Below are 72,089 nucleotides of genomic sequence, written 5' to 3'. Positions count from 1 at the left end.
CCCTTCTTGGACATATGTCCTAACAGGCTATGCCACAAAGAAACGTTCGTCTGCTCGGTTACATTGATTACATTTTTCAAGACATTTGATACATAAATCATGTAAAGTCCTCCAGACTTTACTCCATGTGCTACTGTCATAGAACCCTTGGATATCTTCCACATGTTTTGTCCAAAAGTGGTGACGTAGCCAGAATCATCAAGTAAACATGTGCGGATCAAGCTCTTTGTAATTGCAGGAACATGTCTCACATTCTTCAGCGTGAAAGAAGAGCCATTCTGAAACTTCAATTGAACATCTCCAACACCTAAGATCTCACATGTCTGCCCATTGTCTAGCCGAACATGATCTTTAGTGGTCACATAAGAGGTAAACCACTCCTTGTTTGGAGACACATGAAGTGATGCCCCTGAGTCTATAATCCAGTCACTCATTGCATTTCCATCAGATGCTGTAAGAAGAGCTGAGTCCATTGTATTCTTCAAGAAGTAGATGTCTCCTGACACTAGACTGTCATCCTCTGCAACAGTGTTTGTCACATTTATTTCTTGAATCTTCACTGAGGACTTGTTCTTCTCACCATGGTCTTCAGCTTTCTCTTTTCCTTTTTCTGCTTTCCATTCTCTGCAGTCTCTTTTCATGTGACCCTTCTTGCCACAATGGTAGCATTCTATGTCACTCTTGCCTTTAGCATTGTGGGACTTGCTACGAGACTGATTCCTCTTTCCACCTTTGTACTTTTCTTTGGTCCTTCCCCTGACAACTAAGGCTGTTCCTTTGCCTTTGTCCATTGTCTTTCTATTGGTTTCTTCAGTAAGCAGACTTCCTTCTACACCTGCTATGTTCAAACCATCTGGAGGTGCAGAATTACTCAAAGCTGTGCGAAAAGTGTCCCAACTTTCCGGCAATGTGATCAATAGGAACATAGCTCTAACAGGTTCATCAAACTTGACACCTTGAGCTTACAACTTACTGTAGATTGTGTTGAATTCATTCAGATGATTGGACATAGGTGTCCCTTCTTTCATCTTCAAGTCAACAAGCTTCTTAAGCCAGTATACCTGTGAAGCTGCACTCTGCTTCTCATAAAGATCACTCAGCTTTAACCATGCTTGATAAGCCGACATCTCGTCTGCTACATTGAAGTAAACGCTTTCTGCCAACGTCAGCATAATGGTAGAAAGTGCCAATTCATCCATTTCGCTCCATTCATCTTCGTCCATATCTTCTGGTTTTATCCCCTTGAGCTTTATAGGTTTTATCTGCTTCTTTTGTACCAACACGTGCCAAATCTACTTCTTCCACAATGGGAAATTGGTTCCATCCAGCTTCTTGATATTGTAAAGAGCAGTGTCCTGTGATCCAGCCATAGCTACGCTTCACAGTAGTTTACTTTTCTGGGAAAAATTCGGCAGAGTTTCCCCTATAAACTGACCTCTGAACCAATATCAACCTGTCAAATGAACCAAGAAAGCTTCAGATTCTGCATAAATTTCGGCAGAGTCTCCTTTGTAAAATGGCTCTAGTGTACTCAAAAACAGACCAAAAAACAGCTCAAAAAACACTATCTCTCTGACACTGTAAGCTGCGGGTAAACGTGTCCTGCACCTGTACTGTCTCTCACTGTCCTGTCACTGTCCTGTAAGCATAGACTGTGACAATGCCTCAACGCAGTAAAGCAAAGATGCAATCCCAACTGTCTAACTCACAGTCAATACATCCTAGCTGCCTATCTAAGGGTGCTCGAGGGATCGCTCCAAGACCTGTATCACCGAAAGGATCTCAACATTCGAGAATCCCCCAGCTCAATAAAACCTCACTCGACCCTCAACAAAGGCTGCAGTAAATCTGACAGTACATAGACTTCCCACAAAGTCATACATCCACAAATTTCCCACTGTATGTTGTAACCGTTGCGGCGGTTGTTTGCTGCGTGACTCACAGCCAGCAAACCCTCAACAGACATACATCATCTCTGACAATACATCCCATGTGGAAGTACCTGCAATGTCAGGATGAAATCTGGAATATCAAGCAGCAAACACAAGCTACCTGATGAACTAGTGGATGTCGCCTACAGTCTGTGTGTAGATGCGCCCGTGTCGAATGTGGCACGCCTCCAAGAACTATGAGCCGTCCTTCGATGTGTAGACAGCCACAAATCAACACTCTGGGAGTGTCGATATCCTCAGCACCTGCAGTCGTAGGCCGAAAAAACCCAAATTTGCAGAGTCGGATCCGCACCCGTCGAGACCACGTAGTCGAAAATGGCCTGCGCAGACCTTTGTCGAAGCCGAACGGTGGCCGAGATGACCTCAGAATGAAATTCTGACAACACCGCGTCCTTCGGACTGGCCCACAAGATTTGGGGCCGTGTCTTCGCCTGTCGAATTTCACTCCAATCTGAGTTGGTGAATCTAGCCTCCTGCAGTGCTGCCCCGAGCCTCGATCTGAGCTCTGATACCAGTTGAAGGAGTACGAGCGGAAGTGCGACGCGAGAGAGAGTGCGAGAAGAAGAGCACAACGATATGGTGAACTCGCTCTACTGTAAAGTGTAGAGCATAGTGAGTTCTTATTAGGTTTTTACAAACGAACATGTGTACATACCTGGCGGCCCGCCCAGTTACCTGGGCGACCACATTTGGCTTTATACCCCAACAGGGAGGACATGAGAGCTCGAGTAGTTGGGTGGTTTAAAGCAGTGTAAAATGCATCCTCACCGTCAGATGTTGGGTTCAAACCCTTGTGGCATAGCGGCCTTCTTCTTGCCCCTCTGCGGCTTGCTAACCACCGTGTTTTTTGATACACACAAAATAAATTTCTTGCTCACGTTTTTGCTATGCTCCACAACTAAAGCTGCACCTTTTGTTGTAGATTCTCTTGGAGGAGAGCTTTTCAATGAGCACTTTGCCGCCTAATTCCATCCGAGAGAGAGAGAGAGAGAGAGAGAGAGAGAGAGAGAGAGAGAGAGAGAGATCAAACCATGCCAAGTTAGGTGGACTCCTTTTGGGGGTTTTACCATTAACACTAGGTTGGTAACCTAACAAGACATAAAAGTGTCCTTTCAGGGTTTTTGAAAAAAACCTCCAAAACCATAGTAGATCCACTCATTTTGTAAAATCCTTTCATGAGGTTATAGTTCAAGGCCTACTACACATGGAAAAAATAAGAAACTTGTAAAATTTCTCATCTTTTGGTCATACCAAGCCTCCAAAGTTGATGGACCAGTACATTTTCATCAAAACAGCCATTTCTTACGTTTTGTTGCATAAAAATAAGATTAGGGATTTTTGTAGGACTTGAGATAAATTCCCTAGTTAACTTCAATGGGTTGGTGATCAGAACATATGATTACTTCTCACTCACTATTTTTTGTTTTGCCAAAAGAAATAGGTACAAAAAAGTTGAATTTTTACCATTCTGCAAACCCATCATCAAAGTTTCTATAGCCACGCTCAATACAAATAATATATGCATGTTTTCTTAGTTCCCTATTGTCCTTTAGGTTCATAAGGAGCCATGGAGCATGTCAAAAGAATAATACATCTCTTACCAAGGGAATCTTAGGGACAAAGATGAAGTACTAAAATACAGCAAACATGAAAAAAATGGGTTCAACATTATGAGTTGTCGAATCCCATAGAAACAATTCAATATCTAGCCAAATTTGATCCTTATGACTAGATATGGTTACTACCTACAAAATGCATGTAGTTGTCACAAGAAACTAACAATATTGAAAAAGCTATACTTGATATACTAGAATGTTTCGTTTTCTTCTATAATTGAAAAAATCAACCATCGTTGTCTATTATGCAAAATAGGGTATTAGGTGCCCCAAAACTCAAGGAATATTAGCTTTATGTTACAATATGCAACATAGAAAATCAAAACTGCATTTGGATATCATGAAAGCCACCAAAAAAATCATAGAAGAGCTAAAATTGGCTAAAAAATAGGATTTGACAATTTTTGTAATTTGGTCATAACTTACAACTTTAACATTTATTTCTCCCTAGAAGCATCAAGACATGTTGAGGACTACTAAAAATAGTTCTCTAGCATTATAGACCTCACAAACATGAATTCTAGAGTGGTATAGTTGCAAAAAGTTGAAAAAAGCCAAAAACAAGACCCATTTTTTCACACAGTTTAGGTTGTGAAATGTTGTGCAAGGACAATGTTAAAGATGGAATTGATGTTCCAAAAAAATGTCGAGTTTTTTCCAGCTCATGAGACAACTTTCTAGACAGATAGCACCTCAAAATCCATTTTGAAACTCTTGACATAATTCAAAGAAAATGGTCACTTAATAGGACATAAAAGTGTCCCATTACCAACCTAGTGTTAATAAAGGACAAAACAAGAGAGAGAATGTGTGTGTGTGTGTGTGTGTGTGTGTGTGTGTGTGTGTGTGTGTGTGTGTGTGTGTGTGTTGGGAGAGTGATGGAGTGTGTGGGCAAGTTAATAAGGAGAAAACAAGAGAGAGAGAGAGAGAGAGAGAGAGAGAGAGAGAGAAGATATATAGGGTATTAATGAGGGGTGGGACAAGATTTATAAGGTTAAAGAGAATAAGGGGACTAGCTTAGTTGGAAGAGGGTTGAACTTCCATCATGGGTTCAACCCCCACTAAGCGTCGTTGGTGGTATCTCAAGGCAAAGGATGGTCCCAGGTGCCCAGCTTGATGCAATGTGTTGGTGGAATTAAAAAAAGCTGACTTGTCAGCACATCAAAAAAAATTCAAAAAAAAAGGATTTATAAGGTTAAAGATAATATAGGAATTAGTGGCGGGTGAAGAATGTTTGCATTGGGAGCTTATAATGGAGAGCATATACAGTAATTAAACATGGAACATGTGTTTTTAAACGGTAATTTTCACGGAAAGGGTATATAACATGATTCTATTGAAAATGTCTAGGAGAGTAAGGAGTGCATGTGCACAATGGAACTGCCTGTTATATCACTCGCTACATGGACTTGTCATTGGGTACAAATGCAATGTGCCTTGGTCTCACGTGTCTAGTCGGCAACCCAAAACACTAACCTCACCTAACATTACACTCGTTCTACATCTAGATCTTAAATAGAATAAGGAGCTTGTCTGTTGTAGTGTCTGCATATCTCCACCCCACATCTCATGCCCCTCCCCCTTCCTTCCTTCCTTTTTGTACCTGTAACTCCAACAAGTGGCACCAATGCCAAATACAACTTAGGTTGTAGGCTTAAGAGTGGAGCTTATCGCTAGACCACACATGGAAAGGTAGTTTCTGTAAATGTGTGCAGAAGGCTTGAAAGATTCTCTAGGAACGACCTACTCTTGGGAGGGAGAAGATATTAGAACCAAGCTATTTTTGTTTACACGCAAATTACTAGATATTGCTATCTAAAACAAATATGAAGAGCCCGAAATCTTCAGGTCTTCACAGGAAATTGTGTTGTAGCACAATTCAATGATATCGTTAATGAGGGCATTGAGCTCATATATGCATTAGGGTCTAGAGTAGGGATATTGCACAAGCCGACGAATGGAAACATGCACTAAGTTGCATCGACTTGACTGATCAAATGGTCCGATGCAATTGCGAGAAATCTACCATAGTAACGGTTGGATTAAGGAAAATCAAGATCTCTTGTTCAATAATTGTACTGCCCTATTTTGGAGATGTTGCCCCCTCAAGGCACAAGGAGTGCTTGAGGTTAATTGTACTTTTTTATTGAGTTAATATAGCATCTCCACTCACAATTGTGAGTGTTTTTTTTTTTTTCAAAATTCATAATGGTGAGTGTGTGAATTGTATTAACATCTCCACTCACAATTGTGAGTATCATTTTTTTTATTTTGCAAAATTCTCAATGGTGAGTGTGTGAACTCAACATGTAGGTGCTAAGCAACCAAAGTAGCACCAATTGCCCTGTTCCACTCCTCAAAGTTCACCCGCTTCCCAATGGTGACAATCATTTCCTTACTTTCTTTAATTATCTCTATGAAATTAGCAGTTTTCAGGGCGTTCTTGAAGATCCAACAGCTCTTGGTCTTCCACACATGCTTGAAGTAGCAGTATCTGACAATTTGTGTGCCGATGAGTAGTGGTTGGCTCATGAACACCTTTCCTCCCAAGAATAGATCGTTCTTGGAAAAACCTTCCAGGTCTTTTGAATCTATTTACAAATCTTTTGTGCTAGGCCATAGATTGTCGAACACTCCTTGAAGAGGTGTGGGATGTCCTCACTAGATTTTTTGCATCGTGAGCGTCAATCAGGGCCAATACCTCTAGCCAGGATCTTCACTTTAGTAGGTAAGTCTCCCCACAACACCTTACAAAGGAATATCTTCATCCCAAGTGGCCAATATGGGAACCAAATGTTCTTTGCGATTGTCACCCATCTTGATTCCAGAGATTGCTTGCCCCATTGCTTGATCGGGGGGAGGGGGGGGAACCCAACCTTGTCATACCATAGGATTTGTACATTTCTTTGGTTTGAGGTTTGAGAAAGTGCATGTTCCCTGGCCATCTCCATGTCTTCCACTCGAATCCAGACTTGTAGGAAGGCAACTAACCTTTTTCAAGCCGCTTTAAATCCCTAAAGGCCCGCAGTCTCTCATTCCCATAGAGGTGGAATTGGGAGGCCAGTTGATCTGAACCTTTCCAATTTCTATTGTTGCTCTCCCAAAACTGGCCCAACCGACGTAGTCCTTTGTTATTGGTATTCCTGTAACTTCCCTCCAGAAAGGGTTCAAAAGGACGCTCCGTTCCTTAGATAGCCAAGCGGACCACTGAGATATAGAGTTGTGAAAATGCCTAATTATCTCCCTCCATTCAAAGGTCTCAGTTGCTTTGTTGCATTTTCTAGCTATCTCATCTGTTGACCCCCCAAGTTTCACGTTGGACCATCGAGGGGCAAGCAACTTTCCGTGAAACTCGAGCCTTTTCCAATGACCACCTTGTGAGCACAGTATGACATTGTCCATCATGGCCTTCGTCATAATAGCCCATGCTTGTTCTTGCTTAGTGATTGCCGCCGCAAACTTGGCGCATTGGGCCTCCACATGAACACTAGGGTGGTTGAGGATCCTGATATAGCCTTTCTCAAGAGGTCTTGCAAGGGACTCCCATCCAGCCCACTGCCAGGGTGTCGAGTCTTAAGTGTTGTTTTTCCATAAGAATCTTTTTACGGGTTTCAAGAACTTTTTCCAGCTGCATTTGGCTAGCTTTAACATCAGACCGTTGAAGGCTATGCAAGGTAGCATGAACGAGCTGATCACTTTTACTCTGCTTGGAAAAGGAAGAGGCACATAGTCCCATTGTCGCATCTTGCTCCTCACCTTATCCAAAACCCATCAGAATTTTTTCTTGTGGGTGATTTCCACCCCCAAAGGGGCCCCTAGGTGTCTGAATGTCCTCCCTTTTGACATTGTCTCCCCGGTCCATATTGGCAAATCGAATGAGTCATTTTTGGAGAGTGATATCAATCTTGATTTCTTGATACTGCTTGTACCTTGATGCACTGGCATACGATTGCACAATCTCTAGAGCCTTCCTAATCACTTGAGGTCAAGCTTTAAGGAACAAGAGGAAATCATCTTCAAACAGCTTGGCTAGGAGTTGTTCATTGTTAGGTAGGGACAACCCTTGGATCTCCCCTCTAGTAGCACTGTCTTCGAGTAAAGTTACCAAAGGATGCGATCCAATAGCGAGCAACAAAGGGGCAAGAGGGCATCCCTGTTTGATTGACCTTCTAACTTCAAATTCACCCACAATTCTCTCATTGAACAAAATCTTAGATTGGCTACCAACACCAAGCTAAACGACACATCCGTGGTCCAAAGCCCAACGTTGTATGGTTTTTGAAAAAAAGAGTGGATTTGATGGCCATAGGAACAATTTGCAACTAAGAGAGTTATTGAAAAGAAGTAAATGCCTTACATGTAATTATGGAGCTCACAACTTGGTACACTTTTTTTTTCCATACAATTGTGAGTGGAAATCTTATGTTGACTCAAAAAAAAGGACAATCAACCTCAAGCACTACTTGTGGCTTGAGGTGGCAACATTTCCAAAATGGGGCAGTACAATTATTGAACAAATGATCTTGATTTTCCTTAATCTAGACGTTGTGGTGTCGGTTACTGGCAATTAAGCCATCCGATCAGTCGATTCAACTAAGTGCATGTTTTTGTTTGTTGCCTTATTGCTTCTGCTTTTCAATGTTCATTCTAGTGTTTTACATGCTGAAGTGAGAGCCTTGGATAGGCCCATCTCTAACAATGAATGTTGGACGGCCTTAAAAGCCATGGGGAAGGAATGTCCCGTGGGTGGGATGGACTGATGGTAGAATTCTTCAAAGATTTTTGGGGGGATATGAATATCCCGATAACCCAGCTTGCTAACAAGGCACTATTAGAGGGACATATGGATCCTTGCTTAAAGAAATGACTAATCAAGCATATTCCTACATTAGTGTGTTGCTCCCTCCTAAAACAATGGCCACCTATTTCAATAATGATTGTAGCGTCCAAGATCATTGCTAAGGTTAATGCTCTTAGGCGCTCTTAGGCTGACTCCAATATTAGACAAAGTGATTTCCCCCCCATCAACATGTATTCATAAAAGGTATGACAACATTCTGGCTACAATGATCGGCGTTGAGTATTCAAGATTGTATCCTTCTTCAACCCAACCTCGAAAAGGCTTATGATAGAATTTCACTTGTGAGCAGTCTTTTGGCTGACCAATGATCTGGCTCAGATGGTTTAGCATCAAGCTAGCCATTTCATTCTAGTCTCGGATTACCTTCCATGTATCATCCATGATTGTTGTTATAGAGTCTCTTCTTCTTTTGACCTTAAGAGCTCTAAAAAATGAGTTGTCTTAGGCTTGGGGGCCAGTGCTCTAGCCAGCATCTAGGTCTTTTTAAGTTCTTCAGCTAGAGGATTCGCAAGCATCAGTTTGGTACATAGTTTTTTTTACCTCTGTGTAGAGATTTGTAAATCTTGAAATAGCTCAACACAACACTGAGCAAAAGAAAAAGGTTCCAATTAACATTGAGTGTTCAGTATTGTAACTCAGTATAAGTATTTGCATTTATCAAAGTATTCAAGTAGTTTTGTGGGATGCATATTTGAGCATTGTTTGCTCCTCGTTTTCTCACTACTTGCATATATGGTTATGCATTTTATGCTTTGTTGAGTTCTTTATTCCCAATTTTAACTCACTTGGTTTAGTGACGCTTTTGTGCTTGCATAACTCTTATTGGCATGCGTTCATTCGAGGATTTGAGTTGTGGATCCATTGTACATTATTTGTAGAGCTATTTTATACATATACGGTGAGATTATGTCTACATGACGTAGTGGTCAAGTTTGTCTTCCACTTGGATACATATGCAACTTTTGGTCTCTTGAAATTCATATAGCAGATATGTGTGATGTTTTAAACTCAACAGAGATGACTTGTGGGAGACAAAGATCTCACTCATGCTGATACTTGTGTTGTTGGCATTGTGCTCACACATGGCACATTAGAAGATGTTGTTTTAGGCATATGAGGTAGAAAACAAGATGTATGAAAGATGTAGATTTGACTTTGACATAGGTTACTGAGGTGGTTTAGATGGATGTGTATGCTAGTGATGGTGTTGTCATATTTGCCTCTATTGTTCCTCTTGAATATATGTCTATGGAGGACAAACTTTTTTCATGTTGGTTAATGGATGAGGATGCAGTTTTCCATGTCACACCATGTCATGAGTGGTTCAGTCCATTTTTTGGTGGAAGATTTGGTTGTGTGCAGAGGACGTCATCTTGTTTCTCATTTACTATGAAGCCTACGGAGGAAACACCTAAACCTTGAGACACTTCCTCAATTTCCCTTGGCTCATTATTTTCCCTTGATTTGGTTTCAACCATCTCCTCTCCCTAGGGATTTGGAGGTTTAGTTATAGGTACTCTCGCTCTGTGGTCCCTTTTGGTTTGTCTTTTCCTAGAGGAATGGAAAAAAACTTGATCAAGGGGAGTTTTCACTACAGAATGAGCTCTTGTTGAACCCTTCCTTGGGCCCTTGTGACTTCCCTTAACGGAACTATCTCTTGCACCTCTAAGTAAGACAGTCACCCCAATACTTCACCACATTCAAGGTAGCCTTGGGAGGATTGTCCTTCTTGGGGTGTAGTGGGAAATTTTGGCTTAAATGAGTGACATGGAACTTCCTACAGTATATCCTGAAAACATGCTTGGCACTCTCCTTGTCATAGGGGTAGTCTCTCATCTGATGGTTTTCCCCACACTTGAAACAAGCATCACTCTCCTAGGAAATTGGGATCGATGCCTTATGATCATTGGAATTTCAGCTCTCATATGGTTCATGATCATAACGAGTATTCGTTGTAGCCTAGTGGCTTCCCCATAATCTCTTTAAAAATAGATGGGATCATAATCCTCCTCCTAATATCTCAAAAACCCAATTCTTCTTTACTTTAAAACTACATCCACATATCTTAGATGGGAGAGGTGGTTGTGCCCCTAAAACTAAAGTGGGTGGAGTTGTTGAGCTCCCCCTTACAGATTGGTCATTTTGTCCTTGGACATGTGGTCTTTGGATCTCCTTCTAAGGCCATTGAGTGTGCATGCTCTAAAGGAACATTTTGCGTGTCATTAAAACCCATTTTCCTACAAGCCTCGCACCACAACATCCCACTAGCACCTTGCGCTATATTTGTATCTGTTTGGCAACTCCCCATAGGGTAGTTACCGATGAAAATTTTATGCTCTGAGGTACGATTCTTCATATAATAGTTTGGCCCCCCTAGTTTCATGCCTCCACAACACTTGGTCCACTATGGCCTTTGAGTTGACATGGCGGGAAGTGGCACTAAAGTCTTCGAAGGCATTGTTTTGTTTCTTTTGTAGCTCCCTGTAGGTTGCAATTATCTGCATAAAGTAAGGCACCTTTGTAACATTCATTCAATGTAGAGTGATGTATAAGATCTTATCCTATAGGTCTTTAAGGAACCAAAAAATGAATTGTTCTTTTGAAGGCTTCTCCACTGGTAGGACACCTTGAGATAGGCCTATACTGCTTTAGTTTATCAATAGCATCCCGCACACTCTATTTTGATTCTTGTTTAAAACTTAAGCTCTAATTTAATGTGTTGTGCTTGATGTTGGTTAAGGTGTTCTCCTCTAATGCCTTAACCATAACATACAAAACTGGCACTTGTAGGGCTTGCAAATAAGTCAAAAATTTCCCCTTCAAGGTAAAGTGAAATTTGTGGACAATGGTGTGGATACTGATGACTTTTTAGGATTGATCACTTCACGGAATTGTGCGGCATGATCATGGGGGTCTGGTTTGAAACCACCTTCCATTGTGGGTTGGTAATTTGTTGGTACTAAAGGAAAGGTTCGAGTAAATGAGACAGAGTCTAGGTTTCCTTTTTGCCCTTTGAGCCCCAAACTAAGCCTCTTCTTAGATCCCATGACTCGAGTGGAAATTGAGATGTTTGGGCTCTACACAGGGGGTCTGTGGTTGAGATATGGGTGTTGGCTCTTCAGATATATATTTGTTAACCCTTCCTCCCTTCATTTCTCTTGAGAAGATTAGTACACTACCCTTGGTATGGTCCTTAAGGTTGTGAGGACTGAACTACTTGAAGTATTTGTGCCCCCCCCCTTCCCTTTCAATCATTAAATTGGGATGTTGTTGATTTTGTGGAATACACAGAGAGTTTACACCAAGGTAGGTAGTTGCATTTACAATTGTGTTTTTTGTATATCCAATGTGGCTTGTCCTTCTGTGAAATAACATAAACATACACTCTTCTCAAGGCATTTCTGCAATCAAAGTTGGTTGAAGAGGCAGAGGTGGAGGAGGTGGCATAAAGGTGACTTCAAGCCCTTCCTTGTGCTTTCCTTGGGGTGGAAACTTACCATTAAGAATGCTAAACATATTTTATTCCTATGTAGGGGCCAAAGGTCCTAGCTTTATTCATGGAAAAGGATTGGTCCTCATTAGTGGTGGTTCACTTTTCCTTGTGGTGAATTTTTCCCCATGATTTCATGGCTTCTACAAAGCCGATCTTTAAGAAAGATGGTGTCTTTCCCATGCTCAACTACGATGGTCCCCCTTATCTTCTAAAACCACCAAGGGTGAGTGAATGGTCACTTTCCCTTATCCGTAATTTTCCTTTATCATCCACTGTTTAGAAATCTACACCAAAGACATCGGCATGAGAATGCAAAATGTACTCATATCAAATGTATCTATTCTCTCCTAGAGTATTGGTTGTACATGTGTGATAGGAGGTATTTTTTTTAGAATCAGACAAAATTTCCTCCTCAAGGATGGTTTCTAAAGTGTCCTTAAATGGTCCTACCTGAATACTATGAGTGGAGGCTTGAGAGGGTACTATGGGTCCGGAAGTGAGTTTGGTGCCTGGCTTCAATTACATGAAGCGCCTTAAGGATGTATATTGTCCTCGATTTTTGCCTTCAAAACTGGAAGAAGCAAGTACTTTTTTATGAGTGCAAATGGGTGGATAATGTCTATCACTTGGGTTCAACAATAGGGATTATTTTATTTTATATTTTCTCATATTTTCACGTATAAAAGGGGGTGTTGAAAAAATGATATTGAAAAAAAAATTGATCTCTTTTTTTGTTGAGAAATTCGTAGCTAAGAGGTTGTACAAATAGTCCTCGAACTCACACAATATATAAGTTTTACATATAATGACCCCCTTGAGATAATCACTTTGGATGTGTTGGATTATGCAAGTTAGTGTTTTCGGACAAAGGTTGGATGTCTCTCTTATCAGGTGCGTTTTGGGTAGCAAACAAAGGCTCAAATTGTTTTTGAGTTCCCTTTGTTGCTCAAATTGCCTTGTGCACAAGGCAATTTTCTCATCAACAAAAGGTCCCTAACCTTGAGAAGAGTACATATAAGGATTAACAAAGCAAGTCTTCACTAAAATACCCTAACCGCCTAAAAACAATCTGAGCTTAGATTAGTTTGTGTCAATTAGGTATTTTGGCGCAAAAAAAAAAAAAAAAAGCAAGGTTGGGCACCTTGAAGGCCTAAGTGCAGTAATTCTATGGTAAAACTTGACCTTTGACCTACATTTTGCTCATATCGTTTTCTGCAATAGATGTCCAAATGAGGTTTTAACCGCACGTATACGTCCTCCGAGGGTCTAAGGAGGACATTGATTGATTGTAGCTCCAAAATGACACCTGCTAACAAAATGTTGATTTGGTTTTGTAGTACTACTTTTTGGGTTTTAAAATCCTCTCTAGGAGTAGTGATTATGGAGATAAATAACCATCCTAGGTATTATTCTTCTTTCATTCCCTGACATTGATGTCGGAATAAGGTTGTGTGGCCATGGTAGTATAGCATCACATTAATCGACTAAATATCCGATGAACTTGGATGCTAACCCCAGGTTAGAGCGTAAAAAAGATTTATACACACTGCTACATTGATGGGCTAGAGAGATGCATATTGAGAGCATTGCAAGCTCAACCACTTATACTCCTAAACCAACTCACTTGGAACACTATGCCTACTCTTTCATACTTGTGCAATGCTCAATCCATCAAATGCATAATGTACCTTTTGTAATGTAAGATGAAGTGGTGTAGCTACTAGTCACCAAGAAAGCAATGGGTGTGCGCTCATGATTAAACGAGTGTGCCACCCATGATTAAACGGCTGGCATGCAAGCAAAACAGTGCAAAGATGGTGGCCTTTTTTGGACCTTCATATGCCCCTTCAGCGAGTTTCCTTCATCTTCAATGTTCTTCACGGGTGTTCCGTACCTTCCGGTGCATTTAAAAAATGGGACTTTTCATACCCAAAAGTACATAGGTTTGAATAAATGGGACCTGCTAATTACAACCACATAGTGGCATGCAAGCTAAATAGTGCAAAGATGGTGGGCTTTTTTGTACTTGTGGGCACACAATGTTTTGCACCTTTATCTGTACAGTAGCATAACACTTTTCTGGCCATGACAAACTAAATTTTAATGGTGCTATATCAAGATTCTAACTTTATCATAACAATGTGCGCAAAAAAACATGGGAAGGGCATCATCTTTTTTCGCTTAGATCTTGTCAATTCCTTTCTTTCTTTTGGGAGTGTGGTGGTTTATTCCTTCTATAGTCAAAGATAGCACACCATGAGAGAGAAGACATTGCACAACTCTACATGTATATGTAATTGTGAAGTTATGATACCTGCCACTCTTTTTGCCACATAAGTGAACTACATGTCCCATGGGACGGGTGGAATGAATACGAAACGTAGATCTGAAGCAAAGTAGTCTCAATTAAAAGGTAATCCCGAGTACCTGAGATTACGTCACCACCATAGACCCCCCCCCCCCCCCCCCCCCCTTCCCTCGCACTGCCAAGGATTCAACCCACCACCAAAGCATTGAGAGGCACATGCCTAATCACTTTGCCCGCTCACGCTTTCGGCATCCACATCGTGTTTTGACGTGTGAATGTGTTGAGAGGCAAAAGTAACCAAGATTACTTTAATTAAATTGTAATTTTGGGTTACCCAAGATTACTTTCTTCACAAGATCTATGGCGCCGGATGGATGTCAACGCCGTGGATTGACGCACCCTATGTCCATGTCCGAGTGAATTATGGATGATGCTCCTCTCCCTCGTACTTGATTCCAAATTATATAGTTAGTGAAAGAGATGAAGGAGAAATGGCATCCATATTCAAGCTCAATTTAGATGGTAGGTATGGGGCAACAAGATGTTGGAGTTTTATTCGCTCAAAAGGCCTAAGGAGCGACACCCAACTTTCGATGTTTGATTCACACTTTTTTCTATTTTACCTCAATAGATTAAGACAATCCTTGTGTATCGAGGAGGAGGAGGCGGGTTGGTGGGGGTGGCTACCCTGATAGCCGATGTAATGATAGTCCCTGGATGATGTCATGGCTCAACAAGAGCATGACAAGACCTTGTAATTTTTTGGGTTGTTCAATATAATTCACTCACAATTGTGAGTTTTGCTTTTTTTTTTTTTTAAATCCTAAGTGCCTCTCTTTGGCAATATGGTTTGTTCTAACTCCACCTTCTTTGTGAAAGGATTGGTCCATCATTCCTTAGGAACGCTTGTATGTTTAAATCCTCCTTTTGATATTATTTCAATATTTCTCTTTTATAAAATATTCTTCGACTATGACAAAAGATGTTCAAAATACCCCAAGCAGCACAAGCTCCATACTTAGCTCGTCCCACCCCCGCAAAGAATGTTTGCAATGTCACCAAGGTACAAGCTCGGAATCTCTCTCTCTCTCTCTCTCTCTCTCTCTCTCTCTCTCTCTCTGTGTGTGTGTGTGTGTGTGTGTGTGTGTGTGTGTGTGTGTGTGCGCGCGCGCGCGCCCAAGTGAGCAGGTATAGTGGGGACAGGCGCTCTCGGGACTGCATGTGGAATGGGGATTGGGCGCCCAACTGCACACTACAAAGGCACCCGTAGAAAATAGAAGCAACAAGAAGCATCCTACTATTGACTACGCAGGCTAGAGAATGCAGTGGTGTCAATGCTCAAAAAGAAGCTAGGTTTAGTGTATTCTCACGTTAAATTAAACTTTCAAAAATACCTTTAAACATAAGTTTTGAAGGTGGAAAAACCTACAAATCTTGGAAAATTTTAGTGTAATTTTGTGCAAATGTCTCTACATTTGGCTAAAAACTTTTATCTTTCCCACTTTTCCAAGTTTTTGGGAAAACATTTATTTTGAGCCTTGGAACACATCGATGATCATACTTCAAAATAGATGCTAGTTATTAAGAAGTATGATAATTGATCATTGCTTAGCATTTTGATGACATGGATTGACAATGAAGTGGCCTCACAATCTAAGTTTCTTCTTTGCCTTTTCAAATATCCTACATCCAAAAGTGATGATATTAAGATCTTAACTTCTCTCATTTTAATTGCATAGAAAAACCTTGTGTTTATAGGTCTACAAAGACTAGAAAAAACCTCTTCCCAAAAAGTGTAAGTTCTTTCAATGATTGCTTTTATGTTTTCTTCAAATACTCGCTTCCAACACTAGAAGCCCCAACTCGGCTCCGTACCAGTAGCAGTCCATCATGCTGACAAAAAGGAGGGTGCGATTTTTTGTGATTATTATAATCGGGGGAAATGACGCCACCTCTCCCACACACTCATCTAACAATCATGTGTGCATTGTGTCTAACTCACATATCGCATAGAACATGCACAATGTTAGTAATATTAAATGCGTACAATAAAAGAGGTATTGAAGGACTATTGCTTTTTTAGTTGTCTTTGTTCTTAGTGTCTATAAGGAGAGGAAAGCAACTCATAGAGGAGATTACAACAATTTGGTTTTGAATATTTTGCAACTCTCTAAGTCCTTTGGAATTGGAAGCATTCCTACATACTAATATGAAGCCATCTTTATAAAATGGTCTACTATCAACACAACCACTTCTCTCTCTCTCTCTCTCTCTCTCTCTCTCTCTCTCCCCCCCCCTCCCCCCCCAACTTGGTTGTTGCATACAACTTCCAATGCCAAACCTTTTGCAGTCAAAGTCACCATCTTGATGTGCCAGTGGCCCCCTCACTACTACTCCGGCCACTCATCGATACGGATAACCTTAGCCATTGCCCTTCCTAGTTGCTAAACTTAACCATCTTTCAAAATCTAATAATTCATCTTCTCTCGTTTGAGCATTCACAAAGACTAGGGCTAAATCTTATACATTCCCCATTTGTCCTCACATGAAAATTCATATTTAACTTGTTAAGTCTTAAAACATCGAGAAATTATGGTAATAAGTGTAAGTTAAACTAATTAGCAACCCGTGTGTGCGTGGATAATGTATAACTTCTAATAAATCCCCTATCCTAAAACAGTTGTGCACTTTTTCAAAGTTTGTATCTCAATGTTCTTGCAACTATTTTGTTCCCTTTCTCGAATGTCTCCATGTCCTTGCGCTTGCCATGCACATCTACTTCTTATGTCATTGATCATGATGTGTTTATACACAAGGACCATCTTCATGTACCATGTGGATCTCTCCTTGAATAATCATGTAGAGATATAACAGCAATGATCGATAGCGTACCAACTAGCTAGGGGAAAAACATAAAGTTTTTCAAAACCTACACCACGAGAATCTAGGACTTCATTACATTGGTTCATGAACAAGGCTCATGCTTCGACCTTCTGATTAAGATGCTTAGAGAATTTATATTAATGTTCATGACAATCACAATTGCTTATCATGATAATTGATAAGAATCCTTGGACGTCAATTTCCTTAACTATTTTAACTTCAAACAAAAGCATTCATGAAAGTCGCAATGTGCCACCATTCCACATAATGTGTGGTGGACGTAATGCAAAACCATTGTATTAGATCTTTAATGCACAAAATAAGAACCAATTATCTTCATGTTCAAGCGATAGGCAAAAATCATTTGTTTCTTAAGAAAGAAGACAATTGAAACACTTGTAATGAAATCATTCCCATTGCCAATGCCATTGGCACCGATAGCCCATCCTGATGTGTGATACATACATTAGCGAGAGCACAATTCATCAAATTAGCATGGCACAATTGATTGATAGGTTTATGGCTAGTAATTTGCATAGTTACATCAAACCCATTGATAGAAACAATCCCAAGAGACCACATTGATCCATCTGACGAGTCTTGAACTTTAGATCTTTTATTCAAGAGGGAATTGGGATAACCATTCTATAACACACAGGTGATAGCAAGGTTATTCCAATGTTTCTTCTTATTCATGCATCCGCACGCGCGCGCACATACACATGACAAAAGTTGTGTCATAGGAGCAATCCCAATAGACCTCAAAGATCTTAAACTCAAGAACTGTTATATGAGAGAGAGAGAGAGAGAGAGAGAGAGAGAGAGAGAGAGAGAGAGGACTTCGCACACCCTTCATTTGGCTGTAGTGGTGTGTACTAGGGGTCTTCTCAATGTGTTTCATAAATTGAAATAAATTTTATGAAGTCAATGGAGACTCCACCTAGAAAATAAAAAGGCAATATTCACATGATGACTTCCTACAAGGAAGGAGTCACATAGAGCACGACTTGATCACAAAATATCACTAGCCTACCTTTTGTTTCAAACCAGAAACTACTTTACTGTGCCAAGCATACAAGAATTTGTCGTAGCCATTTGGCGGCACATCTGTATGCATTTAAGACCGCAAAATACAAAATGAATCGATGTTAGTGTGACCACAAGCTCCTTAAACGGTGGCCAATGTAAGTAGAGTGGTATGGTTTTCCAAAAAATTGCAACAAAATAAGAAAATTATCGGTAATAAGCCATATGGCGGCTTGAAGCCCATGGAGACGTAACAAGAGGCTTTGTAGGACGAGAAAGTTCATCCTTTTCTCTTAATAGCTGTGCCTCTCTCTCTTTCCGTAGCCACGACTCCACCACTTGAAGTAAGGTTTTTGATTTTCCCACAGCACATAACTCTGGGATTTCATTCATTTTATACAAGCCCTTCAACTTCCCATCCTCGACATGCGCCAAATGAGTCGCCCATGTCTCTAAACCGTCGAAAATGTGGGTAGCATACACAACGGTAGCACCTCTCTGAAAAATGAAACAATATTTGAGAAAAAATAAAGCAAATCTTATAGGCTCCTAATGGCTTCAAAACATAATAAGTTCAGTACATAAATAGTGCAAGGATCCTCTAAAGAGAAGAAAAACCTGACGGGAAGATAAAGAAAAGAAAATTTCAAGTGTAATAATGACACACATTGCATGCCAGCTCGACCACCTCTTTATACAGACATGCAAAGTCTTTTGACTTCAAAGTGTAAAATGACACGCACATTGCATGCAGGCTTTATATAGACATGCAAAGTCTTTCCACTTTCCACTTTCATGAGACTTTTCATTTCCTAGGCTCACCCTTTCACTTATACATTTGAGATGTTTTGAAAGGATTTATATTTTTCTGAAATTGTGGAGACCTAATTGTGTGCAATGATGCTGCCACGCACCTCTTCACATTCAGTGACGAAGAAACTGAGCAGATCCATGCGAGCCACGACATCCAAGTCCACTGTAATCTCATCTAGCAAGAGCACCTTACCAATACCACAGAAATCAGTGTCAATCAATAAGACAGATACTTGTGCTTTACTAGTTAAAGGAAGTTGCTTATACCTTATAGAGCTGGAGCAGACCCATGCATATTTGCACCCTTCTACGTTGCCCATCAGAAACTTTGTGCATCCTCCACTCCAGATCGATATCCAGCAGACCTATCAATTGCTCTCTACGTGAAGGATCCGCACCTTCCACTGCACTGACCTTCACAATAACCATTGTCACCCCCAAAACAACAACCTAGAGCACAAGAAAAGAAATACATTGCTGGAAATGAATACACCAACCTCCAAAGATCATGTGCTCGGCTGAAAAGTCCCCCTGCAAGGGTATTTCTCCCTGCCAAATTTACAGTGAATACATTAAATCCCTATCCACAAAAACAATGCTTTTACAAGCAGGGATTTTATGGCTCTGATTTGAAGTACAATGTGCAATGTTTTGTAATATAACATATAAGTCAGACTAACCATACCCCAATAACATAATTTTCTTGTGTGGTGATATGATTCGTGATGTCACAAGAAACGAAATGCCGTAAGGTGCTGTAAAGCTCAGTGAAGGAACAATGAGAGTCCAGAATGACGCAAAGCCCCCCCGCCGAAAAAACAAAAACAAAAACAAAACAAAACGAAACAAAAAACCAAAAAAAAAAAAGGATTTAACAAACCAATGAGTATCGCAAACCAACTATGAGTGATGTGCTTGACCTACCCAAACCGTTCCATCAAATTGAATTTTCCACGAAAAAAAATGGCTTGGAATAAATAATGGAGTGCCTCAATATCCTCACTGTTGGAGTTTAAATTTGCACAACACTGGCATGGTTAGGTGTGCTATGTGGACACGCAATTACGACTCAATGCCAACCCACAGAGTAACACAGACTAGGCAGGCCTAGAGATCTTATACAGGCACAACTGTGACCCCGATCACAACAAAAGCAAGTTACAACAAAGAGCGAAGTAGTGGAGAGCAAGCCCTTTGCAGAGGGCAAAGCTCATGTAATCGGCAAATCACTGACCAGGTGGTGAATGGACAACAGCACCAGAACTCAATAGAACACAGCAGGTACTTGGAACTTGAAAAGAGAAGAAGAACTGAAAAACTTGAGACGACGACACACGGTGGAGCTTGGTCTCCACCTGGATGCTCTGGCCCCCGAGTCAGGCACCCCTTGTGGTACTTCTTTATTAATAATCTTTTAAGCAGATACAACTGCTGTGGAGTCACTCTGCAGTCTGCAACCAATCACTGATATGCAGAGAGACCCCCAAGGCCTCATTATTGTAGTCGCATATGTAAGCCCAAAAGAAACTGCTATCAAAATTCGACGCCCCCAAAAAGCTCTGCAGTCAAAAGCTAATGCCCAAAAAGTCAATTGCTGTCATAACTAGCCAGAAAGCATTTGAGTCCATGTTGCCACGTCACCAAGTCCTACAAACTGCCACGTCAACAATCCGTCAATGTATGAAGAGTGTTGCTATTAGCAAGCTCCACCAATCGGCCCAATCAGACGGGGTCCCATTAGTTGGTGGGAACTCTTCTTTAAAAAAATAGGCCTCTCAGCGAGACTTTGCAAGTTGGTAAAACTTGTTCTACTTCTTCCGTTGCTTCTTCTTAGGGTTTAGTCCCCTCAGTCGAGATCTACGGGTTGGCTCCACTTGACACATCAGCAGTTTATGAAACCGGCCCATAGGGCGGTAGACTTTAGCTTTCACCCAAATCTTTACTTGATAAACTTTACGACACAAAGGAACTTCACGAATAAGCCTTTGATTAAAATTCAACACTTCAAAACAAAACACAGCTGGAAGCTAGAGCGCTTCCAAGCAGACAAAAACACCTTGTTGGCCCCAAAGACTCGCGCCCCTTTTGGTATTTCTTTATTCTTATTAGACTTGAGAAGAACCTATAAACTTCCACAAGCTATCCCACTTTTTCGAGCTGCAATTCGTCAACTCTAACCCGATTTCGGCAGCATAACCACAATAGAAGTCTCCATGGACAAAATCCCAAGTAAATAGTGACTTTCCACGAACTTTAGAGAACTTTACAAAACCTGGTGAGAAATTACAGCAAATTTGCACCCAAACACATGTTCGGTGATTCCCTAGCTTCGCCGAAGCTCCTTGAACCTATAGGCATCAAAACTGGCCAAAACCCTAAACCTGCAAAAAATAAAAGAAAGCTGTAATTCTCTGTTTTGCGCTCCAATTCGCATGCCAATCACTCATGTGGGTAGCCCTCGAGCTCTCACACCTATAGAGTCACTTGCCCTTTGAACTAGACGAGATTCCTCGTGGGAAATCTCTCTAAATTGTCGTGTACAAGCATCCAAGGTTTTCCCGAGGCTCCCCTGGCATTACCTTACAGTTTAGGTGCGAAACCCTAAACCTGCAAAAAAACACAGTAGGCTGTAATTCCCTGTTTTGCAGCATTTTGAGCCGAGCAAACACGTATACTCGTGTGTCAAGAGCTCCCGCACGCATGTTGGGTTAAAGGCCTAAATAACCCCTTTTTTTGTACATTTTTATACTTTGTCTGAGTTCATACACATTTTTTTAAAGTCACTTATAATAAAAGTGGGAAAACCCAAAACTCACTTATTGAGTTTCCCCCAAAAACGTGAGCTCTCTCTCTCTCTCTCTCTCTCCCTGCTTCGGTCCGTAGCGCTTCCTCTCTGCTACACTCCGCCTCCTGCTTCTTGCCCCAATCCTGCACTACATCGCGACGCGCACCTACAGGTACCTTTTGCTTCGCGCTTTCAACCGGTATCAGAGCCCTAGGGTTTCAAAGTAGCCTTGCGCAGTCTGCTGGATAGCAAGTTAAAATTGCTCTCCCGCGATCAATTTCGCTTCCATCACGAAGCCCCTTGCTTCGGGAGTCGAAAAGGTCACTAAAACTGCCAAAACACCCAAAACAGGCTGTTTTTAGGTCAAAACAGGTGATTTACGGGTTATAACAGGTCAAAACAGCAATACACAAGTGTACCAAAGTTGTGGGATCACATGTATTGATGTTTGTCGCGACAAATTGAGTGAAAAGATAAGTATAGGTGCTTGAAATTGCACTTTTCAGCTGAAATTTCAGATTTGGACAGTTTCATGTAAAGAAATTGTGGTCTATCGTATGCAAAGTCTTGTGGTTGCTCCTATTTGCTGAAATTTTCAGCCTATTGCATCTCTCTTGTATACACACTTGTGGTTGAATTAAAATGGTTTCTTCCTCTTCCGCACCTGACACTAAAAGTTTGATGGAAATCAAATGGTTCGATGGTCAAGGCTTCGACCTCTAGCAAGAACGCATGCAAAGTATCCTTTCCTTACAGGATTGTGAAGATGCATTGGGAGAGAATAAGCCGCCAGGTTTGTCTGACGAAGAGTGAGCCAGGTTGAATAAAAAGGCTATGGCTTACATCAAAATGGCTATCAATGATGACATTTTGACGGACATCAAGCGTTTGGACTCTGCTTATGCAATATGGCAAAAGCTAAAGTCCAACCATGAAAACACCCACGCCTGTGAACCAGGTGCATTTGATGCGAAAGTTGGTGAATATGCAGCTTGATGATTCAAAGTCAGCTTCTGAGCATTTTAGTGCTTTTACAGGTGTGTTGAGTCAGTTGAGGACAGTGGGCTTCAGCAATTCGATGATAAGCTGAAAGCTATTTTCTTGCTTATGACATTGCCAGATACTTGGGAAACCTTGGTTGTCTCCTTGAGCAACAGTCCCACCCTCACGTATGACGGTGTGAGAGGGTCTATCTTCAATGAAGAGATTAGACGCAAGTCTAGTGGGGAAGGTGGCAGTCCTACCTACAATGCAAGAGGTAGAAATCAAAAGCGTGATGCGGGCAACATGACTCAAAATAGAAGTAAGAGCAAAACAAAGGATAAGGATGTCACTTGTTATCAATGTCGCAAAAAGGGTCACAAGAAACCCGATTGCAGGTATTTCAAGAAAGAGCAGGAAAGGAAGAAGGAAACGCAAGATAAGAAGAAGAAAGATGAGAAAAAAGGGGGAAAAGCAGCAGGTGATTCCTCGAGGGATGCTGAGAATGCAAATGTATCCTCTAGTGTGGTCATTGAGGTTGTTAGACGTTGAGGAAATCTTGGTTGCGGCTTCATGCCCCTCAGATTTGGTGATAGCTAATGCAAAAGACATGCTTATCTCGAAGAAAGATGTCATTGATGCATTGCTCAGTGCTAATGATGGCCTATCCAAGTCATGGATAGTGAATTCTGGTGCTTCATTCCATGTGACTCCATCTTTGGAGTGTTTTGTTAAATATGCTGCAGGCAATTATGGCAAGGTGTACCTTGGTGATCATTTTGCTTGCAATATTGAGGGAATGGGTACTATGCGTTTGGCTCTTAACAATGGTCAAGAGCTTGTGTTGAATGATGTCAGGTTTGTACCAGGCATTAAGAAAAGTTTGCTATCTGTTGGCCAGTTAGATGCACATGGTTATACTACCATCTTTGCTGGGGGTTCATGGAAGTTGCTTAAGGGCTCTATGCTTGTTGCAAAAGGGTCTAAAAAAGATACTTTGTACTATCTTCGATACAAAGCTTTGCCAGGCAAGTTTCTTGTTGTTGCTGAAGTTGCTTCACACGGAATTGTGGCATAAGAGACTTGGCCATATGAGTCAAAAGGGTATTGATGTGCTTTCCTCTCTAAAGAGGGTTTATGTAAAAGGAAAAAAGTTGGATTTTTGTAACGATTGTCTTTATAGAAAGCAAAAGAAATCTTCTTATTACTCTGGTGTCTCTCGCAAAGCTAATCCTCTTGATCTTATTCACTCCGATGTATGCACTATGTCTGTTAAGTCTTTTGGTGGTGCATTGTATTTTGTTACATTCATTGATGACTGTAATAGGAAAGGATGGGTGCATTTGTTGAAAAGTAAGAGTGACTCTTTTAATGCTTTTAAGAAGTTTCATGCTTTTGTCACTACGCAAAAGAGTACTAAGCTTAAATGTCTCAGATCTGATAATGGAGGAGAGTATGTACCTGTTGAATTTCAGCGTTTTTGTGATGAAAATGGGATTAAAAGGGAGTTGACAGCCCCTTATAATCTGTCTTCTAATGGTGTGGCTGAAAGGTATAATTGTACTTTATGCGAGAGAGTGCGTTGCATGTTGTCCACCGCTAATCTTTCCCAAGAGTTTTGGGGGGAGGCATTGAAAACTGCACTTCATATTTGCAATCACTCTCCTAATAGTACGCTGAAAAATGACATTCCAGAGGAGGTTTGGTTTGGCAAACCTGCCTCTTATGATCATTTGAGAGTATTTGGCTGCGAAGCTTTTGTTCATGTACGCAATGACTTGAGAACAAAGCTTGATATGAAGTCCATTAAAGAAGTCTTCCTAAGTTATGGGGAAGAAGGTGAATGGGCTATAGAGTGTGGTTACCACAGTTTAGAAAGGTAATACGCAACCGAGATGTAGTGTTCAATAAGACAAAATTGCTTAAGAATGCTACAAAATCTAATGCTGACAAGAAAACAGTCAAATTTCAGCCTTCCGTGCCACCCATTGATGTTGAAAAAGAGCCTCATGATGCATTACCGCAAGCTAAAATTGATAATCAGCCGGTTAACCTTGAGCCAGAAGAGGTAGGACATGATTTTGATGCTCCTAACGAGGATGGACAGCCACCTGAATTGGCTGAAAATGGTTTTCAGCAGCATGATAGAGCTGAAAATGAGTTACCTTATGATGTAGAACAGTTGCCTGAGAATGTAGATCATTGGGTACGCAGGTCAACTCGTTTGAGAAGGCAACCACAGAGATTTAACCCCTCTTTGGATCATGTAATGTTGACAGATGAGGGTGAACCTCTTACATATAAAGAGGCCAAATCATGTGAGTCAAGCAGTAAGTGGGAGCTTGCGATGCAAGAGGAAATGAAATCCATGTATGCAAATGATACTTGGAATCTTGTGCCATTGCCTAAAGGGAGAAAGGCTCTTCCTAACAAATGGGTATACAAGATTAAGATAGTGGATGAAAAACATAAGTACAAGGCAAGATTGGTTGCAAAAGGATATGCACAGAAAGAAGGAATTGATTTTCCAGAAATCTTTTCTCCTGTTGTAAAGCTTACAACTTTACTTGTCCTTTTTGCTCTCGTTACGGTGCTTGATTTGGAATTGGATGTAAAGACAACGTTTTTGCATGGTGACATTGAAGAGGACATATACAAGAAACAGCCTAAAGGTTTTGTAGTTCCTACACGCGAGGAACTTGTATGCAAACTGAAAAGGGTTCTGTATGGTTTGAGACAATCATCACAACAGTGGTATAAGGAGTTTGACACTTTTATGTTGTCTCAAGACTTTAAACGCAGCCATGCAGATCATTGTTTGTATATGAAAAGGGATGAAGATGGTAGTCCCATCATACTTGTTCTCTATGTTGATGACATGTTGCTTGCCGGGAAACATAAGACTAGTCTTGATGCTCTGAAATGTAAGCTAATTTCAGCATTTGCTATGAAGGATTTGAGTGATGCAGAGCATATTTTGGGCATGCGTATTAAAAGATATAGAAAGCTGAAATTGTTGTTTTTATCTCAAGAAAGGTACATTGCAAAAGTACTTGACAGATTAATATGGCTGATGCTAAGTCTCTTGGGGTACCTTTACCTCCATACACTAAGCTTAGCAAAGCAGATTGCCCAAAGGATGAGGTGGCATTGAAAGCAATGAAGGGAATCCCTTATGCATCAGCTTGTGGTTCTCTTATGTATGCTATGGTTGCCACTCGTCCCGACATTGCTTATGCAGTGGGAGTTGTTAGTTGATACATGTCGAATCCTGGCAAAGCGCATTGGGAAGCTTTCAAATGCATTCTGAGATATTTGAAAGGTACACAATCAAAGTGTATCTGTTATGGCAAAAGTGACTTAAAGTTGCAGGGATATTGTGATGTAGACATGGCAGGTGACATGGATACCAAGAAATCTACCAGTGGATATGTATTTGCCATTGCTGATGGTGCGGTCTCTTGGTGTTCTAGGTTACAAAAAAATATGGCATTGAGTACTATTGAGGCTGAATATATTTCAGCCACAGAGGCTTCAAAAGAGGCCATTTGGTTGGGCAGACTTGCAAAAGAACTTGGCATGCCTGCTCATACACCCGTGTTGGGTTGTGATAGCCAGAGTGTTGTCTATTTAGCCAAAAATGCCATGTTTCATACGCGTACCAAACAGATAGATGTGCGGTACCAGTTCATACGACACATATTGGAGGATGGTCTAGTCACCTTGACTAAGATCCATACACAGGATAACCCTACAGATGTTCTCACCAAGAGTCTTGCTAAGGCTCAACATGAGCATTGCATACAGCTGGTGGGAGTTGGTTAACGTAAAGGCGTCATTTATGCCTTTAAGTGGGAGGTTGTTGGGTTAAAGGTCTAAATAACCTCTTTTTTGTACATTTTTATACTTTGTCCATGTTCAGTTGTTGAGTTAAAGGCCTAAATAACCCCTTTTTTGTACATTTTTATACTTTGTCCGGGTTCAATATAAACCTGGACACATGTTTTTAAAGTCACTTATAATAAAAGTGAGAAAACCCAAAACTCACTTATTGAGTTTTCCCCAAAAACGTGAGCTCTCTCTCTCTCCCTGCTTCGATCCCTAGCGCTTCCTCTCTGTTGCACTCCGCCTCCTGCTTCTTGCCCCAATCCTGCACTACATCGCGACGCGCACCTATTGGTACCTTCTGCTTCGCGCTTTCAACGCAATGGGACAGCTCCCCTATAAATCAGACGAGTTTTCACGCAAGAAAACTCTCCGTTTTCCCATTCCTACGTGATGGAACTCTGCATACTTGAAGGGGATTAGCAATTAGTTAATCCAGTTCTTGTACAGAAGGCTCTTGCCTTGGCAAATGCACATAAAACCCCCAGAACTATACATAGTCATCTGAGAAGCCCAACTAGTGGGGCATTACCAAATGTGCAAAGGGGAGAGAGAGATGCGCGAGAGCAAATACATGGAGCAAGGGAGAAGGCAAGCTTTCCGTTGAAGTTGTGCTCACTTGAACCCACTACTCTCACACACACTGTGTAGCACAATGACTCAAAAATCAGCCCCCCTCATTTTTGGGCGCCCCCTCTTGGGATGAGCTTTCTAGAAGAGTGTGTGGCTTGCACGTTGCTCTCCTACTGCCATGTGTCCAGTTTGATCCTTTTGGTTAAATTCCTAGTACCCATCAACTTATAAAGTCCTGGCGAGGGGCCTAAAAGACTTTAACTGAGCCTAGCCAGTTCTTTACTAGTCAGATTCCAATGTCGATCGGCCCAACCATCTCGTGGCTGCCTGGCCTTGACTCCTATGGGTGAAACTCACGATCAACGGCCGTTTCACACTGGCCATGCTATGTTCTAGCAATCAGCCCTAGCGTTTTTGCAGATCAACTCCAACGTTGGTAGATGTGCGACAGTTTCACCCAAAAACTTTGCTAAGTCAAATTTATCAATAAATCATTCTGATGATTTATTTGTATAACTTTGCCTTCAAAGTTTGCCCTACCTAAGTCTTCAAGGGTACTTAACCAGTATCCCTACCCTATATAAGGAGCATCAGCCAGCATTTTCCATCGGAAGAGCTAACACTAGCAATCAGCCCTAGCCTTTTTGCAGATCAACTCCAACGTTTTGCATCATCAGCCCTTTGGCATTTTTGCTCATCATCGCAAGCCACAAGCCGGATCAGCCCTAACAGCACAACATTTTCAATTTTCAGCCCTTGCCATCGTTGGAAAGTGGTGGATTTGATCTTCCTTGCTGCAGTCTGTCACGAGAGACGGGCACCACATGCCAATCAAAAAGAACAGACTGAACAACTTTATGCACTTCAAATAACAACTGAACTAAAAGAGATGCACGACACGAGACGGGGAGTGGCGGAGTTCCACCCCGAGAGAGAGCACTGATCCCAAACCTTGGCGCCCCTTTCAGTATTTCTTTATAACGCTTCAACTGAGTACCAACGCCCATGGCTCTGCTTTGCATCTCCCGCGGATAGACTACCAGAGTGAGAGCACATGGGTCGTATTTAAAGGCCCTTGGCAACAAAAGCAGTTACATGAAAAGCTTCAAACTCAAAAGCATGTGGTCCCAAAAGCACTAGCGCTAAAAGCTGCCAGTGCGTTTTGCGGAAACCGTACAACTACCACATCAGCATGCCAGCGTGAATTGCGAGCGTCCATACAGCTTCCACGTCACTAATGTGAGCGCAAAATCGGGGATTCCGTACAGGCTGCCACGTCATCAAATTTTATGTTTGTCCCATGATCTTCTTCTAGTTCCTTGGGCCCCATCGGACGCGGTCCCATAAGTTGGTACAAACTTCTTTTGCTGCTTCTATTGCTGCTCCTCAAGGTATAGGCCTCTCAGCTAGGATCTGCACGTTGGCTTCATTCTTCAATGGCTTGGCATGTCAACAATTTGTGACACAGCCTGCCAGACCTTCCACAGCCCAATGAGCCTCTTCTCGGCCATTCCCTCGCCGCATCGAGTGCTCCCATTGTTGTCCATTAGCCACTCCATTATCATCTGCGTTTTCAGCCTTGCTTTGCACATCAGCTCGGCTGCGTTTTTGCAGCCAGATCTTTGTTTTTGCAGTCAGCTTTCAACCCTTCATTCCTCTCACGTCATGAGCACAAATCAGTCCCAGATCTACCCCTTTGTGGCCATCAGCAACCCCTCATCGAGACGGAACCAAAGGTGCATCAAATCAGCCCGGAGGTGCTTCATTTTAAAGAGTTATCGCGGCGACATTCCCCATTCGAGTCAATAGAGTCTGCATTGAGGTATTGCATGTGTGTGCATGCCATTTACGCAATCAAAAGCAAATACTACATTGGCAACAATGTTCGGGGGGGCCTTGAGAGGGTTGGTTCGGACCTCTCTCTCTCTCTCTCTCTCTCTCTCTCTCTCTCTCTCTCTCTCTCTCTCTCTCTCTCTCTCTCTCTAGTTGGAGCCATTATTCGTACTAAGTAGCACACAATCAAGCAAGGAAAGAAGTAAATATTTGTGGAAAGGTAAAGTCTAGATCTTGTTAACCATTTCAATTCCACTGCACCTGACACATACGGCAAGTGAAATCTTTCCTAGGCTTCACCGGATTTTTCAAGAAATTTATCAAGGACTACACATAGATTGTTGAGCCCTTTACGTGATTGCGTAAGGGAGTTAAAAGCAAGAAGTGTAGTGCTAGTCTATCTATCACGTGGAGCGATAGCTCAATCAATGTTTTCAACATTGATGCAATAGTTACATTTGCATCGATGTTGCAAATAGTGGATTTGAACAAATCCTTTACGGCGGAAATTGATACTAGCAATTATGCTATTGGTGTTGTTCTCTATGAAGACAGCCGGCCTATAGCATTTGAAAATCGCAAGTTTACAGACACATGATCCCGTTACTCCATACAAAAGAAGAAACTGTTGGCGGTCATCCATGCTTTGAAAATATGGCGGTCATCCATGCTTTGAAAATATGCATACCACGAATCAGGCACCTCTGTGGTGCCTGATTCGTGGTATGCATTGACCACCATTCGTTGAAATATCTCTGTGATCAGCTTGACATTCGAGGTAGCAAGGCGAAGATGGGCCGAACTCATGTAGGATTTCAATTTTGAGATAGACTACTGTAAGGGCACTACCACTAGTAGGATCTCGAAGGTAAATGTCCTTTCATTTACTAAAACCTTGATTAACTTCTTTCTCTCAAAGGGCGTTGCTAGATAGATCCTCACTTTGGTGAGATTTGGCGACGCATTCAAGAGGGATTACATACCTCAGAGAGCAATGCCCATCCAAACGCCCGTCGGCTTGCTACGAAGAGAAAGGTAGTGGAAAAGTATTCATGTTGGGATACTTTTCAAGCACTACAAAATGAGTGCGCCCATTAATAATGTTGTAAGCAAACTCCACCAAAGGCAGTCCCACTCAGTCTTGTGATCAACAACATAGGACTACAACAAGTCCAAAATCACCATGTCGGCTATCTCCAATAGCCCATCTTTCTGTGGATGAAACGAAGACTAGAAATCAGAATTTAAGCCGAGTGCCCATACTCGTTTTGTGACAAGATCAGCACCACGTGCCAATAGAAAACAACAGACTGAACAGACTTTTAGCACTTCAATAACAATTGAACTGAAAAAGAGAGAGAGACGACACGAGGAGTGGCGAAGTTCCACCCCAGAGAGCATTGGCCCCAAACCTAACGTCCCTTTCGGTATTTCTTTATATTACTTGAACTCAGTACAATGCCGGTAATCCATCCTCTGCACCTTCGTATTGAAGCATGCTAGAGAACGAGCCCTCTGCTCATATTTAAAGGTCCTTGGCCTCAAAAGCGATTACATGAAAAGCAATCAACTCAAAAGCATCTGGTCCAAAAGCTGCTAACGCAAAAGCAAGAAATCCGTACAACTGCCACGTCAGTTGTGCAATTCGCGGAAATCCGTACAGGCTGCCACGTCATCAACGTAAAACGTGGGCGTCTGTATTGGCTACCACGTCATCAGTTTTTACACTATTTTTGTGTGTGTGAGATGGTCCAGCCTTATTTTAATGCCTTTATGTTACTTGCGCCCCATCGGACAGAGTCCCATAAGTTGGCGGGAACTCTTCTTTAAAAATAGGCCACTCGGCAAGACTTTGCAAATTGGTAAAACTTCTTCTACTGCTTCTACTTCTTCACTTAGGGTTTAGGCCCCTCGGCCGAGATCTACAGGTTGGCTCCGTTCTTCAATGGCTTAACACGTTAGCAGTTTGTGACACGTTTCCAAAACAAGCTCGTAAATATGGGGTCTCTATTTGACACTATAGATATAGGCATGCCATGTAATTCGAACAGTTTGGCCAAGTGATCGGCTCTAATTGTCTTCTTTTCTGGTATGAAGTGAGCCGGCTTGCTGAATCTGTCAAATGTGTACAAAGATACTCTTGAAAGCTTGCCATGTCCACGAGACGTGGTAGACAAAGAAGTCCACCACTACATAGCATGAGACATATTGTTGCACAAGAAACTTAAGATTCTTATATGGAACGGCCAAGAGAATAGATGTCAAACTGTTATAGAAACTGCAAAACATTCTTTCTGTCTTGAACTCCAAAAGAGATAGAACTTGAATGTGGAACCACCTTCCTTGAAAGCCTTTGGTTGAGGACGACGACCCATGGTAGTGGCTACTCTGGACAATGACCATAAACATTTCAGTTTTGAAACATTGGTGGTGGCGGTGTAGGTTGTAATGGAGGCGCGGGTGGTACAAGTGGACGTTCTACAACCATCTGCTGAAAAACACCGGATTAGTAGTAGAATCCCCCGGGATTCCATGTTGATGCTCTCAACCTGTCAGGTGGATGTGGAGGTAAAACTCATGGCATAGTTAGAGGCATCATATAATTCGGAAACTGTTGAAAGTTCTGCAAGTGAGGTAAATTGCCTTGTCAATGCTTGGAAAGAAACTCCTGTGACTCACTGACAAGAATCGTGTATAATATTTGAGCTCCATAGCTCCAGTTGTAGGTCTGTAAGAAGGACCGGTTTGCTTGCTGGAAAAACAAATTACTAAGCTTATTACCACTATAACCACAATGCACCAAGCTTGTATAATATTCAAACTCCATAGTTCCAGTAGGACCAGTTTGCTTGTTGGAAAAGCAAACTACTAAGCTTGATACCATTGTAACCGCAACACAACACGTGCCAATAGAAAGAACAACTTGAATAGTGTTTTAAAACACCAAAAATAGTTTTGCACACTTCAAATACATGAACTGAGAGAGAAAAGCGGAGACGAGATATAGTGAGGTGGAGTCCCCCACTACTAAGCTTGATCCCATTGTAACCGCAATACACCACGTGCCTACAAAAAAGAACAATTGGAATAGACGTTAAACCACCGAAAACAATTCAGCTTCACATACTTGACCTGAAAGAGAATACCAAACAATGGAGACCAGACACAATGAAGCGGAGTTCCCCACTCAGATGCACTAGCAGGCACCCCATGCAATATTGTCACAGGTGCAGCGGAAAGAAGGTGAATCGGATGAGGAACTTCTCTGCAACTACGATCAAGACACCTCCCTGTGACGGGCCGCCAATAGATCTCGAATCTATCGCAATAGATCTCCTCACCGTGAAGGCACAAGCGCGTACCGCCCACCGAACTGGCAATGTATCTTGTCGGGATGCACAACTGCTACGGAAAGGTGGTAATATGTCACGTGACACATCCCAACCCTATGTGTCCATGGACAAGCTACACCACAGCAGGGTTCAGTCAGTCCGATCAAGTTAGATTAGCAGTGATCTAGCACTTTTGTGAGTCTATTCGTAGACCGTGCATGCCCAGTCACTTAGCATAGATGCATATCCTCCGGTTGCACACAGCATGATCATCGGAATTCCCATCAGAATCCATTAGCATCAGTAAGGGGAATTTCCCAGTGCATTTAGCCTATTTTCCTATTTATTGGGATTTTCACTTATTATTTTTAAGTGACTTTCCTACAAAAGTAAGTAGGGCAAATTTGCTAAGTTTCTATATAAGCAAACCAAAGTTCACACTTTCTGGCAGAAGAGGCAGCAGGAGCTTCCCGCTCAACAGGCAACTTCTCAGCAGTACCCCCGTCAGTACCCTCAGCACTTAGCCTCGCCTTCTCCCTTCCCTTGGCGTTCTCCCCTGCAGATCAGCCACTTGCTGGCATTTTGTCACAGCCCTGCAGCGTTTTACTAACGCTAGGACCCCTCAGCAAATCAGCGTTTTTGTGAACTGCTGCCCAGCGTTTTTGAGTGCTGCTGTCAGCGTTTTCCAACAGGCATTTCTCAGCCTTGGCAGCGTTTTTTACAGATGCAAATCTGCCCTAAAAACGCATCCTAGCAGGTGCAAGACTCTGGCGTTTTTACTCTCAGCAGGATCCCCCGAACAAACAGTCATTTTCAGCCATGAAACCCGCATGAAAACAGCCATTTCCAGCCACCAAGAAGACCACCGAATTCAGCCTTAGAAGATCACAGATTTCAGCCTTAGTCGTCGTCGTCGTTGACATCGTCACCATCGTCGACACCATCGTCGCCATCGGCATAGTCCAACAATATCAGTCCTTTGCATTCGTATTGTACTCTTTCGTGCAATCAAGTAGACCACTCTCGCCGACGAGAGTGGGGCCTTCGGAGGAGGGTTTTACAACCCCTCGGTGTCGTATCTCTTCTCTCTCCTTCTCTCAGTCTCATTCATTTGCACACACTAGATCCACTCACTTTGTTCGTGATCAACACACTCTACAAGACGGAAAGCTCTCTCTTTCCCTAAAGAACTAAAAGGAACCTTGAGCAGTAAAGATCACTAATCTTGAGAAAATACAACATTCATTCCGCTGCACCTTACATAATAGGCCATAAAGGGAAGCGCTAGGGCAAGAGAGAGAGATCGCAAGCTGAGGTCACCACCTGCAAAAAACGCTAGAGAGAGAATGTGCAAAAACGCTAGAGAGAGAGTGCTCGCCAGAAACTGCAAACGCTAGAGAGAGAAAACGCTAGCAGAGGAGAGATCCCAAAGTTCAAACACTTGTAATCTGCATTCAACAACCTGCCACAAGTACAAGGGGGGACTGGGGGGGGGGGGGGGGGGGGGCTGCTTATATAGGACAAACTCCAGTTTGCCCTACTCAGCTAAAAAACCCCACGATTCTCGAAATTGGCTAAAATGGCTAATAAATATGTAAACTCAATAAAATTGACCTTGAACACATATTTAGTGGCCTAAGTGCAAATGACTCGAGACTCTGACCCCAAGAAACCCTAGGAACAGGGGTCCTGCCTCATGCCAGCATATTGGGTGAGCAATACAATGATGTGCACCGCCGAGAATAGGTACGTCTACCTCAAGTACGGCCGAGTACAACCACAAAACAGTCTCACTCCCTAATCTACTCCTGGGAGATACCAAAGCTACCACCAGACAGGAAGTTGAACTCTAACACCCCCTCTCAGCTCCTGGACGTGAAAGGAGTCCAAGGGAGCTGGCATGAGAAGATAGTGTAGCCTGTAGAAGAGGTTTGGTGAAGATGTCAGCAGGGTTATCTGGAGTCGGGATGTACTCTAGTCGGATAGAGCCATCTTGTGTCTTCTCACGAACAAAATGGTACTGTATCTCTATATGCTTAGTCGGGGCGTGAGACACCGGATTCCTCGCAATGGAAATACAACTCTCGTTGTCTGAGTACATAATCGTCGTCTGCTGCGGAAAGTTCATCTCCAAAAGTAGCCTCCGAATCCAAACAAACTCACATGTAGCACTACAAACAGCAAGGTACTCTACCTCTGTGGAAGACAAAGCAACTATTGGTTGTTTCTTGCTGCTCCATGAAACTGCTCCTGAGCCAAAAGAAAAGGTAAAACCTGTGGTCGATCATCGTCCATCTGGATCACCTCCCTAATCTGAATCACTCCATCCTTGTAGAATGACCTGGGGATCCGAACCTCTAGCTGCATAGTGAATGCTAAATGACTGGGTCGCCTTCAAATACCGTAGGACCCTGATGGCATGTTGCATGTGTGACTTGGCGGGTTTCTGCATAAAGGAACTGACTAGACCCACCGGGAAACTGACATCAAATCGAGTATTAAGTACCCAAATGAGAGAACCAACCAGTTTTTGATACTCTGTTGCATCTGCTAGAAGAGGAAGATCAAACTGTGACAATTTTTGATTGGGATCCATGGAAGTAGAGATAAGTTTGCACTCGGTCATACCAAATGCTTCCAATAATTCCTGGATGTACCACTCCTGAGAGAGGAAGATGGCCCCCTTTGTTTGCCTAACCTCCAATCCAAGAAAATGATGAAGCAAGCCAAGATCGATCATCTCAAACTCCTCAGATACGGTTGCCATAATACTGCAGATGTGCTCAACATGGCTACCTGTAATCACAAGATCATTGACGTAGAAGATAACAAGTGTCACTAACCCTCCCTCACGGAAAATGTACAAATCTGGATCAACAGAAAATCTCAAGAAGGAGTGTCGTATGAAGAAGGAATCAATCTTCCGATACCACACTCTAGGCAATTGCTTGAGGCCATAGAGAACCTTGAGCAACCTACATACCATGTCTAAAAATTATGGATCCTCGAACCCTGGAGGTTGCTCCACATAAACCTCCTCCTCTAGGTCACCATTGAGGAATGTCAAAACCACATCCATCTGAAAAACCGGCCACCCATGAAGGGAAGCAAGGGCAAAAACAATCCGGATGGTCGCCATCCGTGCGGTCGGTGCAAAGGTCTCCTCGTAATCTACACCGGGTTTCTTGGAAAAGCCTTTGGCAACAAGTCTCGCCTTGTGCTTGTCCAAAGACCAATCAGCTTTATACTTGGTCTTGTAGACCCACTTGACCTTAATCACTTTCTGCTTGGAAGGCCGCGGAACCAACACCCATGCGTTGTTCTTCTTGATGGAATCAATCTCTTTCTACATGGCCAACTTCCACTGAGGTAGTGAACGTGCCTCCTCAACTGTAAGAGGAACTCTGTCCTAGATCACTTAAGACATCAATGCATAGTTCACTTGTAGTAACGGGACATCTACCTCGGCAAGTCGAAGTCGTGTGAGCGTCGTGAGGTATCGGCTTCTCGCCAATCGGGTGGAAAATCTGAGGTTGTTAAATCTCGCAGGGTCTCCAATAACCACTTCAGCAACTTGTGGGGCTTGCTCCCCTCGGAGGGAGCCACTGGCAAATCTGTCTCTACATCGGCACTGTGATGAGATCCACTATCAACTGCATCTTTGGTTATGGGTGCATCCTCCTCCATGCCCTGAGGGACAGGGGTAGGAGAAGAGGGCTCATCATAGGGCTGGTCAAAATCTGGGTCTCCAAGAATCGGAAGATCAGGAGTCGTCGTGGAAGGCTTGGGAGCGGAAGCCCCCTCTGAAGGTAAGGTCTCATTGAAGACAACATCATGGCTTAAGACAATCTCCTTCTTCTTTGGATCATAAAGTCGATATCCCACTGAAAGAGAGTTGTAGCCGACAAAGATCATTTTGCGGGTCTTGGGATCAAACTTCCCCCTTTGCTCCTTCGGTACGTGGACATAGGCATCGCTCTCAAAAATTCTAAAATGGGAGACATCGGGCTTCTTAACAAAATAGCTTCGAATGATGTCATCTTTGGAACTGAAGAGGTTGGAGATCTGTTGAGGGTGTGGACAGACGTAGCAACTGCCTCAGCCCACAAGGACTTAGGTAAATCTCGATGCTCAAGCATGGTCCTAGCCATCTCTACTACTGTCTTGTTCATCCATTCCACAACTCCATTCTCTCAAGGTGTATTGGTATCGCAAGCTCTCACTTGATACCATGGTCCGTACAAAACTGAATGAAAGCATTGGAGGTAAACTCCCCACCTTTATCTGATCTAATGGTCTTCAATACATGATTGTTTTCCTTCTCCACAAGAGTAAGCCAATTCTTGAAGAGGCCAAAAGCCTCGTGCTTGTGTTGTAGAAAATATGCCCAAGTAAAGCCGCTAAAGTCATCCACCAATAACATGAAGTAAAGAGCCTTGCCGAGGGAAGGGGTCTGCATAGGTCCACAAAGGTAAGTGTGAACCAACTCTAACACGGCAGTGGCTCGGCATGTAGAAAGCCTCGGGATGGATTCTCGATGTTATTTTCCACGAATGCAGGTAATGCATTTCCCATGCTTACTCCCAACATCTAGTAAGCCTTGAAGCAACTGTTCTCGAAAAGCAAGTCGAAGGGCATCATTGTTCAAATGGCCAAACCTTTAACCTGTAATGCCATAAATCACCTGAGGGTATCCGAGTCAAGGAAAAAAGAGCGTGGAGTCGATAAAGGCCGTTCTCTACCGAGCCCCCTCTGACTTCTATATTGGTCTGCCGATCCCGTATGGACACTGAGTCCTCCGTGAAGATCACCTCCATGCCAAGCTTGCACACCTCGTGCACTGACATAAGATGAAAACCCAGTTTCAGAGCATAAAGTACCTTGGAGGTATACATACCTCCTCTGCCGTCGGAAATGAGCTCCATGGAACCCTTTTTGTGAATAGGAATTTCATATTTGTCACCGATGAAATTCATACCACAGTGTCATCGCATGTTGGACAAGAAATCCTTTGTAGGTGTCATGTGCCGTGAGGCACCACTGTCAAGGATCCAATCACGACTATCTCGAGGAGAATGGGTCACCAATGCTCTGATGTCCTCGGAGAGTCCGTCGAAGAAAGAATCTCCAAATGAACAAAGGCCGGTGACTATACTACTGTCGCCGAGGAGGTCGAAGCTTCTCCAACTCGCTTTGGACAATTCCTCCAATAATGTCCTTTCTCACCACAATTGTTGCAATGCTACTTCGCCTTCAAGGCGTCACGCTCGGCATCACTCTTCTTGTGTTTGGTGTTGGTGCTTTTCTTCTTACCCTTCTGCTTCTTGTTGTTGTTGTTGTTGGAAGAACCGGTCAAGGCTTCGGAGCCTAACTTCTTCCCCTTTTGGAACCGCTCCTCTTGGTCTAAAACCATTGGAATTAGCTCCTCCCAAGTGATAGTATTCAGCCGTCCACAGCTAATCAAGGAAGAGTAGAAGTTGGTATACCGGGGTGGCAATTGAGCCAAAAGCTGAATGGCCATGTCCTCCAAACTGATAAGCTTTCCCATATGAAGTATCTCCTCCTGAGGCTCTTGCATCTTGTTGATATGATCCTGCATGGAAGTGTTCTTCGCATCCAAGGTTCTAAACTGCACCTAGAGGGCTATCCGCTTCATTGGAGAGACTCGATCATATAGAGAAGAAAGCCGATCCCACATCAACTTCGCATCTTGCATTAGACGAATGTGGCCAATCACTGCCGGTGAACTGTTGAGGATAATAAAAGACCAGATCCCCAATCCGGGCATTGACTCGTTCCCATAACTTCGCTCCCTTAGAGTCCTTTGGCTTTTGAAATTTGCTTGAGACAAATCCTCCAAGCTCGTAAGAGTCAAAGACCGCCATCATGGTTGCTTTCCAAATGGCATAATTGTCTCCATTCAATCGCCGATCTGAGGGAAAGGTAGGGAGTGTAGGTATCTTGATTGGTTGATCACCTACTCCGGAATAGAACTGGGACCAATCTCCCTATTCGTCATTGACAATGTGGTCACCGCCGCCCGATCCCATCCTCATGGTGTCCTTCATCAGCATGGGCTGACAATGTGTCAAGAGTCATCACTCTTCTCCATGGTGTTGGAGAATTTGGGCATGTGAATCGGTTAGGTTGAAGTGGCAGAGAGGCAATCTGCAAATCTGTTTGCTACAACCGAAATCAGCCCCAAAAGAGTGAAAAACACACAAAAAAACAGCAAACCGCCTCTTTTTGTCGCAAAAAACAGCAACTCAATCTCGCATTAATCATCGATCCGAATCAAGAGCACGTCGTGGCTCTGATACCATGTCAAAGGTGCAGCAGAAAGAAGGTGAATCGGATGAGGAACTTATCTACAACTGCGATCAAGACACCTCTCTACGACGGGCAGCCAATAGATCTCGAATCTATCGCGATGGATCTCCTCGCCGTGAACGCACAAGCGCGTACCGCCCACCGAACTGGCACTGTATCTTTCCAGGAATGCACAACCGCTCGGAGCGGTTGTAATAGGCCATAAAGGGAAGCGCTAGGGCAAGAGAGAGAGAGAGAGAGAGAGAGAGAGAGAGAGAGAGATTGCAAGCTAAGGTCACCACCTGCAGAAAACGCTAGAGAGAGAATGTGCAAAAACGCTAGAGAGTGTGCTCACCAAAACTGCAAACGCTAGAGAGAGAAAACGCTAGCAGAGGAGAGAGCCCAAACGCTAGTAATCTGCATTCAACAACTTGCCAAAAGTACGGGGGGGGGGGGGGGGGGGGGGGAAACGGCTTATATAGGACAAACTCCAGTTTGCCCTACTCAGCCAGAAAACCCCACGATTCTCGAAAGGCTAAAATGGCTAATAAATATGTAAACTCGCTAAAAGTGACCTGGAACAGATTATGTAAATATATAAGAAAGGTAAAATAAGCCACCTCATGCCTGCGGGGTAGCCCATCCCCACCTTGCCTCCTTTTTCTTCACTGTTGCCCCGCCGAGTGTCCCTTTTCCTCTCCTCCACTCAAAAGGTCAACCCCCTCTCTCTTCCCCTTGTCCTTTCTCCTTTCTCTCTCCCCTCAAGCTACCCCACCTCTCACCAATAATGCATTATAACTCACCAATAATGCACCCTAACTCACATGCAACTTAACCTATCTTCCAAAATAGTATACCCCACCCCCTCTTTCTCTCTCCTATCATATCCCATGACCCAAATACCCCCCTCTCTCTCTAAAGGGCGCCATGTCTCTTGTCTTGTAGCTAAATAACCTCCCCCACACTCACACACACTCAGTTTCACTGAAAAAGGTGCCCACAGACCCATCCCCACCCGGTGGTTACCTGATTTAGTAGCCTAAGTGTAGATGACTCGAGACTCTAACCCCGGGAAACCCTAGGAACCGGGGTCTTGTCTCATGCCAGCCTATCGGGTGAGCAATACAATGATGTGCACGTCTACCTCAAGTACGGCCGGGCACAGCAACAAAACAATCCTTGCTCCCTAATCTGCTCCCGGGAGATACCAGAGCTACCACCGGACAGGAAATTGAACTCTAACAAATATTTCTTTTTACTAAGCTCAAGAGTTGAGTATACAACTGGCAGGGAGAGCCCACTCTGCAACACATGATGCGTAAAAGGCTCACCTAGGCACTAATTGATAGGCACCTGGCTTCTTCCTTTTATTGGGGACCAAAAGCGCAATGGCTCCTAAAAACTGGCACCCAAGAAGTCAAGTGCTGTCATGACCCAATAGCTCTAAAAAGTCAACCACTTTCACACTAGTCCGCCAATGGCTCATAGGTCCATCTTGGGCTCTTCCACTTCACTGCTTATCCAGCACACTCGGGTCATGCAATGTCTCCAAGTTGTACCTTGTGACAAAGACCACGACCTCTACACAATGAGACAAACTCACCAAGATGATCATCTGCATCTTCAGTGGACAGACCCTCCATTTTGGGAAACATGATGTTGACTTCTGCCAAGATAGAAGTTTGGTCATCCTCCCTTGTGGTTGTACTAGAAGGTGTAGCAACTCCAAGAGGAGAAACGGGTGAGCTGAAAGGAGATACAACAGGCAAGGGGAAACGAGAAGTGGTAGAAGTTGAAAGAGGTGGGGGAGGACTTCTCAATGGAATGCGTCACACCTTCAGTGGTAGGACTCCTCAACGGGCTCGGAAGGATGTCCACAACTCCACTGTCCTTGAATTGCCTTGTGTGAGTTATACACGGGTTGCTCATGAAAAGGCTTAAACCAAGACTGCTAATCCACCTTGGGGGAAGTAGACCAGCTGGACAACAGACCTGCTTAGACAAAGTTGACCTGCTTTGACCAAGTTGACCTACTTGTCAGAGCACTAGACCAACTCGAGGAGTACCTGGACGAGTCCTAGACCAAGACCTGCAAATAGACCACTGATAGTTGCCCAAGACTAGACAAGGGCAAGCACTAGACCAGGACTGGTAGTACCTGGACAAGTGCTAGACCAGGACTACACTAGTAATAGACCAGCTTGCCAGTGACACAAAACTGCTAGAAAAATCAATGATAGACTGATGACCGAACTGAGATCTCTAGAGTCTAGATTTATATACAATTACTGATAAAATGACTCCATAGGTGGCGAGTAGCTCTAGTAGACCCTGTAGGCTGTGGCCACATGATAAACTAGGTAGGCACTAGGCCACGTTGATGGCCTGGCTATCACTCGTCCACCTCCCTCCAAAGTGCTCGTTAAAAGCAGTTGCCAGGTAGGCATCACATGTAGGTCCACCCAGTCCAATGATCTAGACTAGGGACTCTGGTCCATGATAACCCCCATATGTTGACACTCCACTGTAGAGACCACCAGTATTGTAGCTGGGCTACATAGACCTATTGCATCTCCCCTTCAATGAAACGGTGTAACAGGAGGAATCTTCCATACACATTAGATCACTCTTGAGTCGTAAGTTCACAGGTAGAAAGCTCATCCCTAGTGAATCTCTCATGCACCTACATTGCAGACTAAAACTCAAACTGCACACCTAGATGGCACTCTCAAATCCAAAGTCTAGACTCCAAGTCATGGTGCACCTCTCATGTGCAAAACCCATAATTGCTTCCGACGTACACATACTTTTAATCATTCATCTCTACGTTTCTATATTGCAATGTGCTATCATTACTTCAGCTAACCAGTAAAGTAATCAGTCCATACAGCTAGAATTAACCCGGTCATCAAGCAAGCAAACAGAACGAATATCCACACTTTAAGACAATAATTCAAACACACAGCTATAGATGTAATCACTCGTGCTTTGCAAGGGAGCGGTAAAACTTGCTGAAACAACTCACAACACTTTTTCTCCGTACCCAAAATCTTCCATTCCTCAAACACTTATTCCCCTTGCAATAAGATGCATGATTACTTTGAATAACAAACATTATCTTTCCATGTAAAACATCAAGAAGCATGACTTACAGCACAGCCAACTGTCTTGCTCCAAGAGCCTCCAAGATAAGCAAGCTGGCCACTACATATCAATGAAGTGTCATGGAAGGCAGAAGAACCAAGTACACGAACAACATTGGTGCCACCAACCATGTGCTTCCCTGCTAATATCCTTAGAAGAGTGGTTTTACCTGCACATTCAAAATTTGATGCATGATCTGAGGATATGATGGTAGCATGGTAACTGCTACCAATTCTGTAAAAATCGAGATGCTGAAGGGCAGCTCATGTATTCATGGCTAGACATCATCACTTTAGCAGATTCAATTTAGCTCATGTATTCATGGTTTGACATCATCCTTTAGCAGATTCATTCATGCATAAACGTTAGATGCAATGAAGCTGACCGTGCAAGTGCAATTTGCAAAATTTCTTGGTGGTTATAGATTTACAAAAGCTTCTGGGGGTTGGGGAGTTACCAGATCCATTAGCCCCGACAAGAAGGCAGCGCGAGCCGGGCTTGAGTTGAAGATTGAAATCAGCGATGAAAGGGGCCTGGCCCGGGTAGCTAAACTGCAGGCCGCTCACCTGCACGCTGTAGTCGTCCCCCACCGTCGCCATGACTGCTGGATTGAAACAAAATCGCATGCCGCGGTCCGATCGCCTCGTCACTAAGTCCAGTCGGCGATGACTCTTCCAGGGTCAAGTGCCTAAGGTGGCATTTCTACTATAATTTAATTTAATAACATAATATGGCGGAAGGGGGGACCCCTTTATACGTGTTGCAATCTGTGACATGAAGGCAGCCGGCCGTACTAGTTACTATTTAAGGGCCAAGGCCCTTTTGTGGGCTTCCTCAGCAATTGCTATTGCGTCGATTCCATTTTGAGTGCAAAAGTGTGGCCCTTTATTAAGGGCCAATTTTAATAACATAATATGGCGGAAGGGGGGAGCCCTTTACACGTGTCGCAATCTGCGACCTGAAGGCAGCCAGCCATACTAGTTACTATTTAAGGGCCAAGGCCCTTTTGTGGGCTGCCTCGGCAATTGCTATTGTGTCGATTCCATTTTGAGTGCAAAAGTGTGGCCCTGTATTAAGGGCCAATAATAATAATATTCTTTTTAGAGTTGATGACATGCCCTGTTCATTGTGCGTGAGCTACGTGACTCTCTCTCTCTCTCTCTCTCTCTCTCTCTCTCTCTCTCTCTCTCTCTCTCTCTCTCTCTCTCTCTCTCTCTCTCTCTCTGCGCGCGGCAGCAAAGGATGAGATGCATCACCTGTCGCGTATGAAGAATGTCAGCTTGCATATTGTTAGCGCTATCTCGAACAAACTCATACTCAGTGCCACTCGTGCTGTGGATACCATGTTGTATTACTATATCATTCGCTCTGAGAAAACATGCATAGGCTATGGAGTTATGAGTTGTGCCACAGGCAAAGCCTGTATCGTGCGATCAATTCTATCATCTCCTCTAACAATTTGTTAGACACAAAGATCTACTCTCTGGACAGCACATTGCCTCGTGCTATCCAACAATCTCCACATTATCGTTGCCCTTGGAGATGTTATCATCATGTTTTTTGCCGCTTGCGATTGCCTTCTTGATGCCTGCTTGGTATTTTGCGGTGTTTCGTAGCCCAGCCTATACACATGGCACGCCATCATCTCTACACATTGGACATTATCATCATGCTCTTGAATTGTGGAGAGAAATGCAAGAAGATAATGGCATCTAGCCTGACAGAGTTGCTTTTCTCTACGTTCTAAAATTGTGTGGCTCCCTGCAGGCTCTGGCAAGGTAGCTTGGTTTACAAACAGCTTGTCATTGTTGGTCATATAGGGAATGCTCCCATTCAAAGTGCCCTTATCCTCATGTACGCAAAATGTGGTAGCTTGGATGATGCATGTAGAGTCTTTGATGTATATTCAATTCAAGATGCAGTCATCTAGGGTACCATGCTTGCAGCATATGCACATCATGGTGATGGTCTTACTACTCTAGCATTGTATATAAAGATGCATGAGCAGGGCATTCAACGTGACAAAGCTACTTTTCTTTGCTTTTTGAAAGCAGTTGGCAGTGTAAAGGATATTGTTGCAGGGCAGCAGTACATCATGAGATAATCATGAGGGAAGTTGAACTCGATGCGTTTCTTTGAAGTACCCTAATAGACATGTATGCTAAATATGGTCGTATGGAAGATGCACGGGTGTATTTTGATCGCCTATCGAATAAAAGCACAATCACTTGGAATGCAAGTATTGGTGGTTATGTCCAGCATGGACATGGTTACCCTCCTCTTGACTTTTATGCTAGAATGAAAGAACAGAGCATTCATAAACCAAAAAAAGTAACCTTCTTATGCACATTGAATGTAACATTTAATGCACTAGTAACTTGTGTGTAGCGGAAATTGATAACATAGTGAGCATTTCATTAAGAACAGGTTCCTAATGAGCATAGAGAGAGTACTTAATTTGAGAAAACAACATAACAATTGACACCTAGCTAATTTGGCATTGACAATACTTGAAAAGAGAGAGAATAGAACAATTGACAATAGTTGAGGACCGGATTTACTTGGAGCCTGTCCCCCCTCCATAAAGGCTTTGTATTATAGCTTCTCCCATCAAAGGAGACTTTTGTACAATACAATTCTTGTTGGGATTCAGGCCAACTGACTGGACATCCCACTTACTACTTACCCATCTACTAACTTAACCATATATGCACTTATTCTTCAATACAAACAAAATAAGGAGCTGCCAACAGGATAACGTTGATGTGTGCTCCACCCAACAGCAGGTCTCTCTCTCTCTCTCAGCTCGCACTTGCACTCGCACACGCTTCCCGTGGCACCTTCAACCGGTATCAGAGCAAGGTTTTTGCTTGCCGTTTTCACATCCGCACGCGCGCGCACTTTTAAAAGTGCAAACAAGTTTTCGATTTCAACATCGACAAATTCCGAGTTCCGAGAGCGTTTCCACCAGGCGTCCTTGGGTTTTACCCCCCTTTCGAAGCTGTTCATGCAGTCCAAAGCTTCATCCGAGCTACGCTTCAGGAGTTGTATGTTTCAACTCCACTTTTGCTACAGGTACAGGTACAGGACACAGGTGCAGGTTCTTCAGAGATTATTTTGGGATTGTATATAGCCGTTTTATGGCTATTATGTGTTATTGAGACGGTGTTTATGGGCTGATTAGGAGCACTTTCGGCATCGACATTGTCTCGGGTTTTTCAGGCATCTATCTCCTCACATGTTCTTGCATACATACAGGGCATCCAAGTTTCTTACAGGTTGCAGTGTTTTGCATCAACACAGATTTCAGTGGGAGTACTTGATGCACATATGCATTGTTTTGGCACTTTTGATAGTGCTTGAGCTCTTTTGAGAGCGGTTTTACTCCCCACAGGGATTTGTTTACTGCTTGCACATTTTGTTTGGCGCCTGTTTGAGCGCATATACTGCACCTTGTAGTATTGTTGACAGTGGATGTACGTTGAGTTGCGAAAACTGCCATATGTACCTTTTGTGGAGCCGATTTGGCTTGTTTCTGGCAGTCCTGACATTTCTGAGACTCGATTCGGAGGCCCTTTTTCTAAGACTAGGCTGGTTTCTTGTCTGCATAACCTTTTGTGAGGGTCGATAGTGTGAGGTTTTCTTGAGCTGGGGGATTCTCAAATGTTGAGATCTTTTCGGTGATACACGTTGCTAGAGCACCCCTTTTCGTGGCCTCGCCATAGGACATGTATAGAGAGGGCTAGGTGCATTTGACGTCGTGTTGGCAGTCTTGGGTCAGCTTTTGACTTTTGATGCACAGTTAATGGTTGATGCGTTTGTCTTATGCTCTGAGAGCATTACTTTTGATGCATTACTGATCTCTTGTGACAGTTTTGGATTGAGATTCTGTCAGTTTTTCTGGGGAAACTCTGTCGAATTTTTCCCAGAATTACCAGTGTTTATCGCCATATTATCTTTAGCTTGCAACCATGTCATCTAGCGGTGAAAAGGATATTTACAATATCCGAAAATTTGTTGGGACGAATTTTGCTATCTGGAAAGAGCAGATTCAAGATGTTCTCATATAAAAAGGTTAGCTGGATCCTATCATGGAGCACCCAGAGGGCGAGTATACAGATGTCGAGTGGGAGAGACTTGATGCTAAGGCCAAATCTACCCTCCGTTTGCATTTGGCCGAATCTGTGTACTTTACTATAGGTGGGGAAAGGATTGCTAGAGATGTATGGGATAAATTGTGTTCCAGTTATGAGAACAAAAGTGCCACTAATAAGGTTTTCTTGATGAAAATGCTGTTTGATCTTCGTATGAAGGAAGAGGGCACTATTTCTACTCACATTAATGAGTTCAATATCATTTTCACTCAATTGATCACTAAGGGTTTGGTCTTCAATGAGGAAATCAAATGTATCTTCTTGCTATGCAGTTTACCCTCGTCTTGGGATACATTCTGTACTGCAATTAGCAACTCAGCAGCTGGTACTGGTCTTGTGTACAATGACTTCCTTGGGAGTCTGTTTACCGAGGATATTTGCAGGAAATCTCTCCAAGGCAAGAAGAATGGTGATGCGTATGTTGCTAGTGATAGACAAAGGGGTCGCACTCAAAGTCGTACCAAAAGCAAGGAACGTGGGGGCTCACCCAGTAAGTCTCGGGGTTCTATGCGTAATGCTGAGTGCTATCACTGCCATAAAAAAGGGCATGTGAAGAAGGATAAACAATCTGGTGACACTTCTAAGTCTGATGATTCAAACAAGGGCAAAGTAAAGTTAGAGGAGATCGATGTGCTAGATTCTTCAAATGCTCCTATCATAGAGACTCTTCCAGCGGTTTTTATGCCACTTACCTCTGACGTATTGGTCTTCACATCAGATTTACCTGTCGAGGCTCTTGTTACAAAAGATGTCCAGTATGCACAGAATTGGATAGTAGATTTTGGTGCAAGTTTCCATGTGATACCATATAGAGAGTGGTTCTCTACTTATTCTCACTCTTGTGGCAAAGTGAGACTTGGTGATGCTTATGAATTAGACATTGAGGGTGTCGGAAACATCAAATTGCATCTAAGGAATGGCTCGCACTTTACTTTATGTAATGTCAGACATGTGCCCAAGTTGACTAAGAGCTTGTTTTCTGTTGGTGAGCTTGATGATTTGGGCTACAACACCACATTTGGCAATAGTACGCAAAGGTAATCTTGTTGTACTCAGAGGTCAGAAGCATGGTACCTTGTATTCCATGCATGTGTCTGATGTTGGTCATGATTACATATCTATAGCCAAGTTGCCATCTATTGAATTGTGGCATTGCCGCTAGGTCATATTAGCCAAAAAGGAATGAGAACTCTGACTCATTTTGGATACTTACCTGTCTTGTCTTATGTTGACTTTCCTATTTGTGAGCACTGTATCTATGGCAAACAGACTAGGTCCGTCCATTTACCATTGGGTCAAAAGGGAGCTGAACCTCTAGATTTAGTACATAGTGATGTTTGTGGTCCTATGTCAACCAAATTTCTAGGGGGGTCCAGCTATTTTGTGACATTCATAGATGACTCTACTCGAAAGGTGTGGACATATCCTTTGGAACATAAGGATCAAGTTCTTCTTGTGTTCCAAATTTTTTTGGCACTTGTTGAGAATCAATCTGGCAAGAAACTCAAAAGGCATTCTTGAAACTCAGCAAGGAAGATGCCAAATCTGATGCTGAGCGAGCAGAAATGGCTAAGGTACCATATTCTTCGGCAGTGGGCAGTCTCATGTATGCTATGGTGGCCACAAGACCACACATTGATTTTGTAGTGGGAGTGGTGAACCGATATTATATGGCAAATCTTGGCAGCAAGCATTGGGAAGCAGTGAAGCACATTCTTAGGTACCTCAAAGGTACGGTCGGCAGGTGTTTACGCTTCCTGAACAATGATGCATCCATCGTGGGTTATGCGGATGCAGACTATGCATGTTTTGTTGACAATAGCAGATCACATCTGGCTATGTCTTCATATTTGTTGGACCAGCAATATCTTGGAGATCATGTCTTCAAGATTGTATGGCGTCTTCCACTACGGTTGCATTGTCGGATGCAAGTAAAGAGGCTGTATGGTTATATCACTTGGTCAAAAATCTTGGCATTGATGAGACTCCAGTGATATATTGTGATAGTCAGAGTGCTCTTGCATTGGCAAGGAATCCCGTGTTTCACTCCAAATCGAAACACATTGAAGTCAGGTATCATCTCGTGAGAAATTTCTTGGCCAAAAAGCTCATTGATTTGGTCAAAGTACACACTGACAACAACCCAGCAGATGTTTTGACGAAAGGCTTAAATTTGGAGCGGTTTACACATTGCAATGAGTTTATGGATATAGGTTGAAGCCACTAGATTGCTTCACGGTTGTACATACCAGGTCACTTGGGCTGCGTTGGCCTTTAAGTGGGAGTTTGTTGGGATTTAGGCCAACTGGCAGGACATCCCACTTACTACTAACCAAACTACTAACTTAACCATATATACACTTATTCTTCAATACAAACAGAATAAGGAGCTGCAACAACAGGATAACGTTGTTGTGCGCTCCACCCAACAGCACTCGCACTTGCACTTGCACACGCTTCTCGCTGCACCTTCAATTCTTGTGTTCCTTGACAAAACTCGTTCGTGCAATGAAGATGGAAGATTCATGCACCAAATTATGCTTGAAAAACACACCTAGTGTCCCTAGCCTCACTCCCAAGACCTCACACACCTTCAAAAATGGTGAGAGCTAGCAGGCGATGAGGATAGATTGAGAGGAAGAAGAGGTATCTTACAAGAAAGAAGCATTATCCTCACATAATCACTCTAATAGCATAGCTTAGCTTAGTAATTAGCATGGTAGAGGAGATGAGCATGCCATTGAAGCTTGGCTCTTGATTGGATTTGCATTCCATAGTCAAGAGTTGTTGGTGTAGGCCTCTACTTCTCAATGCTTGGAGAAGGAGATGGAGTTCTTCTTGCACACACGAGTTGTGTGTGTGTGTGTGTGTGTGTGTGTGTGTGTGTGTGTGTGTGTGTGTGTGTGTGTGTGTGTGTGTGTGTAGCATTGTGTTAATGTAAAATGTAGCCCCTTCTCTCATCTTGGTCGACCCCTCTTGGTAAATGCTCATGCTGGCCTCCCATTGGTTCCTGTAAAGCTTAGCCAATCACAAATTAGAAGCATAGTTGATAGCCTTTTGACAAGTGTCCCCCTTTACCCTTTTTTGAGATCTTAAGGCAATTAAATAATTCAAATAAACTCTCATTGGACCTCTTAGTCTTCAGGCCAATAGGAATCAAGCAAGCCATTGGGCTACTGAATGCTCATTGGACCCCTTGGTAGAATATCCAATAGTCTTCTAGGGAGCTTAATTTCTATTGGTTCTTTTATCAAGCATTTTCAAATTGATTAGACTAATTTTACTCTAGCCTAATTCTCATTGGTCCACCTCTATGGCCATCCAATAGGATTTGAGGGGAGGTTGGGGCCAATTGGCCTAGGAGCCTGACATGTGTCTAGTATTCCCTTTGTGTAAAGGGGAAGCCTTGGAGTGTGTGTGTATTTCTCTCTCATCTCCTACTCTCATGGCTCGCCCCCTCCTTGATAGGGATGTGGGAAGACTTTTTAGTCTTCCCATGACCATCCAATTTTCCCCTACATTGACCTTTGGACAATTGAATAAAAAATTAGGAACCTTAGCCTATGGAAGTCTTAAGGGAGCTGAACCTTAGGTCTTTTAAGCCCCATTGAAGCAGATTGCTCTTTTGTAGATTGCTCCCCTTTGGATCCCTATTTTCCCTCCTTTGGGATCCTTGACAGAGACCGGTATTCTGGCAGCCTTACCAATATTCTAGCTTTTACTCCCCTGGTACTTCCCCATATTAAATTATCAGTTTAACATGAGAAAATCATTTGGGAGTATTAGATATTAGTTTTTATGACATTACCTCTCTCTTGAAATCATACTCGTCCTCGACTATGAGGTAGAGAAGATAAAGCCTAGTCATTAGTCCGTTTGCTAACGGGTAGAGGACCCCTATTTTACCCTACAACATTGTCCCAAAATGGATGATTAGTCCATTTGTTGCTTGAGAGCGTTAGCTGCCGCAAGCATGTTTTCACATTAGTCCGTATCAATCTTCCATAGTAGAGTGACAAGCTCTACTTGGTGTTTGAGAGACGTCGTCTCCACAAACATGATCCTAAGCATGCATACTTATTAAAATTTCGGCACAATAAAGAAAAAGAAAGTCTTATAAGACAAAAAAATTGTTCATTTATACATATTTACATTTGCTTACTCTAGGGAATCATTGTAAGCATTGACAAGGTTTAGGTTATCCTTTAATTGTATGCCTTACATCCATCTAGCATCTTCAAAAGGATAATTTTTAAACTTGATAAGATATCATCAGATAGTCTTACTACCTCATAATACCTTGTCTTCGTGTCAGAGAATGGACTCGGGTTGCAACACCTCTTCTTGGTCCTCGATCTCCAGTGGGTCTTCAATGATTGCTTCTTGAGGTGGCTCTCCTTTGTAAGGCTTTAATAGGCTCACATTGGAAAGCATTGTGTATGAGCCAATGGTTGGGCAACTTGAGTTGATAGGTCATTTCATTGATTGGCCAAAGAATCTGAAAGGGGCCTAGTATCTTTTTGCTAACTTAGCATAGTACTTTTGGTGTCTCGTAGGATTCTTGTCCGTTGTGTACCTTAATCAAGCCTTGGGAAACTTAAGTAAGACCCAATCATTTGGTTTAAAGGCTAGGGCTCTTCTGTGCTTATCAGTAGCATCCTTTTGCCCTTGCTAAGAGATGGATATAGCATCCTTAATCTTTTGGAAAGATTCTTGCAGGTCTCGGCTATATTCATCTGCAGTGAAGATCTTTCCATGTACCTTGAGTAGCAAGGGACTTTTTGATCTTCCCTCTATCATCTCAAAAGGTGCTTTTCCCGTGGAAGTATGTACAGTATTATTGAAAGCATACTCCACTAAGGGTAAGTACTTCTCCCATTGGGACTTTTGATCTACTTCTATGACATAAGCTTTTAGTAAATCAAGAATGGCTAGGTTAGCTATTTCACTTTAGCCATCCATTTGGGGATGATAGGCCAAAGAGAAGTTTAGACTTGTACCTAAATTCTCAAAGACACCCTTCTAGAAATTATTGGTCATTCTAGGATCTCTATCCAACACTATGGACATTGGCAAGCCGTGGTACTTGAAGATTTGTAATCTAAAGAGGGTTTCCATTTGATGAGCTTTGATAGTCTTTTTGACAGGTATGAAATGTTCTTGTTTGCTAAACCTGTCTACTATCGTCCATATTCCTGTATTCCCATGGATAGACTTGGGCAATCCAAAGATAAATTCCATGGATATGCTCTCTCATGGTGAATTAGGGATTGGCAAATGTTGAAGCAATCCAAGTTGCTTACCTCTATCAAACTTTGTCTTTTGGCATACCACACATTTTGAAACATACTCTTGTATGTTTGCTTTCATGTCAGGCCAATAGAAATAAGTTTCTATTCCTTTTAGGGTAGACTGAATCCTATGCCCAGCATAAGGAGGAGCATGAGATTCATACATTACTTTCTCACGTAGTGAGTTAGTAACACATAGTCTATTACCATAGAGAAGATAACCATCTTGTAGGGTAAATGGTTCTTCCTTCTTCCCTAGTGCAAGGACTGAAATCACATCTCTAAAATCGGGATTGATAGCGTACTCATCAGTCATAGAACATAGATCATTGTGAGTGGCTATGGATACTGCATTCACTCTCGGTCGTCTTGAGAGTGCATCAGCTACTTGATTATGCTTGCCAGCAATGTGATCAATATGAAAATGAAATTGCAAAAGGAAATTTTCCCACCTCATTTGTTTGTCGGAGAGCTTGCTCTATGTCATGAAGTACTTAAGGCTTTGGTGATCCGTCCCAGAATGAAAGGAGTCCCCAATAAGTAGTGCTTCCACGAGTCTAGAGCATGTAGAATTGCTTAGAATTCCTTCTCATATATGCCTAGAACTTGCTCAACACGGTCGAGCCTTCGACTTTCATAGGCTATGGCGTGCCCTTCTTGGAGCAAAACGGCTCCAAGGCAATCACCACAAGCGTCGCATTGGACCTCAAATGGCTTTGAGAGATCCGGTAGTGTAAGCACAGGTTGAGAGATAAACTTTTTGAAAGCATTGTTCTCCTTGGTGGACCATACATACCTAACGTTTTTCTTTGTTAGGTCATGTAATGGTCCCGCGATTTGTGAGAACTTTTCTATGAAGCGTCCATAGTATGCACACATACCTGTAACGCTTCTTAGTTCATGTAGATTCCTTGGATTAGGCCATCCTTTTATTATCTCTAGCTTTGATGGATCCATTTAAATACCATCTTGAGAGATAATGTGACCTAAATACTAAATCTCTTGTAAGAAAAATTCACTTTTCTTTCAATTAAGATAAAATTTATTCTCTTGTAAAACTTGAAATATAACATGGAGGTGTTGCTTATGTTCATCTAATGAATTAGAGTAGATGATTATATCATCAAAGAACACTCTAGTAAAGGTTCAATGAGGCCTGAATAGCGTCTCCATCAAACGTTTAAATGTGGCTAGTACATTGGTCAAGCCAAAAGGCATGACAATGTACTTGTAAAGACCAAACGTAGTGCAAAATGCAGTCTTTACAATGTCTTGATCAACTATCCTTATTTGATGGTAGCCACTTTTTAGGTCAATCCTACTGAAGTAGGTCGACCCTTGTAGATTATCAAATAGGTCTTCTACCCGTGAAACGGGAAACCTATTCTTGATAGTGATCCTATTTAGTGCTCTATAGTCAACACACATACGATATGTTCCGTCTTTCTTTTGTACTAATAACACTAGTGAACAAAATGGAGATGAGTTCCTAACCATGCCTTTTTCAACTAACTCATGTACTTGCCGTATAATCTCCTTTTGTTGAGCTTGGGAAACTCTATAAGGAGGTTTATTAGGCGGTGAACTTTTTGGAAGAAGTTCAATTGCATGGTTCGCATTGCCTTGTTTGTGAGGTAGTTCACACGGGATATCGTCAATAAAAACACCTTGAAACCCCTTGAGGAAATTGGATAACTCTAATTCCTTTTGATTATTTATATTTTCTTTTGCTAAAGCATTAGGCTCATTTTGAATCTTTAAGAAAAATCATGTACACAGAAATAGAGCTCTTTATTGACTTATTGAAAGCTTGCTTATGTACAAGAGGTATGGTACTACCCAACTCCTTAGCATCTATGTACATATCTCTTTTCTTGAACCTAAAGTAGATCTATCTTTCAGGGAATTTAACATTGGTAGCCATGCGATCAAACCATGGTGCCCCTAGGATTACATCCTTATGCTTGAGAGGAGAGATAAAGAAATCCTCCTTGTCCAAATAGCTTTGGACATGGAGCCTCAATTTCCCAATTAAGGGAGTGACTGAGGCTTCTTGCCCCTTCAAAGCACCATTGGCAGGTAGGACATCTCCCATCTCATATGCTTGGATGCCTAGCTTGGTGGCCAACTCTGTGGATATGAAATTGTGAGTAGAACTAGGGTCAAAGAGAATAAAAGCGTCATGTTCTCTACCTTTCCCCAAGCATGTCATAGAGGAGATCCTTTGTGATGAGCATCCTCTTCTTGAATTTCAACCAAGGTAGCTCTAGGAGGCTCATTACGTGCGTTCTTGTGGGGGCAAGCACGATAGGCATGCCCTTGCTCCCTGCACTTGAAACAACGGTTATCTTTTCGATAACACTCTAGCTCTTCAAGAGAGAGTTTATTTTTGCCTTTATACACTCCCTTCTTCTTAGCTTTGTTGTTGTTGGCGTTGCCTTTGGGTGACTTTTGGACATTGTCCTTCCCCTTAGGCTCGTTACAGTCCTTCTTTTTCGTGGGCTTAAGATTTCTCTTAGCCCTTGTTGGAAGTTGATTTGTGAAGCCACATGGTATGGTGTATGACCGCAGATATGGTGTGTGGCCTTTGGGAGTTAACATACTCCGCCATATCCTCAATTAAACCCACATAAAATTTTTGTTTTTGCTCTCCAAAATCCATCTTTTTGAAGACAGTGGCTTTGAGATGTAAATCCCAAAACTTGTCTACATATTTGTGAATAGATTCGTAGGGACAGAGCTTCAAGCTTCGCCATTCAGTGAGTACTTTGTCTTTGGCATCGGTGGCCAAAAACTGCTTCATGATGGAAGCTCTTTAAGCTTTCCATGTTTGTGGAGCTTCACCGTTTGCCCATAGGCTAGACCACCATTGTCTTGCGAACTTTTGAAAATGCATGGCTACATGACATAGCTTAGAGGACTCTGTGAAGCCCTCATCTCCAAACGCCGCATCGAATTTTTGGATAAAGGCCAAGACTTTGTCCGTAGCACCAAGGGTGCCATTGTCGGTAAGGAAAGAGATGTTCTTTCCTCCCTCTTTGAACTTTTTCAGCTTGGACAACCTCTTCCAAGCGGCATAGGATTTCGTATGGCCTCTTCTTTTAGGTGGTTCAAGAGCTACACCATCACTTTCTTCAGAAGAGGAAGAGTATGAGGAGGATGGAGAAGAGGGTGACCTCTTTCTCGCCTTTTTCTTCCCTTGCTCCTCCTTATCTGCACCATCACTTTCTTCAAAAGAGGAAGAGGATGAAGAAGGGGGTGACCTCTTTTTTGCCATCTTCTTCTCTTGTTTTCTCTCGTCCCTCTTTCAATTATGGTGTAGAGAAGTATGTGATGGTCTTCTCCGTTTAGGGGGTGTTGGAGAGCGTTTTGCCCGTCGTCTTCGTGGAGCCATCTCCGCCGAGGTGGCAGGAGACTCATTTCTTTTTTGTTCTTTTGGTGGGGGCTCTATCATTGAAACTTAAGTTCTCCTTCGGGAAGGAGATGCGGCATCGAGTGATATATTTTTGAGCCCTTCGTACAGATCCTCTTCTTCTTTCCTTATTGAAGAGATTCCTCTCTTGGAAGTCTCACCGGGAGCTTTCCTAGGTACTCTCTCTTCTTGGTGGGGAGTTTGGAGAATACCATGGGTGCGCAATTGTTGTAGCACTTCACCTTGGAGGGATGGGTTTCCCAGGGCTTGTTGAAGCCTAGAAACAAGATACTTTACAAGCATAGGGACATCATTAGTTGAATATATTTCATTAGCAAAATCAAAGCTATCAACATTCATTTCAATCTCTTTTCCCTTGTCAGCCATACTAGCGAATTTTAGGTGTAAGTTTTTACTTGTACTTTGGCACTTCAAGCCCTATTTGCAACTCCTTTTTACATTCAAAGATAAGCACTCAAGCATCTATACCCCTGGCTTGAATATTATTAATTGCAAGGAATAGAAGAAAGGGTTCAACAGAGCCAAGATAGCACTGGTTCTTGTCAAGCTTCTAATAGCTCAATAATGGTTAAGCCATAAGCAAGCCCCGTAGGACTCCATTATTAAGACCATAACTCTCGATGGTGTCCCCATTAACTGCCTAAAGCAGGCGTGCTTCAAGGATGAAAAATCCCTATTCTACTTACTCTCTTGCAATTAATAACATCAACCATTTGTAGCAAGCTTGAGGACCTCTTTTTTTGAGAAAAAAAAAGAGAAACCAATAGCTCTGATACCAATGTAACATTTAATGCACTAGTAACTTGTGTGTAGCGGAAATTGATAATATAGTGAGCCTTTAATTAAGAACAAGTTCCTAATGAGCATAGAGAGAGTACTTAATTTGAGAAAACAACATAACAATTTACACCTAGCTAATTTGGCATTGACAATACTTGAAAAGAAAGAGAATAGAACAATTGTTAACAGTTGAGGATCGGGTTTACTTGGAGCCGGTCCCCCCTCCATAAAGGATTTGTATTATAGCTTCTCCCATCAAAGGAGACTTTTGTACAATACAATTCTTATGTTCCTTGAGAAAATTCATTGGTGCAATGAAGATGGAAGCTTCATGCACCAAATTATGCTTGAAAAACAAGCAGGGAATGAGGATAGATTGAGAGGAAGAAGAGGTATCTTATGAGAAAGAAGTATTCTCCTCACATAATCACTCTAATAGCATAGCTTATCTTAGTAATTAGCATGGTAGAGGAGATGAGCATGCCATTGAAGCTTGGCTCTTGGTTGGATTTGCATTCCATAGCCAAGAGTTGCTGGTGTATAGGCCTCTACTTCTCAATGCTTGGAGAAGGAGATGGAGTTCTTCTTGCACACATGAGTTGTGTGTGTGTGTGTGTGTGTGACGTGTGTGTAGCATTGTGTTAATGTAAAATGCAACCCCTTCTCTCATCTTGGTCGACACCTCTTGCTAAATGCTCATGCTGGCCTCCCATTGGCTCATGTAAACCTTAGCCAATCACAAATTAGAAGCATAGTTGATAGCCTTTTGACAAGTGTCCCCCTTTCCCCTTTTGTGAGAGCTTAAGGCAATTAAATAATTCAACTAAACTCTCATTGGACCTCTTAGTCTTCTGGCCAATAGGAATCAGGCAAGCCATGGGCTGCTGAATGCTCATTGGACCCCTTGGTAGACTGTCCAATAGTCTTCTAGGGAGCTTAATTTCTATTGGTTCTTTTATCAAGCATTTTTAAATTGATTAGACTAATTTTACTCTAGCCTAATTCTCATTGGTCCACCTCTATGGCCATCCAATAGGATTTGAGGGGAGGTTGGGGGCAACTGGCCTAAGACCCTAACATGTGTCCAATATTCCCTTTGTGTAAAGGGGAAGCCTTGGAGTGTGTGTGTGTGTGTGTGTGTGTGTTTCTCTCTCATCTCCTACTCTCATGGCTTGCCCCCTCCTTGATAGGGATGTGGAAAGACTTTTTAGTCTTCCCATGACCATCCAATTTTCCTCTGCATTGGCCTTTGGACAATTGAATAAAAAATTAGGAACCTTAGCCTATGGAAGTCTTAATGGAGCTGAACCTTAGGTCTTTTAAGCCCCATTGAAGCACATTCCTCTTTTGAAAATTGTCCCCCTTGATCCCTATTTTCCCTCCTTCGGGATCCTTGACAGAGACTGGTCTGGCAGCCTTACCAATATTCTAGCTTTTACTCCCATAGTACTTCCCCATATTAAATTATCAGTTTAACATGAGAAAATCATTTGGGAGTATTAGATATTAGTCTTTATGACATTGAAGGCATGTGGGGCATGTGGCCTCATTGGAGCAGTCATGGAAGGCAAGTTATTGCATGACCAAATCCTAAGATCCAGGATGGAGAAAGGCAAAACACTTGATAACACTCTGATCGACATGTATGCTAAATGTGGAAGTCTTGATGAGGCAGGTAACATATTCAAGAAAGTCTATTACTGAAAATTTTTCTCATGAAATTCCTTAATGGGAGGGTACACTCAAGAAGGACAAGCTCTTCAGGTTTGAGGCTCTTTAGGAGCATGCAAATTGTAGGTGTGCCATATGACATGGTCACATTTGCATGTGTCTTAAAAGCATGCGCTAATATCAATGTGCTAGATTTTGGTCAGCTAGTACACGACCACATGCTTCGATCAAACATTGAAATTGGTGTAGTTGCTAGAATTGATATGTATTGCAAATGCAAACATCTAAAAGAAGGTTTAGAATGTTTGAAACATTGCAGTATGGAAATGTAGTCTCTTGGAATGGTTATGTACAGTTTGACCATGAGCACAAAGCTCTTAAATTGTTACACCAAATGTTGTATAAAGGCCTAGAGCCAAAATAACATTTTCATCCATTTTGAAGGCTCGTAGTAACTTGGCCGACATTGGGGGGGTCAAGCTGGCACATCATGAAATTATAAGCTATGGATCAAAATTTGATACAATCCTTGTTTGTACCTTGGTGGACACATATGCCAAGTGTGGCAGTCCAAAGGATTCTCGTTGGGTGTTTGACAGATTGCCGAGTCACAATATTGAAACTTGGGCACTTTGATTGGAGGCTATGTACAAAAAAAGAGTGGTCTTAGTGCCCTTGAATTGTTTGAAAGGATGCAACGACAAGGTGTGAAGCCCGATAAAGTGACATTCCTCAGTGCACTGAAAGCATCAAATATATCAAATGCCATTGAACAAGGAATGATCATACATGATCGAATCTTAAGGGAAGTGCAGAGCTTTGATGTAGCCCTAGGTAACACCCTCATGGACATGTATGCTAAATGTGACAGGCTTAATGAAGCTTGTGAGATTTTTGATGAGCTATCGATGAGAGATGTTGTTTCTTGGGTGCGATTATAACACTGTATACACAACAGGGAGATTGTTTTGCTGCTCTGGAGCTTCATGAAAAAATGGAGAATGATGGTAAGGACCCAGAGAAGGCTACTCTTGCAAGCATTTTGAAAGCATGTGGTACTATAGGGGCCCTTGAGCATGGCAAATCTCTTCATGACAAGATTGTGAGACAGGTATTTGATGATTATTTGATTGTTGGAAATGCTCTTGTTGGCATGTATGCTAAATGTGGGAGAATGAAAGATGTGAGCAAGGTCACGATGAAGTTGTCCTCTAAAGACAAGAGTGTCTTGGAATGCCATGATTGTTGGCTATTCTATGCAAGGAAATTTTGATTTGGCTAGACAATGCTTGAAGGACATGTAGTAGTGTGGCTTGGAGCCCGATAGCTATATGCATAAGCTGAAGATCCGAACCTAGAAGCATTCAATTGTATGATTGATGCTCTCAGGTGGTCAGGATTCTTGGGTGATGCAAAAGGCTACTTTAGAGCATGCCCAGTCTCCCGGATAAAACAGGATGGGTCTTGCTTGCTTCTTCCAAGGCACATGGTAGCATGACTGTAGGAGGGGAATTATTGAATGGGATTATTGACCCCAATGATGATAAATCTGGCAATGAATGTATCCCTTGTGGCTTCTCCAACGTCAAACAGGATGGGCGTACATTGTGAAGGGCATGACTTCAAAGCACAAATTGATGAACGTGAGAGAGGGCCTTATCTTGGCTTTTGTAGCCCAAAAAAGCCAGTGAAGAAGGTAGAGCAATTGACTGCTTATGATACAAATACAAAGCTTGCAAAAAGGAATCACTACAAAGAGAACCATTTTGTAGCATTGAGACTTACTAGCACCAAGGAGAGTATTAGTATTAGGTTTACAAGAATACCAAGACTACTTGTACAATACAGGAGAGCCATAAAAACCAAACCTGCGAGGAGCAATATACTTTTACTAAGACGCTAAGCCATCAAGAGTTTAGCAAGTCTCTATTGATCGTATCGAATCTTTTACCATGCTTATTTTCAAATTGTGATAAAACCATAATATATAGAAGTCTTACATATTTGAGAAGAAAGCCTTTGTCAACATGTAGGGGGAGAAGGAAAATATTACTCTGTAGAGAGTTATTATAAGCATTAAGCTTATTGACTCTCTATTATTTGTGGGCAAAGAAATGTATTTATTCATGATTCTTTCAAAAATGATAAGTAAATTGCAAAAGATTCTATAGGTACATGTTGTAGCAAACAATGTGACAAGTCACAATGGCCAAGAGAAAGGGACTAGTCCAATCCGAGCCCCTGGCTCAGGTCCGTTTATTGTCCCTCTTTACAAAAAGATGGAAAACAATGACAACCATCTATCACATTACCTACATATACATAAGATGATGCATAGTTATTGCCCTTCTTATGAGAAAGAGGAAGAAAAAATGTTTCATTATTAACTTGTCATGTGGCACTAATCGACAAGTTTTATCCAATGGTCAATAATTGCTCCAAAGAAGTCCATCCCTTACTAAGCTTTATGTGGGCATGCAAGAAATTGAGAATAGAGCAAACAACACATCACCCTTTTTACTAAAAGTCTAATGTGATCTCAACTTGGAAATATGGGGGTTGTTCACTCGTTGGTGTTGAGTCGATGCCACCAGTTTACATCTCATCTACAATACATCACTTCTAATAAGTGTAATATAAGTTAAAACTGACAAATGCAGAGAATTTGTAGATTAATTGAGTGAAGTGATTGTATATGATATGAGAAACAATGGAGCATAAAGTAACAAGCATGAAGTGGAAAAATGGTGTAAACATTAGGTGCTCTTTTAAGTAGGATCTCTTCAAAATTTCTTCTTTTTTAATTGTCTCCTCATGGTGAAGAGGTAAGAGTGGTTGCCTACTCTTAGGCATATTCCATGCCTCAATTCCGGCAAATGTTTCTTTATCCCATCCCATTTTCTAGCTGTGGGGAGGACAACGTTAACTCCACTCTAAATGGTCCTATAGGTGCATCCCCGTTTGGGCTTCTACTTGTATGGTTCTCTTACCTTTTGAGTTGCCCATAATGTTATCACTATATAATCCCTCAATTTTTAGCCTCATTTGGGAGTGTGGCTTTTAATGCCTTTATGCCTCATTAGGAAATAATTTGTTGGTTGCTTAGGACATACCCTTTGTAAACCTCCTTGGTGTCTTGTTGGTCTCTCTCTCTCTCTCTCTCTCTCTCTCTCTCTCTCTCTCTCTCTCTCTCTCTCTCTCTCTCTCTCTCTCTCTCTCTCTCTCTCTCTCTCTCTGTGTGTGTGTGTGTGTGCGTGGCAACCGAGGATGGGATGCATCACCTGTTGTGTATGAAGAATCCCAGCTTGCATATTGTTAGAGCTATCTTGAGCAAATGCATACACTCTCAACTAGCATTGCCACTTGTCCTGTGGACACCTTGTTCAATGAGAGCGCACCTACTTGCTATTGGTTGCTACTCTATGTGATCATTACCCATGTTGACTTTGTAGCATACCATCCTCTCTTTCCCTATGCCTAGTGGAGCACTTCATGTGCTAGAACTCTCTTATAGGTGTACTTAGCACAATGGAGTGGATAGGTGTCTAGGCCGCTTTAAGATATGAGGTACATTGAGAACGTGCTTGCCAGGTGATAGCTTTTCAATGACCACCTTTCAAGTCACTAGCAAATGGATAAAGTCTTGACCACATAACACACAATGTTCTGGTTGCTAGCCATCAACACAGACAAAACATCCGTCTAAGGCAATGTTTGAAGTGCCAATAAGTGATTTCGTGAGCTATAGGCAAAAGAGGCAAATGCAACTTTTGTGAATGCTTCCTTGAAGAGGCAAAAGAGGCAAATGCGACTATTGTGAATGCTTCTTTGAACAAAAACTTTGTTGACTTTGTGGAGGATACAAAATGGCCATTTAGTGCACATTGTCAACACGACCCTTGTATAGATGACACAGGTATGGCTTTGATTGTAGACTCATATGTATGGTACTTTGACAGTTCTTCTAGAAAGCACATTACGTCTCATTATGATATGTTTCGTTCTCTTGAGGCTATCCTTAATGGCAAGTTGTCACTTTTATTCAATTAAGGGAATTGCAGAATTGTGTTTACTAATGCGTGTCATTCACACTTTCTTATGTACTATATGTACATGGGATTAAGAAGAGTTTATTGTCTCTCTGCCCTTGCAAAACTTGATCTTGTTGTTAAATTTGTGGATCAGAGATGTAATTTGCATGATCTTAGTTCAAGTGATACAATTTTGGCCACTAACACTTTCTCTTGTTGGTTCTTAGAGCTCAATGCGTACAAAAAAAGTGTGAAAGATTCAGGCTGTGCATTTTTTGACTTGAAGATTGTAACATACACAAAACTTTGACATGTACGCTTTGGCCGTCAGAATTTTTCTTGTTTATTGTGTTTGTAGAAATCCTAAATGGGTTTCTAGATGCCCCCGTCTTGAGACACCATTTATATATATTTGTGAAGGTTGTATTTTGGGCAAAAGGTGGTGTTCTAAACTTCCACAATTTTGTTTTGTATGGGCCACTCGCAAATCACAACTCGTCCATAGCAACGTGTGTGATCCAATGCATACTCTATCTTTTGGCAACATTTTTTACTAAACAAATTTCATTGATAAGTACTCAAGGCACACATGGGTATATTGATTGTTTGCTTTTCTACTTGAGAAATGGTACAAACATTGGAAGATAAGGCTATAAAATTTATATAATTGTGAAGCAAAAAAAATTTAGGCCATAGGCTGTATCATCCACTACCAATGTACATCTTGATGTGCTGAGATGTAGTTTTTGTGAAAGATAGTGCAATATTTTTATCATGCATCAAAGAGATAAATGTTTGCTAATTGAACATATCTGATGCATGGCTACGTATAATTACATGGATGCCATTATGAGATGAAAAATTAATCAGTATAGGTTTCAAATGATAGTAGAATAATGAACCTATTATTAATACAGATATATGTGAAGTAGTTAATAAGAAAAGGACGAAAAATAAGCAAGCCAAAATTATACCAAAACGTTACTACAAAGGTGTAGTGAAGCATATCTCTTTTTTTAATTTTATAGCAAAACTCACAATTGTGAGTGGATTATATTAATCAACACAAATAAATAGAAGGTCTTGTCATGCTCATGTTGTGCCATGACATCATCCAGGGACCATAATTACATTGGCTATCAGGGCAGCCATCCCAACCAACTCGCCCCCTTATCCTTGATACATAAGGTCCATTATCATGTTATTCTGAGATCTTTTAATTACCAATAGCCAAGATTTCCCCCCATCCTAGGCATACCCTCTACTGACAACAAGGCACAAGTAGTCCTAGACCAATCCTCTGAGTGAAGCATATCTCTTAACAATATCCTATTTTGGTGTGAAAGAACAAGTCACTTATGGAGGTACATGCGTTTTGGCATGAGTTTGTTATGTGTATTGTATATGTACTTAGCTTGTGTCTTACTAAGGCCTTGTAGTCTATGACTCCTCATAATCTTGGAGTGGCAAGACGCCTTAGATTGGTCACTTGTATGGCTTTGGTTGTTTGATTTTATTATGCTTGAGAAAAACTACAAAAAGTTGGAAGATAAGGCCATGAGATGTTGATAGTCGGAAATGACATGCCATATGGGGTGGCCTCTACACCACACATAGCCTGAACATACTCAAGCATCAGCTCAAGGTAGGAGTAATCCTATAACTAGAGAGGGGGCACCACCTAGCATAAGTGCGGCTAGGAGGCATACATACATGACCTAGGGTAGCAAAAGCGAGATGCCCTCTAGGTAACCAACATGAAATGGTGATACAACAAACGTCCATATGTAGAAAATGCCTAGTCAACAATTAGGAGTGTGTGTACGAGAGAGGTATGTGACAAGCTCGAAATGGAGCATATTTACTGACTGGAGAGGCCGCGTGGGATGGAGCACAAGCAGAGTGATATACAAGAGATAAAACATCCCACGAATGTGGAAAAACAAAACTAAGGAGAACAGAGAATGGACCCCAAAGATCAAGACATCATTGCACACTTTTTTTGGTGATGGTGATACTTACAAATGGTGCTCTTGACTGTCACAAACCTGGATCTTGACACTAGGGATGCATGATGGAATGCGAGTGCCATATGGTTCATGGGGAAGTTGGAGTTAGCGGGAGGTTAGTACATTAGCGGGAGGTTCGTTGAGGGAAAACATCAAGCCGATGCAACCACCGACGACGTCAATCACCAACATTGGAAGCGGCCCGGGTAGCATGGTGTTGGTGCATTCAATCCTAGTGAGCTCATGCTGCCTTGTGGGGGAATAGTGACCTGCCTTATGTGCATGGAGTGGTCGTGACTAGTAACTCAACCATGGTGTGGTGGAGAATGGGGGAAATGGTGATGTTGCTAATGCTAAAATGCCCAAGCTTGCAACAAAACATGATGCCATGAGCTCCTTAGCTGGGGAGGTGCATTATGTGCTTAGTGGTGCTTAAAATGTAGAGTGCATGGAGCTAGTGTGTTCCTCCTTCACTTGTGCCTTTTGTGCTTAGCGGAGGCCGCTTTATATAGGCTTGAGAGGTGGTCCTTACCTAATGGTCCTTGCAAATATCCACTGGTCGCTGTAAAAGGTCTAGATGCCTCTTTATTAAGAGAGATAGAGAGGGAGAGAAGGTAGAGATAGAGAGAGAGAAAAGAGTGGGATGGGGAGAGTTTTTTTTACAATCCACTAGCCATTGGCTAGGTTATTAGGGAAGAGTGGAGTTCGGGGCATTTACAAGGGTTTTGTTGATGGTTCGGGTGGCCAGTGCGAGGTTTAATGCTGCCGGAATTGGTATTTGTTGCATGAAGCTGAGATGCTACGTGTTACTTCCTCTCGGTGTCGGCCGGGGCATGCCTTCGGCACCTTTTCTTGTTTTGATGTCGGCGGGGTGCGACTTGGTCTTCTTCTTTTTTGTTGATGACGTCGATTCCTTCAATTTTCTATTTTCCGGTGTGTGCGTATATGCGTGCATGTGTTGTGAGTGTATGTAGGTGAGGGTGTGGGTGTTGTGAGTATGTGTGCGTATGTATGTGGGGGTTGTGTGAGTATGTGTAAGTGTATGTGTTTGACGATAAGAGTGTGTGTGTGTGTGAATAATAGCTTGATAAGATTTATACTTACATACATATATATATATATATATATATTAATGGTGCTCAACGCAGGGAAACAGAGAGAGGGAGAACGAGAATGAGAGGGAGGGAGGGAGCGGGTGTTGGATGAGGGGAGGGGAGAGTGTGTGTGTGTGTGTGTGTGTGTGTGTGTGTGGTGTATGTGTGTATTTAGAGAGAGAGAGAGAGAGAGAGAGAGAGAGAGAGAGAGATGGGCTCGTGAGGAGAGGGGAGTGTGGGAGGGTGTGTGTGTGTGTGTGGTGAGAGAAGAGAGAGAGAGAGAGAGAGAGAGAGAGAGAGAGAGAGAGAGAGAGAGAGAGAGAGAGAGAGAAAGGCTCTATGATGTGCTGCGGCCGCATGGGCCGAGAGTGAGAGAGAGAGAGAGAGGGTGAGATGGGCTCGCGAGGGGAGGGGGGTTTGGTCAACGGGTGGGGTTAGGGTGGCGGCCGCCAGAGGAGGGGATGAGGGTGGTGTGTGTGTGTGTGTGTGTGTGTGTGTGTGTATATATATATATATATATATATATATATATAGAGAGAGAGAGAGAGAGAGAGAGAAAATATTATTGTGCTTGGGAGCGCGGTGGCCTGCCGGTGGGAGGAAAACAAGAGGGGAGAGAGGGAGGGGTGAGGTATGGTGGCCCACTGGTGGAGTATGGACGAGCGAGAGGTAAGAGAGAGAGGAAATAAAAAAATGCGAAAGGGTGTGTGTGTATAAATAATGCAAGAGAGAGACTGACTTTGGTTCATGCATGGCGGCCTGCCAGTGGAAGAAAGACAGACGAGGACTTATTTGGGCTAGGTGACACAGGAGCAGAGAGAGAGAGATGGTGGGTTGGCGGAGCCGAGCAGGGAAAAGAGAGAGAGCTCTGTCCTCTGATGATAATGGAGGGGGTGTGCGGCTAGAGGGTGGTGCTGCTAACCGGTATCAATGTATATGTAATGGTGAAGCGCAAAAAGTTTAACGTACAAGTTGTATCATCCATGGCCAAATTATATCTTAATTAGTTGAATGTAATTTTTGTGGAAGATGATAAAACCATTTTTATCATGAGCAAAGAGACAAATGTTTTCTTGCAAAACATTGCCTCCTTTGAGTGGTTGTGTATGATCACATGGAGGCAATTATGAGATGAAAAATTAGTCAACATATGTTTCAGAGATGTCATCAAGGTGAGCCTATTAATAATGCAGATATGTGTGAGTTGGTTGATGAGAAAAGGACTAAAAAAAATCAGCAAGCTAGAAGTATGCCAAAATGCGAGTGCAGATTTTACATGAAAGTAAATTGGAGGAACCTATTTCTAGTCAAACACATTTAGTTTACTGTAATTCTAGCTAGTCTTGATGTATAGTGTAGCATAGCCCTCCACAAAATGCTATTGTGGACAAAAAGAACGAGTCACTTATGGAGATGCATGATCCATGGTCAAGAGAGACAACGATAGATAGAGAGAGAGAGAGAGAGAGAGAGAGAGAGAGAGAGAGAGAGAGAGAGAGAGAGAGTCATCAAGATAGAAAGAGAGTGAGAGACGGAGAGAGGAAGTCCTTGGCTACTCCACTAGAGGGAGAGGTGACAATGGGCGGTGAAGGTAGGAGTAGGGGCGACACATGGTGGCAATAAACTAACACCACCAACAACTAGTGGTGGGCTAGGGTGGTGGTGACGATGGGTGATAAGGGGTGGCAATGGGAGGTAGTGGTGGTGGGATGAATAAAAAAGGTTTGCTTCAAAGCTCTCTTTGTTGAGCTCACTCTGTAACTGCTCCCCCTACAAAGTTGGCTTCTTTGAGCCCCCCCCCCCCCCCCAAAACCCCCACCACCTAAAAGGAAGTTTAATTGTTGTTTGTGTGATAACATTGCAAGATTTTAATTTAAAACATTATACTCAATTCTAGACTATGCTACCCATGATTAAGATGGCTTTCTAGTTCTCCATCCCATGAGCGCTCCTTAGAAAATTCTACTTTTAGTGTTGTTGACGTTATGAGTTGTGCTCTTTATAGATTATGGATAAGTGTTATGACACTTAGGGTCAAATTGAGAAGTTGCAGGGAGGCATTGTAGCAACAACCTAATCGCAATCCACACAAAATTATCAATCCGTGAATCGGCAACCCGGCTAGGGCATTGAAGCACGAGCATTGGATGAATAGAATAAGAGGATTCATGAGTATGCTCATCCAATGCAATAGAGGTTAGTCATTAAATCTTTAACTCTAATTACAACATGAATCAAGTATCACCTACACACATTAAGTCCACCGAAGTCCAGCTTACCATAGACTAGAAACCCAAAGCACACTAATGATAAGCACACACTAATTGCATTGGTGTTGGCCTCTCCAATCACCACATCACGGCACTTCATCAATAGCTACACACACGAGGTGAATGGTGCTAGAGTTTCATAAAACCTATCCACACACAAGCAAACAATAGGGCACACACACTAATTACAAGATTAAGAACCAACTTAATCAACCTAATTAGTGATTTTAAATATCACAAACCGAGTGCTTATAGAAGGATAGGAGTGGTTAATAGCAAGAAGTCATCACACATACTCAAATCTAGAATAATGAGTAATGTGAAACTACTTCATGACATAATGGAATAGAGAAGAAGTAGACTAATGAGAAAGTAGAGATTAGATTAAGAATGGTTCTCTAATTATAATGGATTAGCACTAGCCTCTTAAGCATGGGCATTAAGCTCAAGGGTAGGCCATCCATAGAGTGAACACTCAAGAGAGAGAGAGAGCTCTCAAAAGTGGATTCTCAAGAGTGGATACTCAAGAATGAAGCCTCCTTGCATAAAGGCTTCCTTATAAAGGTTTTCACTACAATCCCTTCTACTATGGGTTTAAGTTTGAGCCCTCTAGCTAGCATATACAACTTTGGAACTCCCAATGAGCCCAAGACCTTATACAAAGTGAGTGGGAAGTATTGTGCACATCCATAGCATATCTCCCGCTTGATGCATATTTGGTGTAGCCTGTGTTAGCCACTGTTAACATTCCCCCCTTCTTAATTTGGCGCACGTCCTCGTGTGCCGGTGAAGCAAAACACAGTGACATGGTAGAAAGCAAGTCCTTTGAAAAAATGTTGAGCTGCAAAACATAAGAACAAGTAATGAGTATCAAAGGCCAACAAGGATAAAAACATGAAGTACAATGAACAATCATGCAAGTGAATTTTTGCTTCTAAAAGATGGATGAGTCATAGAAAAAATGAACAACATAAAGCAAAAAAACACCTAGCTATCATGAAGATTAAACCACTTGAAATTATGACCCTAGGCTAATGCAAGTTCATAAACCTACTAGCCTACAAACTATGTGATGAATCTTAATAAATCATGCAAGTCTATCATGTCTATGGGCTATAAAAAAGCTCCTAATCTATTAGTACATTATCACAGCTTTTTGAAGCTCATGAAAGTTTTTTTTTTGTCATTTCATAGGAAAAATGTAAAGCACAATACAAGGCTACCACCCCAAGGCAAGTCTAGGTATGACTCTCGGCTCCTTGAACTCTCAAGAAGGTGTTTCAAAAGCCTACTAGTCTACCAAGGTGACGGCTAACCCCTATCAGCCCAAGGCATCGGTTTAGGGCTTTGACCAAGCGAGCCAAGGTGATTCCCCTCGCCTGCCAAGTGCTAATAAGAACACAACATAACATATAAATTTTCTTTTCATGTGTCTAGTAGCATTTTTGCTACTTTTTCTTGACACTTTTTTGCTTCATTGTTTCTTTTTTTTTTAAAACACTTTTTTATTGCTTCCATCATGAGATTATTTATGGCAATTGGACTAAAGGACTAAAGCCTAATCATAGCCCTAGGTCATGTTAAAATTGAATGGAGTATTAAAACTATCACTAAGAGTTTAGGACTAATGAGAAATGAACCTACATTAACCTAAGGTCACGGCCAATTACCTATGATTAACACACATAAAACCTAATTTTTTGATTAGTTAATATTCACAAAGCAAAGTGTTGAAACTTTAGTATGCCTAACTTTTGAACATGAAAGAACCATAGCTTAGAAGCAAAAATTACATAAGCCAAGCATAGAGAATAGAGAGATGAATAAAAGAGCAAAATCATGGAAGGATTACACCTATTCATGCTCTTTAAGCATCCTTGAGCAAGCATCCCCTTTTGTAGAGAAGTCTCTTGATCTTTTTTATTTGCAAAAGAAGCTTTTTGAAGCTAAGTGTAAACACAAACTACAAAAGCCAATTATTGAAAGCAAAATGCACACAAAAAACATTGAATGAAATCCTAATGCTAGGGTCCTGAATACCTGAATTTTCCAAAGGGAAAAAACCCAAGGGGAAAAAATGCCTTTGGTTATGCACATGGTGCTCTTTGTAGCAAATTTATGCATACATATCAAAATGAGAGAGAAAAATGCTCCTACATAAGCAAATTTTGCAATTTTTACAATCTCTCATGCATGATTCAAAGTTGATTAGTTTCTAGCTCAATGAACTATGGAATTAAAAACAAGCCAAGAGCTGAAAATAATGCAACTTTAATGAAATGAAATGGCTCTTAAAAGCCAAATTTTGCAATATAAGGCTTTCCAAAAAGTTGGCTAACAACTAGCTCACATGAAATTTTACAATTTTTTGAGCAATCTATGAGCTAGAGATGACTGCAACTTGATGAAATAAAAATGAATGGCTCTCAATAGCCAAATTTTGTACTTGAAAGCTCTCAAAAAATTTGGGTAAACACTAGCTCAAAATGAAAAAAATTTAACTTTTGACCAAGCTATGAGCTAGCATGTATACAACTTTTAATCCAAAGAATTGGAATCGCTCTAACTAGCCACATTTTGCAATATTTTGCAATGATGGCCCCTTCTTGGATCAATGGAATCACACGCCTGTCCACAACCCTTAAAAATGAAGCTCAATTGTTGGTGCTTTTAAGCATTTGGTCATTCAATACAAGCACTAAAACCATGCGCAAGCACAAGCCCGAAATTTTACTATCCCATGGTCATTCACAAAATCTCAACTTGAGTGCTATGGAAGGATTTTTCATTTAGAGCAAGCACTAAAATGCACAGTCAATGTCAAGCCCAAATTTTAGGACATAGAATGTCTTGATCAAGCATTATTGCATGTGCAATGTAACTCTCAAAAGATGCCCAAACATATCACCAAGAGTTTTTCAGTTCGTGCAAAGAGAATCTTTCAATTACGCAAAGCACTAGATCATGCAAAAGTCCAAACAGTTTGTGCAATGAAGTTTAACTATGCATAGGAGTGCTCATAATATCTTCATACACATGACATTCATATTAGAGAAACGAGTGGGCCAAAATAGTATGAACGCCTGTTGCGGGGTCAAGACTAGGCGAATAGGGGATTGAGTGGTTGCCCAACGTCTCTCATCGCTTGGCTCTGACCTTTTTTTATGAACGCCAGTTTTGCAGTGGGGTCAAGACCAGGCGAATAGGGGGTTTAGTGGTTGCCCAACGTCTCTCATCACTTGGCTCTGACCTCTTTTTATGTGCCTTTTGGCTATCAAATTTAATGTTTTGCGTGGTTTTCTCATTCAAATCAAGCACTAAAATTTAACAAGCAATGCCAAGCTCAAATTTTAATGCACACTCTTTGACCAAGCATCAATTTATTTCAATGTACCCCAAGATGAAGCTCACATGTAGCTAATATAACAAAGTACCCCAGATGAAGCAATGCCAAGCTCAAATTTTAATGCACACTCTTTGACCAAGCATCGATTTATTTCAATGTACCCCAAGATGAAGCTCACATGTAGCTAATATAACAAAGCAGAGAAAAAGCATAGGGTAAACTTTTGTTTTCCCAACTCTTTTGAGTGAAGCAAAATGAATGTTTGTGTCGCAAAATAGCCGAATAATTAATGTACAAAAGCAGGCACTCAAAATGATCATAAGAGTTGTCTTAGACAAGAAAAATCCCCATAATCCATGCATAAATTTATCAATGAGTATAACAAGCTCTCATGTAGCTCATTTAGCATACAATACAAGTTATTCAGTTTCGGGCTTCTTTTTTACCAGTAAAAATTGACAATTTTTGATAGCGTGAAATAATGAATACAACAACTAAGCAATGCCTTGGGCGCAACTCTGAGGTCCTTTGTCTCCAGCTCATTGTTGCAGGAGAGCAAAGCAACAAGCTCTGCTTATAAAATTTGAGCAAGGCCCGAGCACTTGCAGCTCAAGGGATCAATATTTTGATACCCTGATACTCTCTCTCTCTCTCTCTCTCTCTCTCTCTCTCTCTCTCTCTCTCTCTCTCTCTCTCTCTCTCTCTCTCTCTCTCTTAAAAAATACAATTTAACATCAAGTGATTTCTATTATGCTCACGAGGATGTGTGAACCGGAGGCTTTTAGGTGCCAAGACTAACAATATCAGCTCTGTGCATGTGTGAAGGGGCATAAAAGAGCCGGTACAGGTCTCACAGGAATGCTATGCTGCTCTTTGTTTGCATGATTGGTGGTAGCAAACTTAGCAAGTTGATGTGTGTTAAAGCAAATTCATCGTTATCTACTGTAGCGTTTTCTCCTCAACTCAGTCCAGTTGCATCACCTCCAGCTCTCCTCATAACAGTCTTGGGTGTATGTGTTATTTGAAGAACCAGGAGAAGGTGAGATCGGCTTTAGGCTCACTGCAATGGAGTTGTGTGTACTGTGTGCGTGTATGAAGGTGTGGGCTCATGGTCCAGCATCTGGCGAGAGAAAGGCCAGGGGTTACTATGCGAGCATGGAGATGTGTGTGTGTAGGCGACAAAAATGGCGCTCCAGGTCGTGAGGACCAGCAACTTGGTGGGGACCGGGGATAGCGGGTGTGTGTGTGTGTGTGTGTGTGTGTGTGTGTGTGTGTGTGTGTGTGTGTGTGTGTGTGTGTGTGTGTGTGTGTGTGTGTGTGTGTGTGTGTGTGTACAAGTCAAGCCAAATGGCAAATGGGTGGGTAGCCTTCATGTGTGTACTGTGAGTGTTGAAAACTATGGCGGGACCAGGTTCGATAGTGCGAGAGAGAGAGAGAGAGAGAGAGAGAGAGAGAGAGAGAGAGAGAGAGAGAGAGAGAGAGAGAGAGAGAGAGAGAGAGAGAGAGAGAGAGAGAGAGAGAGAGAGAGAGAGAGAGAGAGAGAGAGAGAGAGTGAGTGCTCGCGCCAAGCTTGGCTTGCCGTGACACGCGGCCTGTGGTTAGAGAGGGAGTGTTTTGTGGAGTTGTGCTCTAGCATGAATCTCGGCAACGATGTTGCAACTTGCAAGCCAGGCAAGATACAGGCAGTTGGTAGGGGCCAATCTGGACCCAACACGGGAGGTGAGGTCGTACTGCAAGTGGACAACTTTTATGGCAGATATTTGTGTGTGTGTGTGTGTGTGTGTATGTATGCCAACTTGAGTAGCCAAGGCGGGACCAGGGCACCATTGAGTGCTCAAAAAATGGTGCAAACGAAGTGTGTGTGTGTGTGTGTGTGTGTGTTGTCTTGCATGAGCACCAATCTAGGCCGAAAAGCTGCCAGCCAATTTGTGTTTGTGTGTGTAAAGTGAAGCTATGACACTTAGTAGGAGTTGAGGCTGAGAGCCAAGGCGGCCTTGTTTTGCACCATCATGGCCTTTTCAGAGAGTTGCAAGCCAAGCAAGTGGGCAGAAGGGGGTTGCACAAGCTCTCGGCAGTTAGCAACCTGACAAACGAAGGCCAGGCATGCCGATTTTGAAAAAAAATCCTTATGAGTTGTTCCCACATGGACTTCCCAGAGAGAAGACATGAGAAATCATCAAAATTGATGAAGGCTATACTAGTTTCAGTATCACCCA

The 72,089-nt window shown here is 42.2% G+C and overlaps 1 protein-coding gene and 1 pseudogene across 2 annotated transcripts; one reads left to right on the top strand and one right to left on the bottom strand.

Annotated features, from left to right (window-relative positions):
• Positions 1-17,995: 17,995 nt before the first annotated feature.
• Positions 17,996-42,474, bottom strand: LOC147428162 (ABC transporter I family member 21-like). 2 transcript variants are annotated; one of them, XM_086496605.1, is made up of 7 exons: positions 42,252-42,474; positions 41,923-41,963; positions 41,803-41,854; positions 19,450-19,501; positions 19,220-19,361; positions 19,054-19,140; positions 17,996-18,637 (listed from the first exon to the last, which is right to left on the bottom strand). In XM_086496605.1, exons 1-7 carry the CDS (start codon positions 42,418-42,420, stop codon positions 18,347-18,349), a joined length of 834 nt encoding a protein of 277 aa, XP_086352731.1. In that variant the 5' UTR covers positions 42,421-42,474; the 3' UTR covers positions 17,996-18,346. The 2 variants fall into 2 exon arrangements, with proteins under 2 accessions (XP_086352731.1, XP_086352730.1); XM_086496604.1 differs by having other exon boundaries at positions 19,220-19,356; positions 41,803-41,963; positions 42,252-42,465.
• Positions 42,475-43,486: 1,012 nt separating this feature from the next.
• Positions 43,487-58,734, top strand: LOC147428161 (pentatricopeptide repeat-containing protein At4g39530-like; annotated as a pseudogene).
• Positions 58,735-72,089: the final 13,355 nt, after the last annotated feature.

This window comes from Adiantum capillus-veneris, chromosome 23 (genome assembly GCF_014529385.1).
Source record: "Adiantum capillus-veneris isolate H3 chromosome 23, ASM1452938v2, whole genome shotgun sequence".
NCBI lineage: Eukaryota > Viridiplantae > Streptophyta > Polypodiopsida > Polypodiales > Pteridaceae > Adiantum > Adiantum capillus-veneris.
The sequence above is the reverse complement of the archived record's forward strand: the minus strand, read 5'-3'. Positions and strand labels throughout refer to the sequence as shown.

What these genes read in the sequence shown, in the direction of transcription:
- LOC147428162 (XM_086496604.1), bottom strand. Translation starts at nt 42,420, where the DNA reads ATGCGATTTTGTTTCAATCCAGCAGTCATGGCGACGGTGGGGGACGAC. An exon ending in TGTCGGGGCTAATGGATCTG is followed by an intron (nt 41,964 to 42,251) that starts GTAACTCCCCAA and finishes TTGAATGTGCAG; the next exon opens with GTAAAACCACTCTTCTAAGG. An exon ending in TCGTCACTGAATGTGAAGAG is followed by an intron (nt 18,638 to 19,053) that starts GTGCGTGGCAGC and finishes TTCATTTTTCAG; the next exon opens with AGAGGTGCTACCGTTGTGTA.